The sequence below is a fragment of the Dioscorea cayenensis genome, chromosome 7, assembly GCF_009730915.1.
Source record: "Dioscorea cayenensis subsp. rotundata cultivar TDr96_F1 chromosome 7, TDr96_F1_v2_PseudoChromosome.rev07_lg8_w22 25.fasta, whole genome shotgun sequence".
In the NCBI taxonomy this organism is placed as follows: Eukaryota; Viridiplantae; Streptophyta; class Magnoliopsida; order Dioscoreales; family Dioscoreaceae; genus Dioscorea; species Dioscorea cayenensis.
This window is the reverse complement of record NC_052477.1, coordinates 30,987,214-31,059,302: the sequence shown is the minus strand read 5'-3', so window position 1 is coordinate 31,059,302 and position 72,089 is coordinate 30,987,214. Positions and strand designations below refer to the sequence as shown.

Genomic DNA, 72,089 nt, shown 5'->3' with positions numbered 1-72,089 from the left:
GAGATGATGAAATTGACATAGATAGGAATATACGCACAATTATCAACACTTGACCAAGTCTTGTTTCGGTAAGGAAAATTATATATATATATATATATATACTTGATTAGATTAACATAAAACAATAAGCAACATTAGATCAACAGTGAATTTAATTTTTTTTAAAATATATATATATATCACAAATTTATTAAAGCAAAATTAAGAACAGGCACAAACTATGTGTTATATATATACATATATATATTTTGAGGTAGGGCGACAGGCGCCAACCCTCAAGGGCGTATACGGGCGGGAGAATTGCCACAATGTCCACACCATCTTGAAACTGGGGAGCGCAGTCTTTCATACAATGTTATGCTTTAATTCAGGTACAAATATGAATGGTTTATTTTATAAAAAAAAAAAAATCAAAGTATGAAAAACCGGTCACTTTTTATTGCGATAACAACATAATGATTCCTGCATCATTATTTTAAAATAAAAAAATTGCAAGAGATGATGAAGTTCACATAAATCAAGAATATATATACCGCACAATTATTAACATTATTTGACTATTTTGGGGATATATATATATTTGATTAGATTAACATAAGACAATAAACATTAATAAATCAACTATGAAATTATCAACATTATTTGACTATTTTGGGGATATATATATATTTGATTAGATTAACATAAGACAATAAACATTAATAAATCAACTATGAATTCAAACTTTTTTTTTTTTTAAATAAACTATTAATTTGTTAAAGTAAAATTAAAAATAAGTACAAACTGAATAAGCAAGTATAGACAATGAAAAACTAAAAACAAATCTGGAAATGAAAATAACTAACACAGATAAACAAAAAATCATGGGTGTAAAAAGGATCTCCTATTAATTAGAGGAAATTAAGGAAGCTCTAAAGGGAACTAACTTGCGAGTGGTATAGGGACCTAAACATATGGGTCGCACTTCATCCTATTAGACTATTGTGGAATTGAATGCTTCTTCTCACCATCACGGAAGAGACCTCCAACTTTTGTCTTTTCTGACTTTAACCTATAGGAGTGTTGTCACGCCCCGAACCTAGCCCGGTTGGATCTGAGGAGCGGATCGACAAATAGTTGCAGACCCACAGGGCGTGAATCCCATAAGTTTGTAAGGCCTCAGAACTTAATTCAGAGAAAATAAAAACAAACCAATAAAGTTACAAAAGTATTTTACAACTTATATTATACAATAATATAAAGAATGAGTAGTTTTCAGAAAAATTTCAAGAAAACGACAACTCTAGTGGATCCATCTTAGCATTGGTTGAACATCTTTAGACTTATGCACAATAACCTTAGAGTCCAGTATCTGAAAAGATAGAAGAAGAGAGGCTGAATAACTCGGTTACTCAGTGAGGGGTGAAAATAGGTGGAAAACTTTCAAACACTTTCAAATACAGAAGAAGCTTATTCAAACATTTCCAAAACATCAATAAAAACCACAAGTAAAGTTAGGCAAGAAACCACGCACAAGTACGAATATATAAACATAAATTTCCAATGCACAACTTTGCAAACACTTCTCAATATCACCATTAACCAAATACGAAATCCATAAATACAAATCTTGGAAACAAAAAAACTTCTAGACATGATTTCAAACAAAATGTCTCCAAATTTACTATAGATAACAGATGACCAGTTATTATTACCGAACGAACACAGTACAAAACTAGTCTCAATTTTTTAGAAATTCTTGTTGATAAGGTTAGCATTTAACCCCTACTGATAGGGTTAAGTACAGTTTATTTGGAGACTAAAACATTCAAACAAACTTGTAGTCGAAATACTAAATGTTCACAAAATTTTCTCAGATATTCCAATAAACAGAAATTCAAAATTTCAGAATCCCACTTTAAGAAAAAGTAGATAAACAGAAATTAATTATAGAATTTAGTAAATAAATTACCAAATCATTAATACATACCGAATCACTCTCAAAAATCAAGAGTAAAACCATTAGATAACCAAATAAAGAAATAAGCGATATTAAATCTGAGCAAAAAAAGGAAAATAACAGAACAAGTAAATGCACCCTCCAACACATAATTACATGATTGGTAAAATCTGATAATAACAATAATTCCAAATACAAATAACCTCAAGATTCCCATTATCAAGCTGGATTACATGCAATCATGCTTGCCAACCTAAATGCACATAAAAGCCAAGGTGTAATGCAAGATAAACACTTAGCTTATTATATTATATCTCACACTTCTCAGTATGAAAACACCTCTAAACATGCCTCATTCCATAACACATAACTCCAAAAACATACTATCAAATGCAAAGATATTTTATAGAAACAAACTTAGGACAATCTTGAACATTTTACTTGTTTAATTCTTTCCCAAATTCAACTTACAAGAGTGAGAAAAATCCTTTTAAATCTGAAAATTCTGCATAGAAACATCATCCTGTACAAGCCCTTTTTAATAGATCATAACTCATAATATACAAATCTAATAAACTTGAAATTTTGCAGGTTAAAAGTTAAGGTGATAAGGAATATTTTCTATACTGAGAACTTTGTCTAATTGCACTTAGTGAGTATGGACTTTGCCTCTAAATTTTGCAGGTCTACACAGTAATACCTCCATGACATGTCAACTTGAATGGATCGAATCTCATAGAATATATACCCAATAAATATGAAATTTGGCAGGTAGATAGATTAAACAATTCACTGTAACTTTTCAATTTGAATATTCTACAAATTCTATCTCTATGACCTCCAAATTTTGGTCACAATTTCCAGCCAACTCAATGTCATTTCCAAATATCAACATACATGCATTCATCTAGTCTCAAACCAACTCTCTTGACTCAAGTCATGCAAGCATATGAGATATCATTTTCAAAGGTTTCGCAATCAATTGAAAAGTATGATTTTAAACATTCATCCAAAATTTATACAACCATAAAAATTTCTCTAACCACACACCTTCACTTCATTAATGACATCATTTTCACCACCCATCTCATAATCATAGGGTCATTGCTTATAATTAATTCTCAAAGCATTATGTCAAACACTTGGCATGCATTATTCAAATATTCATACATCAGTTCCAACATAACCAATAATGATCAATTACATACACAAATCCTCTTCAATATCAAAGATGCAATAACACCAAAGTAAACTCACCAACTTTTCAATTTCACAAACCTAGGACTATTTTCCATTCCAAATGTAGATATAGGGAAACTAAAGTCTTCTTTCACAAATCTACCTAATCTATATTAACAATTCAAACACACCTCATAAAAGCATATATACCCATGCCATTAACATTAATATAAAACTCTCACACATAGCATCATCTCCAACAATCCATAAACTCATATCATCATATTCTAACAATCAATTGGTCATTGCTCACATATTGCCCTTAAAAGCATTATATCATTCATCAAGCATTGTTCCTCAACCCAAATCAACCATTCACCATATCTAGTACATAAGGTTCATATACTTCTCATGAATAAATCATTATAAACCTCCCTCCCAAGTTGACTATGTAGAACAAAATTGAGTTTTGGCAAATAGGAAAATCATGAGTCAAAAATATATACAAAGCTTTGAACTTCAAATAAAAACATCAAATAATTCATGGAAATCTCTCATTTAAACATATTATGATACCCCATCCCAACACAACCAAAGTTTCAACATAATCATATCAAATCGACACCGAATCAAGCAAATACAATATACAAGAGTCAAAAATAAATCAATAAAATTCAGTTAGCCCACTCACCTGAAATCTCTTCCTTCTCCTTACTTCAAAAGATCTAGGAAGAAACCAAAAGAGGAAAAAGATGGAGACCAGATCTAGGGTTAAGATCAACAATTGCATTAAAAAAATAATAATAAGGAAAACCTAAGATTCACTTACCTATAACCATTAACAGCCAAGGGTGGAGAAAAATCATAGGCCAGGGTTTGAAACTCATGAATGTGAGATGGAGTTGGAGGACACAAAGGGTTGATGCTTTTAAAAAAAATTCTCAGACTGCTACAGTAGCCAATCACTACAGTAGCTGGTTGCTATATTAACGGGATGCTACAGTAATGGGCCAAAAACTAGGTTATAACAAGTGCATACAAACACAAGTATACTATTTTTATTTATTTATTTATTTATTTATTATTATTATTTGATAATTAAACCCTTGGTTGAGTAATATTTATTTTTGCCATTTTGATCATTGTAGGATAATGAAAATATTTAATATTCTATCATTTTAAAATCTATTTGGGGCCCTTTAGATGTAAAATCTAAAGTGAAAATATAATAAAAAATAAAGAATTTAATCATACAAATAAAAGTAGCTTGCTATTTTAAAGTAATAAATTAAATGCTCAAGTAAGAGTGTAATTGTCATATGTGTTGGTATATTCTCTGCCACCGTAATATCATGAACCAAACCAAATGAATTAAAAAAATAATAGGGAGCATATAATAATTTTTTATTTCTACATCTAATTCAGAACATAGCATTCAGCTCCCACGACGACTTCCAATCAAGAGACAAGCCTGACAAATTAATGAGCAACCACGAGCACACCCACAACAGCAATGTAGTGGGCCATACATAGTGGACAGTGTTAGAAATAATCAGAATATGATATACGACATCAAAACATATAAATATAATGTATTATAAAATTAGAGTAAGACATCTAATATGTCACATTAAATTAATAACTAATAAATTACCGAAACATGATCACTTACCTCAAAGCATAACAAATTAGACATAACAAACAAAAAGACTGAAATCTGCACTTGAAGAAACCAAAGTCTCTTCCAATCTATCTCGTTCTCTCCTATCGAAGAGGCTGAGTATTCTCGATAATGTTGGATCGGGAACTCTTTGTGCTAGTTTATATATAATTTTTCCATCAAAGTATTAACTCCACTATAAATTTTTAAAGTATGTATATTATCCAAAATACCTATTATTATTAATATAAAATTCAAATGTTAATGTTATGGACTTTACCGTTATTTAAATATACTTAATTTTACATTCTCACAAACATAATTTAAATTTGAATTAGATTTAAACTACCAATGAGTCTTTTTGGACGTGTGTGTTGGAAGGGAGATGGTGCTACTTTGAGAGGGTATTGTTGATAGTTCATGAGGAGGCATGCTAATTGCTGATAGGTCGAGATTGGGCTGATTCGACAACATTAACTCAAAATTGGACACAACCATGCAGGCTGGAGGCATCTGCAGGTTGTGTTGCAACTGAAGCTGCGACTTAGTCAAGGTCAGCAGAAGTGTCACGTGGCAAGTTTAGTTACAATAGGAGTTGTAACATCTAAGTTTGTAAAGTGTCCAAATTTGAATTCACTGAGATTTTAAAAGGGGGAGATGCTATCTTTGGGACGTGGAGATGTCCATATAAGAGACTCTACTTTGAAGATTTAGGATGAGCCACCGAAGAAAGACCCAAGTGTGTGGGTGAGAGAGTGAGCATCAGAAAGAAGAAGACAATCTTGTACTTATGTTTTCAGGCAAGTCTCCGCAACCCCTAATGAACTCTCACACGAAAGAAGGAGACGGCTTCTCGATAGTTGCTCATTGATCCAATTGGTATGAGAAGTATGTCAAACTTATATGAGTCCACCTTCTTGTCAATAATAGAGTGAAGAAGATGAAGAAGAGGCATCAACTACTTCTTAACGGAAACCTTGCATGTGATTTTGCTAGGTTAGGGTGATTAAAAAGAATTGGAGATCATTCTATTCAAATAAATACTACGACTGATCATGATTTCATCATTAGGGATTTTTTTTGTAAAATAAATTTTAGGGTAAAATACTTAGTAAGTAACTCAATTATTCGGGTACTTTTATTTGGGTTACAGAATTATAAAAATTTTAATTAAGTTACCCCGTTAACAGCGTGCTAACCTGGTGCTACAAGTTACCCATTTTACGATGCATTGACATGGCATTGTTACGTGATGTGGCTTTCCACGTGGCATCATTAGCCACAAAGAAGTATTAGTGTGAAAAATGATTTTCTTTTTAATTAACCATATGGCAGTATTGACATGGTGAGAAATTGATGATATGCATCGCCACGCCAGCATGTCGTTAATGACATGAGCACTAGTAATCCAGTTAACAATAATACTAAAGTTTAGTAATCCAACTGGAATTCTTTATAATTTTATGATCTAAATAGAATTACCCAAATAATTTGATAACTATCTATATATTTTACTATAATTTTATAAACCAAACACTAAATTATTTGTTTTTTTATTTACTAATGCTATATCCATTGCAAACAATAATAAAATATACAGTATCAAAAAGCAACGATCACAATATTTTTAATACAAAGGAGCAATTCAGTGCTTTTGAAGTGGAGTTGATGTACGACCTTGGCAATTGTTGACTAGGCTTCCTGTTAGTTCTACCGGTGTGGTTTGTGGGTTTTAGGGAATACACAAGCACTCATAGATCTCACACAAACAATCAAAGAAAGTTCACACAAACAAAACAAGAAGGAGACACACAAGATTGGTAATTCAGTTCGACGTCCACTCGCCTACATCTGGGGGGCCAAGCCCGGAGATAAACAATCCACTAAAAGAGGTAAAAATACATGAGTACAAACACTCACACTCTCAAACAATGAAGATCACTATCCTCTCTAGATTGTTTAGTGCTCGCTCACTCTCCTACAAGAGTCACCCTTACAATCTACGAGCAAGGTAGCTTATATAGACGCCTCAAAGTCCCAAATATAGCATATACCTCTTTTGGAATCTCCGCGGCTACTAATTTAAAAACTTTCTGAAATTAGTTGTTGCAACATGGCCCTGACTGCTGACTTGACTGAGTTCTGGTTACGTTGTAGACAACCTCAAGACCCATCAACCTCCCGGTCAAGCTTAGTCCGAGTCGATGCAGCCAAATCTCCCGATCTCGACTGCCAGCAACTAGCCTACCTCCTCAGTTCCTCATCACGCAGTCCCCTCGCAAGGGGCTCACGTCCTTGTGCGTCTTCATGAAACTTGCCAAACTTGATCTTCAATTCACCCAAGTTTGGTCCTCAAATCTTGCCCTTAATAGACTTCAATCAATCTTCATCAAGGATTCTTCAAATCAAATCTTCAATTAGTCTTCATTCCATATTTAATCTTCAATCACATCTCCTAAATATGGTCTTGAATAACTCCACCAAGATCTTCAAGATGTCTTGCCTTGCAAGCCAAAACTCCTTGCCATGTCACCATACTCTCCATGTCATCAATTTTGCCATGTCGCATAGATTGCCATGTCATCTTGACCATGTTACAGACCAGCAGAGTCATATCATATTTTGTTACAGAAGTAAAGAAGTAGAATAAGAGGGAAATGAGTTTGATTCTGATGAAGCAAAGACGTTAAGGGCCGCTTCAAGTTATTCAATACTAAGGAGCTGGAGGGCGTTTGGGTAATTGCACAGAAGAAGCATATCGGAATGGATGGCAATTTACATTAGTTGGCCCTGGCTCATAGTGAGGAAGGAAGGGTAAAACAGCCATGTGACAGTGAGCAAATGACATAAGTTACCCTCTCAACTAGAGATTTGTTACATTGTGGCGGTGAGGGCAAGTGTGTCATTACAATGATCAGAAGAGAATACAATTACATATAACCTAGGGTTATCTCCAGATTGAAAGGAAGTATCAAGAAGTCACGCTCTTTCCTCTTTTTTCCTTTCCTTTTCAGCAGTGTCCTGGTTCCTATTGTAATTCAGATCATCGGGAGTTTTCCCCTAATCCGTAGGTTGAGATCTCCGGGAGTTTTCCCCTGATCTGTGGGTTGAGGTCATCGGAGTTTTCCCTTGATCTTACTTGTTAATTGTACTTGTTTTTTTCTCATCAATCAAGGTTACTTGCTGGTGTGGTGTCTGGATTATTATATCTTATAAAACTGCAGGATTTGGGCCTAGTTTTGCAGGGAGCTGCAACAGACTATGTGTCAAATCATGCCAATAATATTGCGGTTGCACTAACACTTCCCAATTAAAATTAAATTATCTATTTAATTTTTATAAATACAGAGAAGGGACGATGCTCAATTTTTTTTTTTAAAAATGTGTGAACAAAGCAACGCATGTGCACACATTTTTTATTACTTCTCCTTAACTACGTATTAAGCGAGAGAATTGAATTTTCCCCCTCTTGCCAAAGTCAAATGTTTTACTGCACTGTGTAATCCTCAATCATTATTGCGAGAAAAAAAAATTCAGTTTCTCACATGAGAAAAATGGGATAAATGAGAATTAAATTATTTATTATATTATTCTATACTTCATGCAAATATTTCACTAATTAAATATTTGATTGGAGTAAACTTTAGATGGGAAATCAATGCACAAGCTTAATCTAATTGAAAGACATTTTATAATTAACCAAAAAATCAAATTTTATTTTTGTTATTTTTTTAGGCTCTCATGGTAGCTAGGTTGTTTTATGTATTTCTAAAATTATTTTTTTTTCTAGTGGACATTGCTTATCTTTTTTTAAAAGCATTGCTTAAATTTTAAAAGTAAACAATTTGTTGAAAATTAAGCGAAACTACTTTTTTTTTAATTGTTGTGTACCTCAATTATATTTCTTTATAATGAAAATTGATTGTATAGTCTTGGATATCTACTATTCTGAAGATTAGAAAAAAAAAAAAATTTGAAAGACTTAATTACAATAATCAAATACAGTTTTAGTTTTCTTAATTCCCTCACCAACTTCAACAAACTAAGCCTTGACTAGCTATCAACCATTGGATAGCTCAATGGTATGACACCAAATTGTAAAAAGGGAGATCATCGGTTCAAATATCTCCTCCGGCAGTACTGTTCCCCGTACTGTTCATACACTGTTCACCCAGGATTCTTATATTATTCTTGTACTGTATATACACTGTACATTCGGGGTTCAGTATGGTTCGGTATTATTTATATTCATAAAAAAGAGCACTTGTCGTTTATTATTTAAAAAAAAATGCTGGCTAGCTTTATGCGCTAAGAAATTATGGATTATCTATTTTTATATATATATAAAGTTGATAAGGTTTAGTTTTTTTTTTTTCTTCATGGCATTTTAATTATTTTTTAAAAATTTCTATATGAACTCATCATTTATCTCTCAGTATACGGTAATTGATTAACATTTACTTTGAACAAAAATGTATATTATGGACTTTATTTGTTTGTTTGCTCAAACAGTGTTTGTACCCCGTTGTGTTTCCTTCTTGTACTTGCTGTATATTCTCTATTTATTTATTTATTTATTAATATATGTGGTTTATCTAGTTTGGCAAATATATATATATATATATATATATATATATATATATATATATATATATATATATATATATATATGATTTATCTACTTTGGCATAATATATATATATATATATATAAACTCCCATATTTTGATAATATTTGTTAATCTTTGAACTATTATGTTTGTAAATTGTTTTAAATATAACTGGATTATTTTTACTGTAAAGAAATGGGATTTATATGTTTGCTTGACAAATTATTCTACAAATCTGTTCTGCACTGATATTTTATTTGATTTTCAGATAAGAATTTATTTTGACATAAATTCGTTTTGTCTCTAATTAACTAGACATTAACCCTGTCACTAGGGGTTAAACATTGACCATGTCGACATGAACCTTTGACTCTGATAAGAAATTATAGTTTCACACCGTTCCGTCGGTGCAGAATAACGGCCTCTATTAATCTGGCTTGGTTCACCGAGGGTAAATAAATGAGCTCTGAAAATCTGACTCGGTTCACTGAGTTTAAATAAATGATCTCTAATATTTTGTTTTGGCTATAGTTATTTGGAGACATATATCTTTGTTTGCTATTGAATTGTATTTTTGTTGAACTATTTTGGTTTTATAAACTATATTTTGGATAAATATTTGTAATATCTTATATGATTTTTTTTATTCTGAATTTTTGAAATTTCATACTATCCTAGTTATTTTAGTGGGTTACTTACTAGGATGTCAAGCTTATAATCTGTTGTTAAATTTCTTTCATATCACGAGTAAATATTTCGATGGGCAACTTACTTGATTAGTGAGAGCTTGTGTTCCCTATTAAATGAGTTGTCGTTATGTTTGTATTAGTATGTGAATTTTGTTTCAAAAAATCTCTTTGTATTTGAACCTCTTATATTCAGTTGGTATTTGTAGTTGTAATTTTGAAGTTATATGTCTGTTGTGAGAATAGTTCTAAGTCCTGGCATGCTTATTGGGTTTCGTCCCATGGGTATGCCTCCATTTGTTAGCACACTGGGTCCGGAGAACCGGGTTAAGGGCGTGACAGTTTCCCTGATTGAATGTTGCATTGAAGGAGTCACTGCCTCAAGCCTTATTCTTATTAACATTAGGCTATATAACTCCGTAACAATGATATTAAGGTTATTAAAAAAATTATATGAATAAATTGTTTATTAGTGACTATAATATCTTGATTAACAATCAGACTATTTGAAGTTTGTTTGCTAAATTGGACGCACGCCACTAACATCTTACAAAGTGGATAAGTCACTTGTTAGAAGGGTATGAATCACCAGGAATTGATCATTTGATTAGTACTCACTTACCCGGTAGACATGGAGATTGTGCTACAAGCCCATTCCCATATATTCCTTTTAACACTACTATATCTGATGTATTTCAAACTTAAACAATAAAAATTTTTATAAAACATCTTTTGTAGCGTAGCCACGTGCATTTAGGGATTGTTTGGTTGATAGTAACTAGGTGTAAGTAGCAGTGAAGTAACTAGTTTTACATGTAAAAATTACCTTTTGGTGTTTGGTTTGGGGTAAAAGTACATTTCACATGTGATTCAAGTTACTTCTCATCCCCATTTTCTAGTAATTCAACTCACAACAAAAATGGTTGTGAGTTGAAATAGTGTAAAACAATTCTCAATGGAGCTTACAATCACCCTATTTTTCACAGACAGCTTCTATCACCCAACAAAATCTCAGCCAATCCTCACAGACTTCTTCACATTCACTGAAGAAGGCACCGCAGAATGCCGCCGCCACAAGCGCCGTCTCCCCATGGAACCCTTCTCTCCTCCTTCTACCCCTCCTCTCCCAAACACTCTCAACAACGAACGCATCCTTTCCAAGACAACCCCAAATCCCAACTTTCCCAAGCTTCTTGAGATCCTATCGGTTCTTTCCGCCAAGCGTCTGGCCCTCCACAATCACATCCTCATCCTTATCCACGAGAACGATCTCGACAAGGCCTCCTCGTTCGCCACTCCATCTACTTCAACTATTGGCCCATTGTCTTCACCTGCAACGCTGTCCTCCATCCCTTCTCCGCCATAATCGCCACAATGATCTCCTCTCCCTCCACCAATTCATCACCCAGGTCAGCATCACCCCCACCATCATTACTCACAACCTTGTTCTCCAGGACTACTATGATGCTCAGAAGACAGACACCGTGCTAGAGCACTACTGCCTCATCCTAAAGGGCTCACTTTTGAACCCAATTCTCAGCCATGCTTCATTTCTGTTTATGTGGATGTGAATTAGGTTAAAAATGCTTGCATTGATGATGTAATTTTGTATGATTTCGTAGAATGAAGTTTTCATTACCATGGATAAACTTGTTTACTTTCTATGTATATCAATCTTCCTTAGCTGTGATTTTTTTTTAAAATGTTCTTTTTTTAAACATGTTCATTGTTCTATTCTCAGTAGTGTAAAAGAATTGGTTGCTTTAATTGTTTTTGCTTTTAGAGTTATGTGTTTCTATTGCTTTTATTTGTTTGGATGAATCTCATTTTGTATTTTATTCTGTTTTGTGGTTGAGACAAATATTGTGTTGTATTTTATTTTATTTTTTGGTATATTGTATTTTTTTTAACTTTGATGGATTTTAGATGTTGTAATTTCAAACAATGATTTTTTATGGATTTTTTTAATGTTTTTATGTTTTGGATGAATACGTATTAGGTGTTGCTATATACAAAAATAATATGGTTAATATTAAATATTGAAGGCTATAATCGGATGAATTATAATGATCTTATATTTGGATTTAAATATTTTGTAATGTAATTTTATGTTAAAAAAATATTATTTGTTAATTAAATTTAATAATAATTTTTAAAAAAATATTAAATATTTTTACATTAAATAAATATCGTATTAAGTTAACTAATTATTTTGGATTAAATTAATTTTGATGACAAATATTAAATAATTAGTAATAAAACTAATGGAGGTCATCTCACTATATCACTTACATGGTGACTATATCTCTCACACTTACATCAAACTAAATACATAAAAAGTAAATACAATATTTTCACTTACATCAAACCAAACAACAATAATGTAAGTTGAAATACAACATTTTTACTTAAATTGTAAACCTACTTATATGTAATTTGATTTACTACCAACCAAACAACCCCTTAGTTTCAATTATCTTTTTCCATATGAGTTCCAAATTCCAAGCATACACCTCGACAAAGTGTTTTGAGTGGCCAGGAATTCTCCACCATTTTTCAAGATGTTAGAGCGTGCAAATCACCGAAAATTGATCATTCGATTCATGCTTACTTGGCCGACATAAAAATTGTGCTACCAAGACCATTCCCACATATTTCTTTTTTGGGAAAGAGGAGCGGTGAACCCACTAAAGATCCAGGGGACGTCGCAGCGCCGGTGGAATAAATGGGGATGTGGTTGACTCACGTGGTACTGGAACCACCCATACATAGCCACTATTCATGACTACTAAAAAATGTCGCTCAGTGAGAATCGAGCTCTCACGCACTCAGATGGAGGCTCATCGATCGACCCTATCTACCAATAGACCCAAAGGTCATTGGCCACATATTTCTTTTGACACCACCGTGTCTAACATCAACTTCAAACATTAAAAATTTTTATAAAACATCTTTTTTTATCAAAGCCAATACCACCAAACCAAACTCGGTTTGGTTTCAATCGTCTCTTTCCATGTGAATTCCAAATTCCAAACATGCTCTTTGACGAGGTGTTTTGAGTGGCCAGAAATTCTCCACCATTTCTTAAGATGTAAATGAATGAGAACATGGCTTTTGTCCTCTGTGTCTTTTTTTTCCACAAAATAATTGGCCCAACTTACGTCAGAGGTCAAGAAATAAATGCAGGGAAATCTATCACTAAGCGCATCACATACCGACATACGTCAACGATTCAATTCATCATTCATCACTCTTATCATTGACTTCTAGCTTAAAAGAAATGTACAATAGGATTACTTATTTTAAAATGGACAATTTATTGTAACCTCACTAGATATATATATAGTTAACAGCTTTTCATTCATGTACTTTTGTAATTTGGTGCAATATATATATAGCTTCTAACCGAATTGGAAAAAAAAAATTATTAAAAAAACACATAGATCTATCCACTTTATTTAAAAAAATAAAATTAAATAACACTTGGATCAATTTTAATGTTCAAGCATTTTGAAGATGGACAAAGAGCTTGAAAGGAAAAGAAAAATTAACAAATTTATGTGAATAAAGGGTAAGATATCTAATGGTTTTATTTCTTATTATTTTTATAATTTTTAACGATTACTTATGAAGAATGAAAATACAATTACGTAACAATGGAGATAAAAAAAAAATTGAAAATACAACAACGTGAATGAGATTCAACTATTTTTTTTTTTTAAATTATATTCTCAAATGTAAATTTTCGTTGAAAGACAAATATTGCACAAACTTAATTTAAACATCAAGTGAACTCTTAATTTTTTTTCATATTCTTTTTTAGGCAAATGTGAGAACATCAATACAATCATTGACTCAGTCACGATAAATAGCGCTGCCATGAAAGAAAAATTCTCTCATAGAACTGTCTTTTGGAGTCATGTTTATCGAATCTTCTCTCACATGTTCTCTCATTGTTTGCTTATTTGATCAATTTTGATGGTTTTGAGTAGGCCTTTCACTTTTGTCTTTGTTTATCAATATACTACCACACTAGTTTCTAGTTTAGTCATGTATAACTATTATTTTTAATACATTCTGTAGTTTATCTAATTTTTGTTTTGACAAATGTAATAAGCACAATACTATTAAGGGCTTATGCAAAAGTTGAAAATTGATTTTTCAACTAGTGCTTTCTCACCTGGTAACATAAGATATGGACTGCAAGTCCGCACCCACAAATAGAGTACTTAGAGGCCGTTTGGTTTCCGGATTGGGAATGGAAAGGAGTGGAAGAGTAATGGAAATGAGGAGGAGTGAAGGAGGATTGGGAATGAAGAGTGTGTTTGGTTGGTAAGGTATAAGGGAGTAGTTCATTGGGAATGGGAAAAGTTAAAAAAGATAAATATGGTAAAATGACTATTATACCCTTTATAGGATTAAATAGAATTATATATAAATAACATATTTAAGTAAAATAATACTTATTTTTAAATAATAAAATATTTCAAACATTGTTTTACTTTCATTATCATAATTAAATATTTGAATTAAATATTTTATTTTATCAATTATTTATTATTAAAATTAAGATTAAAACGTAGAAAATAGTAAATAGAATGTCAATATTTTTTAACTATATTTTGTAAGCATTGTTATTTCTTTTATCATAATTAAAAATTTAAATTAAATTTTTAAGTTTAACAATTATTTATTATTAATTTTAATAACAATATATAGGTGGTTGTGATATATTTAAGTTTAATTGTTATTTATAACTAAATTTACTTATTTATCTCTTTATTATTTGAATCAGTTATTATTTTCAACATTACACATTCAACATATTAACACATTCATCATGATTGTACGTTTCTTTGTCAAAATAGAAGAAACATATATATATATATACATATCTTTTTTTACTTGATGAATATATACATATATATAAAGTAATAGAATTAAAAATAAAACTTACTTGCTTATTTGAGCATTAAAAAGCCATTTAATTAGATGCAGTGAAACCAGAAGATGGAGATAAAAACCAGGAGAAGAAGACTTCACGTGGGCAAAATTACTTTTTGGGGGCAAATTTGACATTTCACCATCAAGTCTTCAACAAGGAATGAGACTCCTCTCAAATTCAGGGGCATTGTCATTACTTGTGTACTGGTTATTCTCTCCTCCCTCACACCCCTCTCACTCTCATACCTGCACACACAAACAAGGGATTAAAGCTCATCAAGGCTTCATTCCCACTCCAAGCCTGCACACCAAACGGCCCTTTAGTACCACTACTAATTTCTCACACCGTTTGTCACATAATTCTATGCCACTATACTGAACTTTTTAGTGGTTTATGCAATTTTTATATTTTATTTTCTGAATAAATTTGGTGAATCACACAAAACATATTAAACTAAGACTACAAGATGGGAAGGTGGACAAAAAAATTGGATAGGAGAACGGTACCGAACCACTGTATTTAGTACACTCGGAGGAAAAACTTAATTTAGAACAAAGGGATGTTATAGGAAAATACAAAACATCAAACATATGAGAGACTCACAATGCTAATGTGGGCCCCACACGTTTTAAATTTAATTCATTTAATTTTTTTGCATGCATGGCTGTTACAGAAGAGGAATAGAAACCTTCCTTTTTATTAAATTTTATTTTTCTTAATCTTTATATTTTATTAGGTTTTAAACCCTAGCCATGCCTCTTTTGTTTCTCCCGATATAGATTTTTCGTTTGAAAGAAAGAGAGAGATCTTGTCTCTTTCTTCTTCTCTTCTCTTTTTGGGGTGTGTGGTGCTTGGGTGGCGAGGGACGGAGATAAGCCTCTTTGTCGAGGGTTGTGTTGTTATCGTTGAGAGGTAAACGTTCTCTTCCTAGATCTAGGGATTAAGTGGTGGATTGATTTTCCTCATAATAAAACTAGCTATTTAGCAATAAATTTTCTATGTTGATTTGCATGCCTTTGTTCATGATCAAGTTCTCTATGAGTTAAAAACATTGTTTTTTTGTTTTACTTGCATGTCAATATTTTTCGTCAGTTATAGATACTGTATTTGATGGCCGAGGTTGACAGTTTGTCTCGTATGCAAGCTTCCTGGTTTTAGAGCCTGTTGGTAGAATACTATTGATTGGGTAATTTTTGTTCTCATTTGATTGTAGTGAATGATAATATTGGTCCAAAATTGGTATCCAAACACATAATGCATTATTTAATTGTTGTTAAAAGCTGATAGTAGAGAGGGAATGGAGATTTTGTTTTAAAAGTGATATGAAAAGACAATGCCTTGCCTTTTATCTCATTTAATACATTATAGAAGCCATTACTGTGTCCCTTATGTTGTCAGCCTACTGTTTTTCTTTTTATGATTTTGTTATTGTTATTATTTTTCTAAATGTTTACTGATAAGCTTGCTCAAATTATTCTTGGATTTGTAATTTGTAATTTCGGTTGGAATTCAATGACAAGCACTTTTAAATAATTGGTTGTCTGTTGCCATTAGAACCCATAATTAGGGGAGTGCACTATTATTATTATTATTATTATTATTATTATTATTATTATTATTATTATTATTATTATTATTATTATTATTATTATTATGGATTTTTTTTTATAGGATAAAATATTCTAGAAATTGTGTTCAATGGCATCCCACTAAAACTTGTTATTTATGTGGTAGAAGTTCTGATTGCCTTGGAATTTTTAATCTTATTATAGGATATTCTGTGGAAGTCTAATTTTTGGGGTGCTTGTAGTTTTGGCATTAGACAGGTAAGTAAACCGCATATAAACCTATATATATGTATATATAAATTTCTAATTATCGAAATGATTCACATAATTATTTAATTACTTTGGGTTTTATTGTTAAAACCATTCATGGTGTTATGTTTAAATGTTTTGGGTTAAAATACTGTATCTACCATTATCTTCAGAATTTATAGATTTTTATTTATATATTTATTTGTTTATTTAATTGATTCTAAACTTGACTGCCATTGTTCTGTTAATATATTATATATTCTTATTTTATTTTACTTTGAACTTCTAGAGACAATGGCTATTTAAAGATTGAAATGGTTGCATAAATCTTGATTTATAATTTTAAATATCCATTCTGTTATGGATTACTTATATTTTAAATAATGTGGTTACCTGCTTTATTAAATTTTACTTATTCTTACCACATATTGGCATCTAACTCATTTTGAAATAATTAGAATTATTTTCATTAGAAAAACGGGATCACCAAATTTCATTGTTGTGTTGACGATAATTTTGGACATGATATATTTTTGTATAGAAATTCGTAGTCCCCAATTAACAATGCAATAACCCTGTCACTGGGGGTTAAACACTGACCGTGTCGACACGTACTTCTGACATAGAAACTATAGTTTCGCACCGTTCCGTCGGTGAAGAATAACGGCTTCTGATATTCTGGCTCGGGTCACCGAGGGTAAACCTATGAGTTCTAAAATCCGACTCGGGTCACCGAGTTTAAATAAATGAGTTATGATATTTTGTTTTGGCATTAGATGTTTGGGGGACATATATGCTTGTTATTTTGATAAACTAAATCTGTTATGATTTAATTCTGATTTCTGGATTTCATTTTGATATTTATTTCGCTTTGTTACATTTTGTACACTTTTAAAAACTAATGAACATTTTTGTGATCCCGATGTTTTTAGTGGTTGCTTACTGGGCTCCCAAGCTCATTAAGTTGTTCTCTCTATCTTTCAGATCAGGAGTAGGGTTGGGTGGTGGAGCGGTTTAGCGGGGGTCGTTGAGCAAGTCGCCGCCTAGTCATTTTTCAAGTTAATAAACTTTCTTGTTGTGAACCTAGAACTTATGTCTTATGTTTAATGTCTTGTGAGACACTTGTTTCTTGCTTCTATTATATATCGGGTATTGTGCCTCTATGTTGTTTTTGAAAGTTAATGTATTTGTTAAAGGTTGTTTTTATCTAGTGTGAGAGCGGGTTTTTGAGGGCCTTGCGTGCCTACTTGGTCGCGACCTTGTAGGGTATCGCGGCCGTTTGTCAATGCTCTAGGTTCGGGCGTGACAAATCTAGTGGTATCGAGAGTTGTTGATTTCAATTAACTATGATCTTAGTTTCCTAGCAAAAAAATCTTCCCGATTTAGTTTGTTAGGGGTGATCTGACGGATGTTTAGATTGGTATCCTTAGGTGTTATTGATCCGATAGGGATCTTTTGTTTGAGTTTGCCTGATTGTATTTGGGTTTTACCTTGCGAATGCCTCCTCGTAGGGGATACTAGTAGAAGTGTTGTCGATTTGATGGGGACAGGGTCCTCTCACTGTCGGTGGGATCCCCTGCCGAGGGAGGGGACCCGAGTGATAGGATTGATAACCACGAAATTCTACTGAGGAAGGGACTAATAGGGTTGATAACCGAGGAAACTTTGATGGATCCGGGTTCGAGAAGTGGTAGGGTTGGTGCACGATCGAGAGGCAGCAGGGCGTCGGCAGCAGCACTCCCACCACTCACGGTCTCCTCCTTCGCCCTTTCCTTGGGAGCCTAAGGAGAAAAACCATCATGGAATTCAAAAGATCCGGTCCACCACCATTCGAGGGGAACTACTAATCCGGATGAAGTGGAAGTTTGGGTAGAAGAAATGGAGAAGGCTTTTCTTGTGATGAAGTGTATCTTGAAGAGAAAGCCGAGGTTTGGTGTGTACATGCTCAAGGGTCCACGCAAATCATTGGTATCAAGGGAGCTTCGCCTCGTCGGAAAGCAGTTTGGTTCTTGGTTGCGATTGAGAGAAGCTCTTTTCTCGCAAATATTTCACAAGGGACAAGATGGTCCGGGTTTGAGAAGAAGTTCATCAATCTCACTCGAGGCGTATGTGAGTGGATGAATATGAGATGGAATTTGAGCAGACTTTTCGAGATATGCTCGAGTCGGTAGATGATGATCGAGGCGAGGGCGGAGCGTTTTTGAGGGAGGATGCGAGGCACACATTCGTGAGGGGGTTGGCGCCTTGCACTTGACTAGCTATCGCGAGAGGTTGTGAGTCGTGCCAAGTCTTTTGGACACCGTCTGGAGTGATACTAAAGATCAAAAATAGAAGGTTTCGAGAAAAAGAGGGATAGAAGCTTTGTCGATCGGAGGAACCATCGATCGGGAAGTGGAGGAAAGCCTAGGGTTGGAGGCGAGACAAGGTGAATCCCAAAGCGTGAATGGGCCGCGGACACGAGGTCTCGTGGGTTTGCACTGCTTCGCCTCGTTACGGGACGAGATGTGCTACTGCGGAGGTTCACATGCTACTGCAGATTGCGGACGCATATCCGGGGCTTGTTTCAAGTGTGGCAGTATGGAGCATCGTATTCTCGGGGTGTCCAGCGTGTTTTCAGCGATGTGAGGACATCTAGTACGCAGGGATTCGAGCAGTGTCAGCGCCCAAGTCTCAAGCGTCTTCAGGTCAGCGTGCAGGGAAAGAGGTAGCTAGTGAGCAGCCGACTTCCTCAACTCAGCAGAAAGCAGGAAGGCCAAAGACCCAGGGGCGTGTTTATGCAATGACTCACGAGGATGCACACGCCTCTAATGCAGTGGTGTCAGGTACATTAGCGGTTTACTCTGCATATGCTTGCGCATTATTTGATTCTGGAGCTACGCATTCGTTCATCTCGTCTGCATTTATTCGTAAGCATGCCCTGCCTGTTATGGCTGTGGATTATGATTTGTGTGTTGCAACCCCTTTAGGAGTTGATGTTGTGCTTAATAGAGCATGTGAAAATTGCCCCATTATGGTTGCTGGTCATGAGTTGCTAGCTCGTTTGCATGTTATGACCATGACTGACTATGATGTTATCTTAGGAATGGACTTTTTGTCTAAATTCCATGCAATAGTCGATTGTTATGCAAAAAGTGTAGTTTTTAAAATCCCTGGAGAAGCAGAGTTCACCTTTCTAGGGAATGATTCTGCATCACCGCCTCGTGTAATTTCTGCCTTACAGGCTCGGAAATTACTTTTGGGTGGGTGCTCGGGATTTCTTGCAACAGTGTTAGAAGATAAAACAGAAGGGCCAGTGTTAGAGGATATTCCAGTGGTGAGGGAGTTTTCTGATGTTTTCCCCGAAGATCTTCCTGGCTTGCCTCCTGACAGAGAAGTTGAATTTGCTATTGATTTGGTTCCGGGAACGAAGCACATATCAAAGGCTCCTTATAGGATGGCACCTGCAGAACTGAAGGAGTTAAAGAAGCAACTTGAGGAATTACTGGAGAAGGGATTCATACGTCCTAGTGTTTCTCCGTGGGGTGCTCCGGTGTTGTTTGTTAAGAAGAAGGATGGTAGTTTGCGGTTGTGCATAGATTATCGGGAGCTGAACAAGGTGACAGTGAAGAACCGGTATCCACTACCACGGATAGATGATCTTTTTGATCAGTTACAAGGTTCACAGATATTTTCGAAGATTGATCTTCGATCTGGATACCACCAGTTGAAGATTAAGCCGGAAGATGTGTCCAAATCCGCATTTCGCACTCGTTATGGGCATTATGAATTCCTTGTGATGCCTTTCGGGTTGACGAATGCTCCTGCGGCTTTTATGGATTTGATGAATCGGACCTTCCAGCCTTTCTTGGATAGGTTTGTCGTGGTGTTTATTGATGATATCTCACGTGATTCGAAGTCGGGAAGAACATGAAGAACACTTGAGGATTGTACTGGGCATCTTGAGAGAGAGGAAATTGTTTGCAAAATTCTCTAAGTGTGAGTTCTGGCTGGACAGGGGTAGCTTTCCTTGGTCATGTGATAACCAAAGATGGGATTTCTGTTGATCCTAAGAAGGTTGAGTCAATTGTTGAATGGAAGAGGCCAACTAGTGTGACAGAGGTTCGTAGCTTTTTGGGGTTAGCTGGTTACTATAGGCGGTTTGTGGAAGGGTTCTCAGTCTTAGCAGCACCATTAACAAAGCTTACCAGGAAAGAAACAAAATTTCAGTGGTCCGATCGGTCGAGCGAGTTTCCAAGAGTTGAAGCATCGGGTTGGTGTCTGCACCTATTCTCACACTTCCGTCTCCTGGTGAAGGGTTTACTATTTACAGCGATGCTTGTAAAACCGGACTTGGGTGTGTATTGATGCAGAATGGTCATGTGGTGGCTTATGCATCCGGCGAGTTGAAGCCGTTTGAGGTGAACTATCCCACTCATGACACGGAGTTAGCAGCAGTGATCTTCGCTCGAAGATTTGGCGGCATTATTTGTATGGAGAGACTTGTGAGGGTGTTTACGGATCACAAGAGCCTCAAATACATTTTCACCCGAAAGAAAGTGAACATGAGACAAAGGAGATGGGTTTCGGAGTTGCTAAAGGATTATGATCGACTATCGGGTTATCATCACGGGAGGGCAAATGTAGTGGGTCGATGCACTAAGCGGGAAGTCTTCTAGCGATGTAGCTGCATTGATTACATCCCAAAGACCACTCCTGGAGGATATGAGAAGAATGGAGCTACATGTGATTTTACAAGGTGCAAGTGGTTATTTGGCGAGTTTAGTGGTGCGGCCTATGCTCTTGGAAAGAATTAAAGAAGCACAAGCGGAAGACAGCTATTTCGGAAGATTCGTCGAGAGATAGAAGTCGCACTCAAGTTCGATTTCGGATCCACCAGGGATGGTTCGAGTGAGATTTGGAGATCGGATCATGTTCCAAATGACTCGAGAGTTAAAGAAAGAAATCATGGAAGAAGCTCATTACACCGCTTATTCGATTCATCCCGGCAAGCACTAAAATGTACAAGGATCCGAAGAGTACTTTTACGGTGGAATAACATGAAGCGAGAGATGCCCGGTTTGTAGGCATGCTGTTTAACCTCGTCAGCGAGTTAAGGTGGAGCATCGAGAGACCAGTGGACTTTCTTCGACCACTTCCGATCCCGAGTGGAAGTGGGAGAATATTGCGATGGATTTTTGTGTCCGGTTTTCCTAGAACCCACAAGGGATGCTCGGCGATTAGTGTGGGTAGTGGTTGATGATTAACCAAGTCCGCACATTTCTTGGTCGTGAAGACTGGCATGTCTTTGGAGAAGCTAGCGAGATGTACATTGACCAAATTGTGAGGTCGCATGGTGTTCCGAGTGTCGATTGTGTCGGATCGGGACACTGAGGTTCGTGGCACACTTCTGGAAAAGTTTGCATAAGGCTTTGGGAACTAAGTTGACTTTCAGACAGACTTTTCACCGCAAAAGCAGATGGGCGATCCGAGAGGACGAATCGGATCTTGGAGGATATGCTTCGGGCTTGTATGCTAGATTTTGGGGTTCAGTGGGATCGACACTTGCCTTTAATTGAGTTTGCTTATAACAATAGCTATCAGGCAAGCATCCAGATGGCTCCCTATGAGGCACTATATGGCAGGAGATGCAGATCCCCTATTTGCTGGGATGACGTGGGAGAGAGAAGATTGTTAGGGCCAGAGATTGTACAAATGACAGTGGAGAAAGTTCGATTGATCAGAGATCGTTTGCAGCGGCTCAGAGTAGACAGAGAAGAGTTATCGCGATAGCGAGGAGAAGGAGTTTAGAATTTGAAGTGGGGGATCATGTGTTCTTGAGGGTCGCTCCAACCAAGGGAGTCATTCGTTTTGGCGTTAGAGGAAAGCTCAGTCCTCGATTTATTGGCCCATTTGAGATTTTAGAGCGCATTGGTGAAGTGGCATACCGGCTTGCACTACCGCCAGCTCTTTCCCGTGTGCATAATGTGTTCCACGTTTCTATGTTGAAGAAGTTCATCGCAAATCCTGATCATGTAATACAGTTCTCAGACTTTGAACTCAACAATGATATGACATATAAGGAGCGTCCTATGAAGATCGTGGACTTCAAAGAGCAAGCTTTAAAAGACGGACCATTCCTTATGTAAAGGTTCAATGGAGCAATCATTCAGAGCGTGAAGCGACATGGGAGTTAGAGTCAGAGATGAGAGAAAGATATCCGTATCTTTTCATCTGATCAGGTAAGAGTTTAGAGGACTAAACTTTTTTTTAGGAGGGAGGAGTTGTGGGCCCCACACGTTTTAAATTTAATTCATTTAATTTTTTTGCATGCATGGCTGTTACAGAAGAGGAATAGAAACCTTCCTTTTTATTAAATTTTATTTTTTCTTAATCTTTATATTTTATTAGGTTTTCAAACCCTAGCCGCCACCTCTTTGTTTCTCCCGATATAGATTTTCGTTTGGACCAAGAAAGAGAGAGATCTTGTCTCTTTCTTCTTCTCTTCTCTTTTTGGGTGTGTGGTGCCGGTGGCGAGGACGGAGATAGGCCTCTTTGTCAAGGGTTGTGTTGTTATCGTTGAGAGGTAAACGTTCTCTTCCTAGATCTAGGGATTAAGTGGTGGATTGATTTTCCTCATAATAAAACTAGCTATTTAGCAATAAATTTCTATGTTGATTTGCATGCCTTTGTTCATGATCAAGTTCTCTATGAGTTAAAACATTGTTTTTGTTTTACTTGCATGTCAATATTTTTCGTCAGTTATAGATACTGTATTTGATGGCCGAGGTTGACAGTTTGTCCTAGTATGCAAGCTTCCGGTTTTTAGAGCTCGTTGGTAGAATACTATTGATTGGGTAATTTTTGTTCTCATTTGATTGTAGTGAATGATAATATTGGTCCAAAATTGGTATCCAAACACATAATGCATTATTTAATTGTTGTTAAAAGCTGATAGTAGAGAGGGAATGGAGATTTTTGTTTTAAAGTGATATGAAAAAGACAATGCCTTGCCTTTTATCTCATTTTAATACATTATAGAAGCCATTCACTGTGTCCCTTATGTTGTCAGCCTACTGTTTTTCTTTTTATGATTTTGTTATTGTTATTATTTTTCTAAATGTTTACTGATAAGCTTGCTCAAATTATTCTTGGATTTGTAATTTGTAATTTCGGTTGGAATTCAATGACAAGCACTTTTAAATAATTGGTTGTCTGTTGCCATTAGAACCCATAATTAGGGGAGTGCACTATTATTATTATTATTATTATTATTATTATTATTATTATTATTATTATTATTATTATGGATTTTTTTTTATAGGATAAAATATTCTAGAAATTGTGTTCAATGGCATCCCACTAAAACTTGTTATTTATGTGGTAGAAGTTCTGATTGCCTTGGAATTTTTAATCTTATTATAGGATATTCTGTGGAAGTCTAATTTTTGGGGTGCTTGTAGTTTTGGCATTAGACAGGTAAGTAAACCGCATATAAACCTATATATATGTATATATAAATTTCTAATTATCGAAATGATTCACATAATTATTTAATTACTTTGGGTTTTATTGTTAAAACCATTCATGGTGTTATGTTTAAATGTTTTGGGTTAAAATACTGTATCTACCATTATCTTCAGAATTTATAGATTTTTATTTATATATTTATTTGTTTATTTAATTGATTCTAAACTTGACTGCCATTGTTCTGTTAATATATTATATATTCTTATTTTATTTTACTTTTGAACTTCTAGAGACAATGGCTATTTAAAAGATTGAAATGGTTGCATAAATCTTGATTTATAATTTTTAAATATCCATTCCGTTATGGATTACTTATATTTTAAATAATGTGGTTACCGCTTTATTAAATTTTTACTTATTCTTACCACATATTGGCATCTAACTCATTTTGAAATAATTAGAATTATTTTCATTAGAAAAACGGGATCACCAAATTTCATTGTTGTGTTGACGATAATTTTGGACATGATATATTTTTTGTATAGAAATTCGTGAGTCCCCAATTAACAATGCAATAACCCCCGTCACTGGGGGTTAAACACCCGACCGTGTCGACATCGTCTCGACATAGAAACTATAGTTTCGCACCGTTCCGTCGGTGAAGAATAACGAGCTCGATATTCGGCTGGGTCACCGAGGGTAAACCTATGAGTTCTAAAAATCCGACTTTCGGGTCACCGAGTTTAAATAAATGAGTTATGATATTTTGTTTTTGGCATTAGATGTTTGGGGGACATATATGCTTGTTATTTTTGATAAACTAAATCAGTTATGATTTAATTCGATTTCGGATTTCATTTTTGATATTTATTTCGCTTTGTTACATTTTGTACACTTTTAAAAACTAATGAACATTTTTGTGATCCCGATGTTTTTAGTGGTTGCTTACTGGGCTCCCAAGCTCATTAAGTTGTTCTCTCTATCTTTCGGATCGGGGAGTAGGGTTGGGTGGTGGGCAGTTTAGCGGGGTCGTTGAGCAAGTCGCCGCCTAGTCATTTTTCAAGTTAATAAACTTTCTTGTTGTGAACCTAGAACTTATGTCTTATGTTTAATGTCTTGTGAGACAACTTGTTTTCGCTTCTATTATATATCGAGTATTGTGCCTCTATGTTGTTTTTGAAAGTTAATGTATTTGTTAAAGGTTGTTTTATCTAGTGTGAGACGGGTTTTGGGCGCTTGCGTCTACTTGGTCACGACATCAGAGTATGCGTGCCGTTTGTCAACTGCCTAGGGTTCGGGGGCGTGACAAATCTAACCAGCTATTATCTAAAAATAATCACTTCATCTTTGGTCCCAGTGAAGTCAGCATGATTTCAGTCTTCGTAGTGCTGCTAGATAAGGGCATGGTTGAACTTGAACCTACCAGCTGATCACTTGAATTCCCTGTCTCAAGATCTGAAGTATTATAAGACCAAATTGATCCACGGAGCAAGCTTTCATCCTCAAACCTATTCCAATTGTAAAACCTTTTTGTTTTGACAACCAAGCTCTCATCCACTCCACCCTCATTCAATGGCCATTCATGCAGGCTATCCTCATCTTGGCTTTTCAAACGCTCAAGCTCCAAGGTCACAGCTTTCATTGTTGGCCTCTCATCCCCTTTGATCTTAAGGCATCTCTTTATCAACTCAGCCACTCCCTGCAATTGCTCTTGTTTGGCCTCAGTCTTTACTCTTGGTTCTAGTATATCAAACAGTGTGTCTGCTTTCATCTTCATAAGAAAATACATGCCTAAGTTCATCTCCTCCTCTTTTCTTTTAAATGAAATTGACTGCTCCCCTGTTAGGAGCTCAGCAAGGAGTACTCCGAAGCTATAAACATCGCTCTTCTCTGTCAGCACTCCAGTGTGGAGATACTCTGGATCCAAGTACCCAAGTGTTCCCTGAACCATTGTTGTCATGTTGTCTGTATCTTGTGGTATCAGTCTGGAAGCTCCAAAGTCTGATACTTTGGCCATGCAGTTGTCATCAAGAAGAATGTTTGCAGACTTGACATCTCTGTGCAAGATTGGTATTTCAGTGGCAGAGTGAAGGTAGGACAATGCATCAGCGGTTTCTGTGGCGATTTTCAAGCGAGTACTCCATGAAAGTGAGCCCCTTTGTTTGTGGATATGATGGTAAAGAGTTCCCCCGGGGACATACTCGTACACGAGTAGTGGTACTGGTGTCTCAAAGCAACAACCCAAGATCTTCACCACATTCTTGTGGATCACTTGTGAGAGGATGAACACCTCATTGATAAACTGGTCCTTCTGATTGATTTCGTTGTTGTTGTTGTTGTCCATGAATTTAGACTTTTTAATGGCCACAATTTGGCTGTCTGCCAGGATTCCTTTGTAGACAATGCCGTGGGCTCCTTGGCCCAGGATTCGGCTTTCATTGTAGTTGTCTGTGGCAAGATCAAGTTCGTTTTCGGTGAAGATGCGTGCGGATTTGGATCCTCTGTTGTGTGAAGAGAGCAGTTGTTGCATGAGCAATCCACCGTTTTGTTCGAAGAATTTCTCTCTTAGCTTGTTCATCCTTCTATTCCTTGTTGCCCAGTATGATAACCAAATACCAACCATAAGAAAAAGCAAGGAACCCAAAGCACAACCTAATTTTTATGTTCAGATCAGTGATGAGTAAAATCATCGTATCAGTTATTTCTATATATATATATATAGATAGATAGATATATTTGCGTGTGCATAAAAGGAGGATAAAGTATTAGCTCACCGAGAACAATTTGTAGTAGTTTGGATTTTTTGGTGCATCCTGTACCATTGATTTTACCATCTCCATCGTAGCCATGTGGACATGAACAGTAGTAGCTTCCGGGAGTGTTTACACAGAGCATAGAGCAGTTGTGGGTCTTTTGATCACTATCACACTCGTTTATATCTGAACGAGAATCCCATATATATTTAAATTAAGAAGGAATGATAATGCTAGTCAGTTGTGTTTTTCTAAATGATTACTACTGATATCAATACTACACACACATATGTATACATATATATATTAGTATGCCTAGCTAGGTAGTTATCAAAGATTCGGAATGGAAGAGTATGTAGTCATACCTTGGCAACCACCACGATAAGCAGGAAGGTAAGGGTTCCCTTGGTATCCAGGGAGGCAGCTACAGCGGTAACCAAGGCCGTTGGCAGAGTCCACACACTGAGTGTTGCCCATGCATGCATAATCAGTGTACTTTTTTTTGGCCACGTCGCATTTCTGTTTTCCAATGGCCCAGTCTAACACAACCGGAACTTTCCTTCGATTGAAGGACTTGAGGAATGAGGTTTGAAACAGAAACCATTCCTTATCCACCAGGAAAGCTTTGCTACAATCGGTGATAGTTTGAGTGAAATTATAGCCATTTAAGGTACCAATTTTGTCACTTATAGTGTCTAGCTTAACATAAAGGCGTTTGAGACCCGTGGGGATGGAGGTTTGACAGCAGCCATTGCCGGAGCATGTCCCGTTGTCGATGCTGGACATGTTACTGCACATAGAGACACAGCCACTGATGGAGGACGTCGTATTCCAGGCATCGTAGAAGACGGCGAGCGTGTCACAGCCGATGGCGGTGAACATGTTTCTGGTTTGAGAGAAGGTGAAGGGATATTGATCACCACCAAGCCGCATCCAAGTAGAGAAAGTGCCGCCACTACAGTAGTCACCACCAGCGATTGTGAAGTTGACGTTGACCACATCATCTGTGATATCAAATATCCCGAGGCTGCCAGTGAATGGCTTTGGTGGATTGTAGGTGTCGTTGCATGTGATGTCGAAGCCGGTGGAGAGGCTACAGCCAGAGATGCCGAAGGGGTAGGGGATGGTGACGTTGCCACACTTGTCAGGGCAGCCAGGCAAGCTGCCATTCAAGGCTAGTATTGAAGGTGTACTACTACTACAGAACAAGAACACTAATAACACATGTACAAGCAAACAGAAAGACATATCTCAAACTTCTGCTTCCTTTATCTTCCCCTGTTGCTGGAAAATATTTAATTTGTATATAAAAGATTGAATTGGCTTGAGCTTTGAGGCCTGCAAAAGGTTGAAGACTAGTCCATATAGTGCCCATTAGCTTAGGTGTGTTGCCATGTCAAGAAATTTTGTCATGGACCACATCTTATTTGAGGGCCAGCTTGACTATATCAAACTTGTACTAGTCCACCTTCTCTGGCATATATGGAAAACGCGTGTAACAACAGGGGAGTCTCTTTCTCTATCTCCCTCTCTCTGTGAATTTCTGCCAAGGTAATTGATTGCTCAGTGATTGCTTTGTGATTGGTACCAGAACCTAACCTTGAGTATGTCAAATTTATACTATTCCACAAATAATCTCAAGTAGAAGAACAAGAAGAGGATGACCACTGATTGTATGATTTTATCTTGGTTCTCTGTAGCTCCTGAGGGCTTGAGAGCGAAGTTGGACGATTCTATTTTCTCGATCGGTAGCAACTTTTAAAGTTCTCCTGACCTGTCCGCTGGGGTAGGAGGAGTCCGCGATTGAGGTGGCTCAGGGTTTTAGTCGGGAGTAGTTGTTGTTGGGTCAGGTCAGGGAGGACTCTTTGTTTCTCTTTTAATAGATTTGTCTTCCACATCTAGTGAAAATGTTGACAGTATCTTTTAATTTTTTTAATCGACGCGATTTATTCACTTAAAATAAATAAATAAATAAATAAAAAAAAAAAAGAGGAACCTTCTCATTTATAACCTTCCTTGCAACTTGCAAGTGATTTTGACAGGTGGGGTCGGCGAAGGGATAAAAGATGGCATGAAGAATAATAAGCAGGAGGACCAGTGATAACCTTTTCACTATTTCTATTTTATATATTTTAATAAAATTATAATCTATGTTTTATATTTTTGAACAACAATATATTTTTTTAATAAGCAACCGTCCGCGGTAATTTTTTTAAATAAAATAAAAAAAATCATAATTTATTGGTATAATTTAATTGATTACTTTTGTATTTTATTGTATTAATTAAAAAGTTTGGGCACATAATATCTATTTATATTTTATTGTATTAATTAAAAAGTTTGGACGTACATAATATGTTTAAATAATTTATTATTTTTTTAATAAAATGAATAAATTATATGGTGACAACTGGAGCAAGTAACGTTGGCAAGGAGGTTTTTGCCAAGGACATATGCTAGTCCTTGCACGTAAGTTTTTCCACCCCTGCATTTGCCAGGTATTCTATACTGTTTCATATATTGATCAAGCTGTAAGGATCTGTCGTAAATGTTTTTTCTTTGTATGTTGGTGTTTTGTCTTTCTATATGTTTACTCACTGTACCATTTTATTTTGATGTAAGTAGTTTATCTATCTTTTTAAAATAAACAAATAAATAAATAAATTTGCTTGCTAAAAGAAAACCAAAAGTATCATCACAACTTGTCATTTGGTGTTTTCCTGGCCATCTCCAATCGATCAATAACTCCAAATTAATACCCAAATCCCAAATTTGGTTCTGCTACAGTAAATTATACTTTAACCACAAACCCCAAATTTTACCTCAAAAAAATATATTTGCAAAATATTTTTTCCACATCCTTTATTATTATTATTATTATTATTATTATTATTATTATTATTATTATTCAATAAAAAAAATACTTGAAATTAATCATTTTTAACCACCACTTCCTTTAAATGTCAACAATCTAGGCGGCAGTGCTGCTGATTTACCATAATATTAGTTTTAATATAATTAGTTTTTGTATTGTATTAGCTTTTATTAAGGTTATTTTCAATAAAATTTTAACTGTTCATGTTTCATAAATTTAATTAATAATTTTATTATTAAATAGGTGATTACTTGCACATAAATTAATATTGTATATATATAATGAGTACTTTTAATTATATTAATGAATTATTAATTTTATAATTTTAATTACAATAATAATAAAAATTAAAATTAAAATAATTATTTAAAAATTAATAATTATGTGGGACCTCAAATTTGGGGTCATCCTATGCCAAACCCCAAATTTGGGATCAAATTTGGGTGTGTGTTAGAGCAAACCACACACCCAAATTTAACACCAAATTTGAGATTTGGGTCCTCCATTGAGGTCACCCTTATATCAAAGGAGTCCGTATTGAAAGCTTTATTCTGATTAACATTTGGATAAACCTCCTTAATGATAATAAGGTTTTTTTTTTATAAAAAGAATTAGAATAAATTATTTTTATTTATTTATTTATTTGATGAAAGCGATAAGCTCTGCCCCACAAAGGGTGTCAAATAGACAGGTTGATACGGTGGCACACTAATTACGGTTGCTAAATGATCCCTTATAAATTTACCATGTGGTGCAGACTAACACAAGGGATAATTAGGGCCTGTCACATGCACCCAATATGATATTTTAATGATCACAACCCCACAATAGTAAATCCCCTTGACTTGCAACCCTAGAGGGATGAAGAATATGACTTCTCCCACATAGAATCCTATGAATAGTGAATAAACTATATTAATATAGTATTTTTATAGTACTTATACAATATTTCTATAGTAGTATAGCAAGAAGGAATTTGACCTTATACCACTCACCCACTACTCAGGGTGATTTCCACTTGGCTATTTAGTGGTTGTTATTTGAATAAATTATTTATTAGTGACTATAATTTCTTAATTAACAATTAATCAGCCATGCCATAAAATCATCTAAACATAACTAAAAAAATTATCATAAATCAACTAAATTTTTTAAAATATTGTATTCTTAAATATATTTTTAATTACAAATATTATAGAAGCCTTTTTAATAAAATTGTGATTTATTCATTTTTATAAAAACAAATGTTACACAAGCTTAATTAGAATATCAACGCACTCTAGATTTTTTCTAATCCCTTCCAGTGTGAGAATATCAATACACTTGTAGACTAAATTAAAGAGAATTGATACTCATTCACGATAATGCTACCACCCATTAATGATTTCCTTATATTATTGTTTTAAGGGAGTTTGTTTCTCAATCTTTTCTCACTTTTTTTATCTCATTATTTGCTCACTAGACTGGTTCTGGTGATTTAGAGTAGTTCTCCCACACTGCTTTCTTTGTTTATAGATATATTTCGCCCATCTGCGGTAATGCATAACAATTTTTCTAATATAATTTACGATTTATGCACTTTTTATATTTTATTTTCTGAATGATTTAGATGAATCACACAAAATATATTAGGAATAATATTATTACTCAAAAAAATTTGCCGAAAATGAAAACAAAATGATAATTTTTTTTTGAATAAAATAGATAAATCACTAATTTATTAGAAACACAAAACAGCAAACAACTAACAAACAACACAAAGAAACAGTCAAAAACAACAAAACGAAAACAGAGACATAAAGGACGCTAATAAGTACCGACTAAAACCCCCAATCTAAAACTGAGAAGACGAAGTACACCAAGAGACAACAAAGATCAACTCAATCAAACCAAGAAGATTCACTCCTGAAAATATGACTGAATCGAGTTGCTGACGAGTTCCACTGATCTGACCCTCAGAAAATTGAGAGAGCACTTGACAAACTATATGGAATCACTGGATAAATGATCAATAGTTGGATAACATTGTTACACGAACAGAGGTCAAATGGGAGAAGGGTACTGAACCGCCACAGGTGATAGGTGGTTAGTACGCTTTTCATTTTAGAAGTAAAACCTTAATTAATTTAGAACATGGGGCATGTGGTCCTAAATCCAAAACATCAAACATAGGAGAGACTCCAAAATTGCTAACTAGCTATATGTAATATAAAAAAAAAATCACTTCTTCCGTGGTCCCAGTGCAGCCAGCATGATTTCAGTATCCATGGTGCTGCTAGATAAGAACATGGTTGAACTACAACCCATCAGCAAATCACTTGTATTCCCTGTCTCATGACTTGAAGCACAAGAAGAAATTGATCTTCCGAGCAAGCTTTCATCCTCTAAACTTTTCCATTTAACAAACCTTTTTGTTTTAACGACCACACTCTCATCCACTCCACACTCATTCAGTACTGGCCATTCATGCAGGCTATCCACATCTTGGCTCTTCAAACGTTCAAGCTCCAAGGCCACAGCCTTCATTGTTGGCCTTTCATCCCCTTTCATCTTAAGGCATCCCTGTATCAACTCAGTCATTCCCTGCAATTGCTCTTGTTTTGCCTCAGTCTTCACTCTAGGCTCTAAGATATCGAACATTGAGTTTCTCTTCACGCTTAGAACGAAGTAAATGGCCAGGCTCTTCTCCTCCTGTTTTCTTCCATGTGAAATGGGCTTTTCTCCTGTAAGAAGCTCAGCAAGGACAACTCCAAAGCTATAGACATCACTCTTCTCTGTTAAAATTCCAGAGGAGTAACATTCTGGATCCAAGTACCCGGGAGTTCCCTGAACCATCGTTGTTTTGTTGTCTGCATCTTGTGGTATCAGTCTTGAAGCTCCAAAATCTGATACTTTGGCCATGTAGTTGTCATCAAGAAGAATGTTTGCAGACTTGACATCTCTGTGCAAGATTTGTGTTTCAGTGGCAGAGTGAAGATAGGACAATGCATCAGCAGTTTCTGTGGCAATTTTCAAACGAATACTCCATGAAAGTGAACCCTTTCTTTCGTGGATATGATGGTAAAGCGTTCCACCGGGGACATACTCATAGACAAGTAATGGCACTGGTGTCTCAAGGCAACAACCCAAGATCTTCACCACATTCTTGTGGATCACTTGTGATAGAATGACCACCTCATTGATGAACTGGTCCATCTGATTGATTTGGTTGTTGTTATCCATGAATTTAGACTTTTTGATGGCCACAATTTGGTTGCTTGTGAGGATTCCTTTGTAAACAATACCGTAGCCTCCTTGGCCAAGGACTCGGCTTTCATTGTAGTTGTCTGTGGCAAGCTCTAGTTCTTTTTCGGTGAAGATGCGTGCGGATTTGGTTCCCATGCTGTGCGAAGAGAGCAGTTGTTGCATGAGCAATCCACCATTTTGTTCGAAGAACATCTCTCTTAGCTTGTTCATCCTTCTATTCCTTATTGCCCAGTATGATAACCAAATACCAACCATAAGCAAGACCAAGGAGCCGAACACACAACCTATAATGTTTATGCTCAGATCAGTGATCATGTGTAGAATCATCCTTATTTCTCTCTCTCACTCTGTGTGTGTGTGTATATATCTGCATGTGCAAAAGATCGTAGGGTAAAGAATTAGCTCACCGAGAACAATTTGTAGTTGTTTGGATTTTTTGGTGCATCCTGTACCATTGATTTTACCGTCTCCCTGGTAACCATGTGGGCATGAACAGTAGTAGCTGCCGGGAGTGTTTACACAGATCATAGAGCAGTTGTTGGTCGTTTGATCACCAGCACACTCGTTTATATCTGAATGAGAGTCCCACATATATATAAAGAAAAAATAATAATGTTGATTAGTGTTGTTTTTATATTCATACCGTATCCTACATGATATACGCTTTTAATTTGTTGTTGTTTGAATGAGTCGTAGGTCTCGAATTTAAGGAGACATTTGCAAAATGAAGAAGAAGAAGAAGAAGAAGAAGAAGAAGAAGAAGAAGAAGAGTATCTGATCAAACCTTGGCAACCATTAGGAACAGCAAGAAGGTAAGGGTTCCCTTGGTATCCTGGGAGGCAGCTGCAGCGGTAGCCAGGGCCGTTGGTGGAGTTAACACACAAGGTGTTTTCCCTACACGCATAATCAGTGGACATTCTGGCCACATCGCATGTCTGATTTCTAATGGCCCAGTCTAGCACAACCTTAAGTCCAGTTCCATTGAAGGAATCGATGAATGAAGCATTAAACACAAACGTGTCCTTTTCCACCAAGAAAGCTTTGCTACAATTGGTGATATAACTTTCGCCATTTAAGAATATGCTGACTAACTTAATATCAAAGCCTTTGAGACCCATGGGAATGGAGCTTTGACAACATCCACTTCCAAAGCATTGCCCGTCAGTGATGCTGGACTTGTCACGGCACACAGAGATACAGCCACCGATGGAGGAATTAGGAATCAGGCCATCGTAGAAGGTGGCCAGCATGCTGCAGCCGATGGCAGTGAACATGTTTCTGTCTTGAGAGAATGTGTAGGGATATCGATCATCACCAAGGTGGCTCCAAGCATAACTAAGAGCGAACCCCGTGGTAGTGCGATAATCACATCCATAAGGACCATAACTAGCTGCACCAACAAAATCGATGACAATAACCTCATCTGTGATATTAAAAATCTCGATGTTGCCGTTATCAACGAAGAGCTTTGGTGGAATATTATTGTTGGTGTCGTTGCATGTGATATTGAAGCCGGGGAGGTGGCAGCCGTCAGAGAGGCCGAATGGGTAGGGGATAGTGAGGTTGCCGCACTTGTCCTTGCAGCCAGGCAAGGTGCCATTCAAGGCCATTGAAGATGTACCACTACTAGAGGAGAAGAACAGCAACACATGTACAAGCAAACAGAGAAACATACCTCAAACTTCTCCTTCCTTTATCTCCTCTTGTTGCTTGAAAGTACTTATTTGTATATATATATATAGTGGAATGAATATATAATTAAATGGGAGAAGGGTGAGGGTGATGGGGAGTTTGAACCGGCAAGAGCTATGATGCTACACGGTTGACGAGTACTAGTCCATTGCCATTTGGTTTATTGTCCATGTCAAGCATGTCCATCATGGGCCACATCTGATTCAAGCACAACCTTGACTACATCAAAATTGTATTAGTCTACCATCTCTGGTATATTATAATATATGGATCAATTCATTATCACCTTCGACATTTAAAACCAGACATGGAAGACATATCAACAAGGGATTCGGAATATGCTTTTAAAGTTGACCTTTAGTCTCTAAAAGGGAAAACTCTCATATCTCAAAATATATTTTAAAGTTGACTTTACAAAAAATTTTGATTCTTTGGATAGGGGCTTTTTACTAGCCGTCTTAGCGGCTAAGGGATTCAAACCCCGATGAATATCTTGGGTCTATAGCATTCTTAGCTTTGCCGAAGCATGTATACTTATTAACAAGACTTTACATTAGTATGAAATGAACATACTAAGGGTGAAAGAGAGTCTACGGATACCTTAGCGCAATGTTCACTCACACGTTACACTCTAAGTTTCTTATAGGTGTCCCACTTGGTAATGATAGTATATGTCATATCTAATATACCAAATATTAATTGGATTGTTTTCTCAGTCTAGGGCTAGGAAGATTTGCAATTCATCAAATTGATCCTTTATCTATTTGAGGGTTCCTTGGGGCTCACTATCAATTTCCAGAAGAGCTATCTATATTCCATGAATTATGGATTCCAACCAAGCTTAGTTGCACTAGCCACCCTCAACTATGCCAGAGAGTGTCTCCCCCCTTACCTACATCGGGGTTCCACTCTACAGGTGGTGGCCAAGGTGCCAAGATTGGCTAAACCTAATTATGATGGTCTGCAACAAACTCACATCTTGGAAAGCCAATCACTTTTCTCTTAAGGGTACGTTGTCTCACTCTCCTTAATGTTGTATTGTCCTCAATCATCATCTATTGGATGTTGATGTTCAAATTACCCTCCTGGGTGATTAAGGGGATAGGCCAAACTCGAATGGACTTCCTTTGGAAAATGATGCTAGAGTAGAGCAAGAAAGACCAAGTGTTAATTAGCACTTGGACATTGAAGAATTTTCTAAGGAACACCATATATTTGGTGAACTTCCTTGTGAAATCTGTAACAACTGTGGTGTACAAAAGATGCATATAACCCATAGCTCGAAAGCCAAGGAAGCCTAGTTTTCAACCCAACAAATATTATATTAATTGGAGGCTCCTACAAAAAGTTATGGCTACTAGACTGAAGACCTGTCAAAATGACTTGTTCATGGAAACCCATCTCCCTCCTATTTCCATAGCACTCTCTTTATTTTAATTATCTCCTAACTGTGTATTAGCTTAAAACTTTTGTTTATTTTTTAGTTTCCTTATGCTTGGAGGGGTTTTCCAAGGTTTTAATACTTGGTTTGGATGCCAAAAAGTGAATAGTATTGTTTGGCTGGAGAGCAGAAGGCTGGTGCCCCTTTTCTTTGTTCTTTTCTCTCAGGTTTTGCAGGCTAGTGAGGAGAGAACCCTCTCAACTCTGTATCCCTTTGGTAGACCTGAAGGGTGGTGAGTTGCTAGCATTTTGTAGCATTTTCCCTTTTGTAACATTTCGATCAGTGGTGGATCTTTCCCTTTTGTAACATTTTCCCCGCATCTGAAAATGCCTAAACTAGGACCTAAAGGCATTCTCCTAGTAGCTTATAACAGGATTTGTAGATCTTGTTATATGCGTGGGTGGAGAATTCTTAACCTTTATGAATATAATAAGGCTGTACTAGGTAAATGGTGGTGGAATATTAGCTCAAGATAAATTACTGTTGAGCTAAAATCTTTCATTTCAACTCCGTAGCCTATGTTCCATTAACCACATAGGAGAAAATTCTTCTTTTGGGCAGGTATCACTCCACTTGTTCCATCTTTTAGAGCTTACTCCTCACATATTATATGGGACGGTGCTGCTATTTGACCCAAAGATATTTGACCCAACCTTTGTTTAGACAATTTTGATTAGACAATTTTCACAAGATTACCCTAATCCGAAAGTCTTATTTCGATCAGTCTTCCTTTCGGAGGACATTCCTTTCTTGTCTTCCATTCCAGACTACTTAAGAAACGAGGGTGACGTGAAAACCTGGTCTCTCGAGAGCAATAAGTCTTTCACTGTGAGGTCCTTCTATTAGGTTCATATCGATGGTGGACTCAGCAGGCCCTTGTACTCTCACTTTTGGAAAACTAGTTATCCACCTGAGATAACCTTATTCTGCTCATTAGCCTGGGAGGATAAAATTCTCACTCTTAACAATCTAACTAAAAAAAGTTGCAACATCCATTGTACCACAAATACTTGTGTCCTTTTCCATTACACTACTGAAACTACAAAACATCTTCTTATTACATGTAGTTTCACTGAGCATATTTTGTCTTTTTTAGACAAATTCTAGCCATTCATTCCCATCCTCATTGACTATATGAGATCTGGTCTTCTTGGATTCCCTCTTTGGAAGTCTGAGTATGGACCTTAATTATGGGACATGCTTTTGAGATCTATTTTCTGGAATTCATGGCTGGCAAGAAATAACATAATTTTTAAGTCTCATGTGCTCTAACATTCTTCAATTATTTCCAAAATCATTTATATGCTTCTCGCTTGGATATCCGCAGCTCAAGATCCACATCGGTGTCTTCCAAGCGACTCACTTCAAAATCTTAGATGCTCTCTCAACTTCCTGAGCACCAGTACGACAAACCATCCCGGCATATCGTCTTTACAACCGCTGATGGAGTAATCCTCCATAATGAAGCTGCTAGAATAAGGGCCTTGTTTCCACACAGAGGACTTCACATACTCAGTTGTTCCTTTATTTTGGTTTTGTTTTCCTTGTGTTTGTTCGGTTTAGGAGTGCATCACCTCTAGTGATTGACTCCAGCTCTTTGCTTGTTTGGTGGTTTTTCATTTTCTTATTGGTCGTTGTTTACATTTTTGGTTCTATTGTTGTCATTTTATATTTTGTTTCAAGTTCTTCTGCTTTTGTTGTAAGATTCTTGGTTGTTTGTTCCTGTTTCAATAAATTTGTAATTCATCCACTTTATTCACAAAAAACACACACACACAGGGGACTCTCTCTCTCTCTCTCTCTCTCTCTCTCTCTCTCTCTCTCAAGGTAATTGCTCAGTGAATGCATGCTCGGTATTTTGACCTTGAGCATGTCAAATTTATACTAGTCTACGATTGATTTGAAGTAGAAGAAAAAGATGAATAGGCCCTTGTTGTTGTTGTTGTTGTTTTATTTTGATGAAAGTGACTCTTAGCAAAGGGATAGGCAATTAGAAAAGTGCATTACAGTGGGTTGCAAACCTCCTAAGTATAAAGTCCCTTATCATGCAATCCTAGAGAGGAGGAAAAGTGCTCCTCACATAGACCTCCCTGTACATTGCAAGTCGATGAGTGCTGCTAAGCTAGCTAGTTCTCACCTCACTTTTTTTTGCCAGAGTTTTCTTGCAATTTATGTTTTATTGTTTAATAAAATTATAATTCATATATTTTATTTTTAAACAATAATAAATAAATTTATTTTATCCCAAATGGACATGTTATGTGTGTGAGTTATTTTCCTCTGTATTTTATCCTCATTTGTATGTTTTTTTTCTCTTTTACAAATGGGAGAACTACAGTATAGTCAAGGACTTGTGCGTAAACCGATAATTGATCATGCAACCCATAGACCCTCACCCAACAACACAGGGTTTGAGCGATAAACCATCACTCACAACCGATAGCCCATTACCACATTGTATTTAATGGGACTTGAACTCGAAAATTTTAAATTCTCACACCCACAATCGGTAATCTGGTTCTATTGGCTTTTATATTTTTTTTTAATAAAATTGTGGCTTTCTACATTATTAAAAATAATAATAACAATAAATTTATTTCAACATATTATATGCATGCCTATTTACAAAGCTTCGAATAAGATATAATCATTTCGTATAAGTATATATATATGGGAGCTAGTCATCTACAATTGTCTCTAGTTCAATCATTGGATTCAAATCCAACAGTTACAAAATCATTCATTTCTCATGAACAATAACCATAAACAGTGCTATGAGTTGTACAGTGTAAAGTGGGATATATAGTACTCTCACCAGAACCATATGATTATCATTACAATAAAGGTGTGTTTAAAAGTTATTTAGCAAGGGAATGCAGAATTTGAGGCAATCGATGTAGTCTTACAGGTGACTTTGCAGGAAATTCATTTAATGCATTTTGATTATTTTTCTGGGTTATAATTTTAACTTGATATTTTAGGGCAATCATGTACTTGAAGTGCCAAATGGCCACCGGATGCATGTCAGTTCTGGTGATTCAGGTCAGCAAAACTTTTCTGTAATTTTTGATTGAAATTGATATGCATTTTTTATATTCAACATATCCTATGGCACTTTGAACATGCAAAACTAGTCCCTGCCTATTGCAGACTAATGAACTCTCTTGCAGACTATAATAGTTCTATATTTGCAGGCTTTGTTGTCAAGCTAGAACCAATTAAAGAGGAAATGATGGATAGTGGAAGCTGGTTCTGGAAATACAAACTAAATGGAACACACATTCAGTTAGAATTGATGGAGTTGTAGACAGGCAATTAAGAATAATGATCAGTTTCTTTAACTGAGGATAGCAGTTAATAAGAATATCACCTTCACTTGCTTGAACAGAAGTTCAACCATCTTAGAGGTGTGTTTTACAAAAGTGTCTCCTTAGCTCAGTTTTGTAGCATAACAAGTACTTCTAACTCATTCTAAACCCCATATTTGAGTTGGAAGTCCAGCATTCATATTAAAGAACCATGTATGTAGTGCACTCTCCATGTTTGTGAATTATTCTCAACAGCTTCGAACTTCTTCTTTTTCCGGCATAGCTAATAATCCAGATAGCTGTTTGCTTTCTTTCACGCTAAAAATACTAGCCTTTTATGATGCCTATTTACTTAACCATGGTTTCTTTAATGTTCTACCACCAGGTTTTGTTGGTGATGCTGCTTATGGAGGATGCAATGCTGTTATTCTTCATTTATAGTACTAGTCCTTCTAGTTTGCACTTTAGAAATACCTTTCTCATGATGGTTTGCTATGTTTCTTTATCTGTCAATTGCAAAGAAGCTTGCTAACTATAAGCATTTCCTTTTGCTTGCATGATTATTCGTGCTTTGTTTTCAGGTATTTGGCTCTGCTGGTGTTATTGGAAATCCAATGGGTTTTGTAAGAAATGTTGGAGTTGGTATCAAGGATTTTCTCTCAGTTTCTAGCAAAGGAATTGTGCAGGTATGTGATATTAATCTCATATTCTCATAAGTGCTGTATTTTAACTTATAACTGATTTTTTCAGAGGCCTAGTGGTCTCTTTACTGGCATAGCTCAAGGATCAAAAAGCCTCCTTAGTAATACAATTCACGCTATTAGTAGTGCTACTACTCAGTTCAGTAAAGCTGCTCACAAGGTATAACTGCCATTCTTTTAATGAGTGATTTCCGCAGAGTTCAGGAGCTATTTACTTTTTTAAATTATACTTTATGCAGGGTATTGTTGCCTTCACATTTGATGAACATACAACCAACATGGATGGGCAGCGGAGGGGTTTAGATTCTGACAACAAAGGTCTAGTAAATGAATTCTTGGAGGTAAACGTTTATATTTGCTGTAGAAAATCCTAGAATAGTTTAGAAATCCTCATCATTTTTGTTATTATTGATTTTTGTTTTTTATGCTTTCATTCTTTTACCACATTGTACAAGATATGGCAGCTGACCATGCCATGAGTCCCAGGTAGGCACCATTGTAGTGAAATGATGTCAACTGAATTGCCCAATTAGGGAACCCTTACAATTTACAGTGTCCTGTTATTCTACAATCAATAAACTACTCATCATCTTTGCAGTAATCAAATAAGGCCTATTAGTATTTAGCACAACTGCTTCTTCACGTACTAGTGCTTCAAAAAAATTAGAAAATGAGTACCTAGCATAACTGCTTCTACTCTTGACTGCTGCACACTTTTTAAAACCTCCCATGACTTGCTGGGATGCTTGAAATATTTTCTTCTGATCAAACCCTTAGGAGGTGTTTGGTTGGCCTTTTATTTATAGCCTACTTTTGTTTTGTCTTATTATCAATTTCTTGATTATTACGTCTATTTTTCATCTATTATGCTAGTCCTATTTCCCATTTTAACTAAATTTTTTGAGTTTCGGAAGTAGATTGTTTTCAATGGATAATACGTTATCTAGAAAACAAAAGGAGAAACTGAATTGAAACTAATAACTTTTTTCCAAAGCTATTTTACAGTATGCTATACTTCCATTTCAATACAATACTCGTAAGCGATTGAGCAGTGTATGATTTACTTGTGGAGAAAATAATCTTGTGGAACTCATTATTTTCACAACATTAAGAAATATTTCTCTTTGTTCACCCATCGGTTTTCATTCACTCTCAAAATGACACATACTAATTAGCTTTACTGAAAACATAATGGATGGGCTATTTTTTCCGTCTAGACTTCAATCTTAAAGTTTGAAACTTGGCTCCATTTTTCTCGTTTGAAAGTAAGAATCTTGTCAATAAGTATATCTGCTGTATTTCAAATTTTTATGCCAGATATAGACATGTTTGCACACTTCCACTGCATATTATCTCTATGTACTCCTAAACTTCAAATCTCTTATCTTGAATTCCAGTTGTTCATTAAGCTCTAATTACTCCCACTGTCTCTGTTCATTTTTAGTTTAATTGGCGGAAAAAAGTCATTAAAAGATATATCTTGGGATGGTGATTTATGGATTTGAATGTATTTTCATTATGTTTTATCATTTGTTTATTTCTTTGTAGAGGAATTAACTATAAACCCGAGGCTCAGCAGTTTGATGTCCTTTTTGCGGGATGAATAGTTCACTGCCGGTATGAATTATCCTCATCGATCAATGAGAAAAACACATAATTGAATGAATTTGGAGCATGTGGTCAATCTTATTCATTTGTTGACTCAAGTCAAGTAACCGATAATTCTTTTCGAGCGGAGTAGATATCAATCGCATTATTGTCATTGAAAAACTGTAGATCTTATCATGATTTATATACATTTGATTAGCTATACTACATGAGGTATATCTGCAAATCCTTATATACCTGATTGAGACAATCATCTTCCACTGAAGTTCGAAGAAACCGGAACCAAAAATTTACTAAAAGGCGGTATTGAAAGCGAGATTTATAGATTTAAATATGTTTTGATTCTCAAATTTCATCTCTTGTTTGTTTCCGACTGAGGAAGTACAATCTAGGTTTGGAGAGTTACACATCATGCTTTTTCAGGTACTTTCATGGAAAAACATTTATTGTAATAATAAAAAAACATTACGGTTAATTAGTCCGGAAGAGGATGGTAGGTGGGTAGGTAACTCATGTGTCTTGTTTCCACCTTCCCCAACGCCACAAAAATACCTTGAGTTGTTTTGAGAGCCTCGAGAAGCCTAATACTTCCTGTTCCTTTTTTTTATTTAATTTAATTTTTGTTCTTTTTATATTAATCCTATCTGGACCTTTGTGTGTTTTTTTTTCTATCCTCAGATAAGATCAAGAAAAGGATATACAACTAATGTTATCAGGATCTTGTTTGTTCCCCAGCAACAAAGCTGCAATACTGAATTTTAATGTTGCATGTGGAATGGAGTTTTAATGTTGTTTTGATACAAGTGTTTGTATAGTTATACTACATGATTTCCAATGTATATATAGGGCATCTATATGTATTGTTAATTCAATAGGATGATTTTTGTTTGGTAATGCAATTAAAAAAAATTAAATTAAATTAATTTCATATAAATTATTTTTTTTCACAGACTAAACAAAAGCGTGCCGAAAACTATAACAAAAAAGTTTTATTAAAAACTGTGCCAAATACCGTGAAAAAAGTATAGTATATAAAATCATGTTAAAAATTGTGCCAAATACTGAACAATAAAACAGTGCCAAAATAGTGTCAAATGTAGAATCAAAGTCCGTGCCAAACATTGATGGCAATGGTTGGCACAATAGTAAAAACCGTGCCGAAAACAGTGACAAAGTTCGGCACGATATTAAAAAAACGGTGCCAAAATATATTTGTGACTAGTGCTATAGGCATAGTTAATTTTTGGTGCCAAATACAGTACCAAAATCAGTTTGGCACGGTTTTTAATCCCATTTCCGTGCCAATTTTACCGTGCCGATTTATGATTTTTCTTGTAGTGTTTGGATGACGGAATAGAAATGGGGGTAGGAATGGGGGTAATGAAGAGGGTAATGGGAATGGGGTAATGGAGAAAGAATGAGAATGAAAACTATGTTTGGTTAGAAGGAGTTATGTATTGAGAATGTAAAAAATAAATGGGGGATATGTGAGTCAATTACCTTTATAACCTTCCTTCAATAAGAATATATGTATATATGTTTAATGACACATAAATTTTTTTAATCATTAATGACTTCATAAAAAATTAATTAATAAGTTTATTAATTATTTTTAATTGTCAATGTATGCTTATTTTTGTAAGTAATTATTTAAATTATTTAAATATTATTTTAATTATATGTTGATTGCTACAATTATTGTTTTAAACATTTAATAAAATAATTTTTTTATAATTACTCTAGTTTTATTTAAGTAATTAATTATTTTATTAATATAATTAATAATTAAATTATATAAATTTCTCTATTTTTAAGCCAGTGGAGGTTTCATTCTTGTAATTATTTATTTAAAATAATTAAATATCGTTGCAATTATATGGTTAATTGTTATAATTATTTCTTTTAAACATTTTAACTAATAAATTTGTAAGTAATGCCAAAGAAGAACTTGAACACACCTTTGGAGGTCATGCAAGAACACAAGGAATTTTCATGGGCAAGAATGTAATTTTACATTTTATTACTGGGTATTCCCCCAATATGGGGGGAATGAGTTATGCCTTGAGGAGAGGTAATGATTTCTTTTGGCCCTCAATCATTACATGCATATCCAAACAAGAAGAAGGAAATGTGTAATCAATGATTCCCTTACCCAGGGTAATGATTGAGAGCATCCAAACGCCCCATAATACCCAAAGATATCACAACCATCCAAGCTATTTGCACACTCCCACCCCCTATTGAGAAAAAAATATAAACCAATAAACACATAGTACAATGTTTCAGTCACTGTTTATGCACTTATTTCATTATCTCATGCTCCTTCTGTGTCTATCTTTCTTCTCTATTTTCTCTCTTATTTTTTTTTATCTGCGGACATTTGTATTGACAAAGACAATAAACACCTACTAGTATATTTATCACATATGAATTATTGTCTTAAACATGCTTGTCAAGAGGTGTGCGAACATGAATTATTGCCTTGAACTCACCCTCACCTTATGGGCGCACATGTGTTAGTGTCATTAACCAGAATTAAGTGACTTTAATGTAATAACTATATTATAATTGCATTCTCTAATAGTTATTATAAAAAATAATAAGAATTTTTTTTTATTTTTTTCAAAAAAAGTAATTTTTTTATTTAAAAAATGTAATTATTTTTGAATGAATAGATATGTAAAAACTTTGTCTCATAATTTTTGATGAGCTTATAATGTTCTGCTTTTTAATTCAGGGTAAAAAGAATGAATAGTTTACTTTTAGCCAAATAAAAAAAACCGAAATATGAAAGAACTATCACTTTTTATTGTGACAACAGCATGATGATTTATACATCATTATTTTAAAATAAAAAATTGCGAGAGGATGAAATGGACATAGATCATGAATATACGGCACAATTATCAATATTGGACTAAGTCTTGTTTTGGTTAGGAAAATTGCATATACCCACACTTGAAGAGATTAACATAAAATTTGTTTATTAATAGATCAATAGTGAATTTAAACGTTAAATAAAAATTGATAACCCACTAATTTATTAAAAAAATTAAGAATAAATATAAACCATGTGCTATAAATTTTTTATTTGTTTGTTGAGCTTATATGTTGATCTTATATATGTTGTGCTTTAATTTGAGGTACAAATATGAATAGTTTATTTTAACCAGATAAAAATAACCGAAGTATAACATATTTATCACTTATTGTGATAACATCATGATGATTCATGCATCATTATTTTAAAATAAAAAAAAAATTACAAGAGATGATGAAATTGACATAGATAGGAGTTTACCACATAATTATCAATACTGGACTAAGTTTGTTTTGGTAGGAAGAATTATATGGATATAAATACACACTTGATTAGATTTACATAAAATGTTAAGCATTAATAGATCAATAGTGAATTCAATATAAGTTAAGAATAGGTACAAACGAAATGATGTGTTATACAATAGTTTTTTTTTTGGTTTGTTGAGTTTATAATAATATATGTTGTGCTTTAATTAGGAGTACAAATATGAATAGTTTACTTTTACCTAAATAAAAATAACCGTACTACGAAACACCTGTCACTTTCTATTGTGATAACAACATGATGATTTATGTATCATTATTTTAAAATAAGAAATTTGCAAGAGATGATGAAATTGACATAGATAGGAATTTACGCACAATTATCAACACTTGACCAAGTCTTGTTTCTTTAAGGAGAGTTATATATATATATATATATATACTTGATTAGATTAACATAAAACAATAAGCAACATTAGATCAACAGTGAATTTAAATTTTTTTTTTTAAATATATATATAAATCACAAATTTATTAAAGCAAAATTAATAACAGGCACAAACCAATGTGCTATATATATTTTTTTTCCTTAAGCTTACAATGTTATGCTTTAATTCAGGTACAAATATGAATGGTTTACTTTATAAACAAAAATCAAAGTATGAAAGACTGGTCACTTTTATTGCAATAACAACATAATGATTCCTGCATCATTATTTCAAAATAAAAAAATTGCAAGAGATGATGAAGTTCACATAAATCAAGAATATATACACCGCACAATTATCAACATTATTTGACTATTTTGGGGATAGAGAGTTATATATATATATATATATATGATTAGATTAACATAAGACAATAAACATTAATAAATCAACTATGAATTCAAACCTTTTTTTTTCAAATAAACTATTAATTTGTTAAAGTAAAATTAAAAATAAGTACAAACTGAATAAGCAAGTATAGACAATGAAAAACTAAAAACAAATCTAGAAATGGAAATAATTAACACAGATAAACAAAAAACATGGGTGTAAAAAGGATCTCCTATTAGAGGAAACTAAGGAAGCTCTAAAGGGAACTAACTTGCGAGTGGTATAGGGACCTAAACATATGGGTCGCACTTAATCCTATTAGAATATTGTGGAATTGAATGCTTATTCTCACCATCACGGAAGAGACCTCCAACTTTTGTCTTTTCTGACTTTAACCTATAGGAGTGTTGTCATGCCCCGAACCTAGCCCGGTTGGATCTGAAGAGCGGATCGACAAACAGTTGTAGACCCACAAGGCGTGAATCCCATAAATTTGTAAGGCCTCAGAACTTAATTCAGAGAAAATAAGAACAAACCAATGAAGTTACAAAAGTATTTTACAACTTAATATTATACAATAATATAAAAAATGAGTATTTTTCAGAAAAATTTCAAGAAAACGATAACTCTAGTGGATCCATCTTAGCACTGGTTGAACATCACTAGACTTATGCACAATAACCTTAGAGTCCAGTATCTGAAAAGATAGAAGAAGAGAGGCTGAGTAACTCGGTTACTCAGTGAGGGGTGAAAATAGGTGGAAAACTTTCAAACACTTTCAAATACAGAAGAAGCTTATTCAACCTTTCCAAAAATCAATAAAAACCACAAGTAAAGTTAGGCAAGAAACCACGCACAAGTATGAATATATAAACATAAGTTTCTAATGCATAACTTTGCAAACACTTCTCAATATTGCCATTAACCAAATACGAAATCCATAAATACAAATCTTGGAAACAAAAAAAAATTCTAGACATGATTTCAAACAAAATGTCTCAAAATTTAGTATAGATAACAGATGACCAATTATTATTACCGAATGAACACTGTACGAAACTACAGTCTCAATTTTTTAGAAATTCTTGTCGATAAGGTTAGCATTTAACCCCTACTGATAGGGTTAAGTACAGTTTATTTGGAGACTAAAACATTCAAACAAACTTGTAGTCGAAATACTAAATGTTCACAAATTTTTCTCAAATATTCCAATAAACAGAAATTCAAAATTTCAGAATCCTACTTTAAAGGAAAGTAGATAAACATCAATTAATTATAGAATTTAGTAAATAAATTACCAAATCATTAATACATACCGAATCACTCTAAAAAATCAAGAGTAAAACCATTGGATAACCAAATAAAGAAATAAGCCAGATTAAATCTGAGCAAAAAAAGGAAAATAACAGAACAAGTAAATGCACCCTCCAACACATAATTACATGATTGGTAAAATCTAATAATAACAATAATTCCAAATACAAATAACCTCAAGATTCCCATTATCAAGTTGGATGACATGCAATCATGCTTGCCAACCTAAATGCACATAAAAGCCAAGGTGCAATGCAAGATAAACACTTAGCTTATTATATTATATCTCACACTTCTCAGTATGAAAACACCTCTAAACATGCCTCATTCCATAACACATAACTCCAAAAACATACTATCAAATGCAAAGATATTTTACAGAAACAAACTTAGGACAATCTTGAATATTTTCCTTGTTTAATTCTTTCCCAAATTCAACTTACAAGAGTGAGAAAAATCCTTTTAAATCTGAAAATTCTGCATAGAAACATCATCCTGTACAAGCCCTTTTTAATAGATCATAACTCATAATATACAAATCTAATAAACTTGAAATTTTGCAGGTTGAAAGTTAAGGTGATAAGGAATATTTTTTATACTGGGAACTTTGTCTAATTACACTTAGTGAGTCTGGAATTTGCCTCTAAATTTTGCAGGTCTACACAGTAATACCTCCATGACATGTCAACTTGAATGGATCATATCTCATAGAATATATACCCAATAAATATGAAATTTGGCAGTTAGATAGATTAAACAATTCACTGCAATTTTTCAATTTTAATATTCTACAAATTCTGTCTCTATGACCTCCAAATTTTGGTCACAATTTTCAGCCAACTCAATGTCATTTCCAGATATCAAGATACATGCATTTATCTAGTCTCAAACCAACTCTCTTGACTCAAGTCATGCAAGCATATGAGATATCATTTTCAAAGGTTTCTCAATCAATTGAAAAGTATGATTTTAAACATTCATTCAAAATTTATACAACCATAAAAATTTCTCTAACCACACACCTTCACTTCATTAATGACATCATTTTCACCACCCATCTCATAATCATAGTGTCACACCCACCCCTTCCACCGAGGTAAATATGCCACCCATCAGTTAAAAATTACTTTTTAACTAGAAACTGACGCCTCTCAAAAACCAAATCAAACTTACAAATCACATTTTACAACTTTACACCAACTACAGGTTCAAATACATAAATACAACAAATATAATTACTCAAATTTGCGGGTACAACCGCTACAAGATCACAACATCAATAACAAGAAAGAAAGAAATGGGGGACCCACTACAGTCCTGGACTCAACCCCAACTAGCTCTATACTCAATTAGGCAATCTAGGGTCCTGCTCCTGCAGCTACAGCACATTCAGTTGGTCGGTAGTGGCTTAATAATTTCAAATACTTAAATACAATGTATATAAAGTACATAAATACAAACTGCTCAAATAATTTTCCAACTTTTCCAAATACCAGAATTCTAGCAAAATACAATCTTTAAAGAACTCTTGAAACATAAATTCAACATAAATCAACATCAATTTGATTTTCTCAGAAAACACAAACTTTGTGAGAGACTGCCCTCATCACAATTCAAAAAAATAACATAAATCTCAAATTCAAAATAAAGCAATACCCAACACTCACCCAAAAGATAACATGGTCTAGAAAACTCTCTAAACCCTCGCCGTGGCAGCGGCTAGGTTCGAGTCAGTCAAGGAACTCATGTCCCTAACGCCGACCCATCGAGCTCACCGGTCGGTGACCCCCGGCCACTCGATGAATATCGAGCCGTGGGCTCTACGCCTCCCACCGAATCGCCCCTCATAGAAATCAACACTTAGGTCCACCACGCCACCTCTAAAGGATGGCCCGTGGGGACCCACTACTGCAGTAGTCGGGTCTTAGCCCGTCACCATCAAAACCATCAAGTAAATACAGTAATAATACAATCGATATAAATCATATCACAGGATCCTTATCCAGGACAAGCATTCACATCACGGAAATAACCATTATTTTCCACAAAGCCAATGCCAAAAGTATAACAATGCATAACACCAGTAAAGCTCAGATCCACGATACCATTCCTATACCAGGAATGAAAACCAATTCCACAAATAATGCCGATAAAACATTTTTAAGATGCTCACATGGTTTCGCAAATCACTCCAAATCAAAGCATATATACCCATCAAAAATAAATACAAGAATTGAATAATTAAATCACATATACATGTATTTTCACTATTCACAAATGTGTATAATTATACAAAACGGATGTATCAATACGGTTATCCTGAACATCATTGGCAAACAAATATACGTATATTTCAACTATATATGAAATCAAACATGATAAAATGAAATACTTAAACATTTATTTCCAAAATACTAGCCATTAAACAATTACTTCAAAATAATAATAATTAAATCAATTATTTAAAATAATAGCCACTACCAACTCACCTGGTGTCCTTGGGTTCCTTCCTAGGCCCGGAACTCTCTCATAAGCCTGAACAACACTTAACCGAATAATATAATAAAAAAAATAAATAACACATTTAAACCCAAAATAAAATACTATAAACAATAATAGACTCTCTATTGGGCCACTCACTCCAATCGGTTCAAACCTGACCTTGCATAATCCAACTGGCTTTCAATTGCACTTAAACCAACTCAGTTTAGGCTAAACACAGCTAAACCAATCTGAACCAATCTTAATTCCCCTGAACCAAGCTTAATTGCACTGAACCAAACTCAATTTCACTGAACCAGATTTAATTAAACCAACCAGCCTTGAACCAACTTAATTCTTATACAAAATCCATTGAACCAACTTGGTTCAGTCCAAAATCCTTAACCCAAATCAATTGAACCAAACCCAAACCATCTCAACTTGATTTGATCAAACCCAACTCAACCAAACCAATTCAACTCAACCAATTTCAATTTGGTTAAACCCAACCAATTCAATCTAACCATCATCATTAACACCTTAATCATCATCATCATCAACTTAATTAATTAAACCAAACCCTAATCTCGGTGCTACAGTAATTACTACAGTAATTCCGGCAAACTCATCTCCATTTTCAAGCAATTTCATCACCAAATACAAGGTTTTCTCAAAACAATTTCATACACTCATCATCTACAACAACATACAAAGTTTTTCTACTCAAATTCATCATTTTTCTTCATTAAATCCACCAAATACACACACACATACATTCAAGTATATAAATAAATAAATCATCAAAAATACTTTACCAAATAATACTTCATCCATTCTCCCCTCCAAATACCAAACTTTATCTCTTCTAATTTCTCTCCAAATCTCTCACTCTTTTCTCTTTTTAACTCTCGGGTTCATCAGAGAAAATGGTGGAGAAGAAGATCAACAACACTCAAGCTCTAGATTTTTCTCTCAATTAACTCTTCAGCTGAAATTCACTTTTAGTCCCTGAAAACATAATTTCTTACAAAACAGTCCCTGAAAAACTCCCCAATGGTCCTTGAATTAGGAAATAGTATTCTCAAAAAGTCCTTTTAAATTATCCAATGGTCCCTGGATTATAACACAATATTTCAAAACAATCCCTACCGCCTTACCTTCCAGTCCTTGGTTTCCAGAAACATTTCACATCAATCCTTTTTCTATTATTTTTTAACCCAAAATCTTTTAAAAACTTTTACATTTCGGTCCTTGTTCTTTCCACTTGGGTTTTGTCAACAAGATTACTCCGTAGAAAAATCTAACTGCAACTGTAGTAATACCCTGAATATATTTTCCAACAGTTATCCACAGGTTCAGGGTATTACACATAGGATCATTGCTTATAATTAATTCTCAAAGCATTATGTCAAACACTTGGCATGCATTATTCAAATATTCATACATCAGTTCCAACATAACCAATAATGATCAATTACATACACAAATCCTCTTCAATATCAAAGATGCAATAACACCAAAGTAAACTCACCAACTTTTCAATTTCACAAACCTAGGACTATTTTCCATTCTAAATGCAGATATAGGGAAACTAAAGTATTCTTTCACCAATCTACCTAATCTATATTAACAATTCAAACACACCTCATAAAAGCATATATACCGATGCCATTAACATTAATATAAAACTCTCACACATAGCATCATCTCCAACAATCCATAAACTCATATCATCATATTCTAACAATCAATTGGTCATTGCTCACATATTTCCCTTAAAAGCATTATATCATTCATCAAGCATTGTTCCTCAACCTAAATCAACCATTCACCATATCTAGTACATAAGGTTCATATACTTCTCATGAATAAATCATTGTAAACCTCCCTCCCAAGTTGACCATGTAGAACAAAATTGAGTTTTGGCAAATAGGAAAATCATGAGTCAAAAATATATACAAAGCTTTGAACTTCAAATAAAAACATCAAATAATTCATGGAAATTTAAACATATTATGATACCCCATCCAAACACAACCAAAGTTTCAACATAATCATATCAAATTGACACCGAATCAAGCAAATACAATATACAAGAGTCAAAAATAAATCAATAAAATTCAGTTAGCCCACTCACCTGAAATCTCTTCCTTCTCCTTACTTCAAAAGATCTAGGAAGAAACCAAAAGAGGAAAAAGATGGAGACCAGATCTAGGGTTAAGATCAACAATTGCATTAAAAAAATAATAATAAGGAAAACCTAAGATTCACTTACCTATAACCATTAACAGACAAGGGTGGAGAAAAATCTTAGGGCTAGGGTTTGAAACTCATGGATGTGAGATGGAGTTGGAGAACACAAAGGGTTGATGCTTTTAAAAAAATTTCTCGGACTGCTACAGTAGGGGATCGCTACAGTAGCTGGTTGCTATAGTAACGGGATACTACAGTCATGGGCCAAAAATTGGGTTATAACAAGTGCATTCAAACACAAGTATAATTTATTTATTTATTTATTTATTTATTTATTTATTATTATTATTTGATAATTAAACCCTTGGTTGAGTAATATTTATTTTTGGCATTTTGATCATTGTAGGATGATGAAAATATTTAATATTCTATCATTTTATAATCTGTTTGGGACCCTTTAGATGTAAAATCTAAAGTGAAAATATAATAAAAAAAATAAAGAATTTAATCATACAAATAAAAGTATCTTGCTATTTTAAAGTAATAAATTAAATGCTCAAGTAAGAGTGTAATTGTCATATGTGTTGGTATATTCTCTGCCACCGTAATATCATGAACCAAACCAAATGAATTAAAAAAAATAATAGGGAGCATATAATATTTTTTATTTCTATGTCTAATTCAGAACATTGCATTCAGCTCCCACGACGACTTCCAATCAAGGGCCAAGCCTGACAAATTAATGAGCAACCACGAGCACACCCACAACAGCAATGTAGTGGCCCATACATAGTGGACAGTGTTAGAAATAATCAGAATATGATATACGACATCAAAACATATAAATATAATATATTATAAAATTAGAGTAAGACATATAATATGTCACATTAAATTAATAACTAATAAATTGCTGAAACAGGATCACTTACCTCAAAGCATAACAAATTAGACATAACAAACGAAAAAACTGAAAGCTGTACTTGAAGAAACCAAAGTCTCTTCCAATCTATCCCGTTCTCTCCTATCGAAGAGGCTGAGTATTCTCGATAATGTTGGATCGGGAACTCTTTATGCTAGTTTATATATAATTTTTCCATCAAAGTATTAACTCCACTATAAATTTTTAAAGTATATATATTATCCAAAATACCTATTATGATTAATATAAAATTCAAATGTTAATGTTATGGACTCTACCGTTATTTAAATATACTTAATTTTACATTCTCACAAAGATAATTTAAATTTGAATTAGATTTAAACTACCAATGAGTCTTTTTGGACGTGTGTGTTGGAAGGGAGATGGTGCTACTTTGAGAGGGTATTGTTGATAGTTCATGAGGAGGCATGCTAATTGCTGATAGGTCGAGATTGGGCTGATTCGACAACATTAACTCAAAATTGGACACAACCATGCAGGCTGGAGGCATCTAGAGGTTGTGTTGCAATTGAAGCTGCGACTTAGTCAAGGTCAGCAAGAGTGTCACATGGCAAAGTTTAGTTACAATAGGAGTTGTAACATCTAAGTTTGTAAAGTATCCAAATTTGAATTCACGGAGATTTTAAAAGGGGGAGATGCTATCTTTGGGACGTGGAGATGTCTATATAAGAGACTCTACTTTGAAGATTTAGGATGAGCCATCGAAGAAAGACCCAAGTGTGTGGGTGAGAGAGTAAGCATCATAAAGAAAAAGACAATCTTGTACTCATGTTTTCAGGCAAGTCTCCGCAACCCCTAATGAACTCTCACACGAAAGAAGGAGACGGCTTCTCGATAGTTGCTCATTGATCCAATTGGTACGAGAAGTATGTCAAACTTATATGAGTCCACCTTCTTGTCAATAATAGAGTGAAGAAGATGAAGAAGAGGCATCAACTACTTCTTAACGGAAACCTTTAGGTTAGGGTGATTAAAAAGAATTGGAGATCATTCTATTCAAATAAATACTATGAATGATCATGATTTCATCATTAGGGAATTTTTTTTGTAAAATAAATTTTAGGGTAAAATACTTAGTAAGTAACTCAATTATTCGGGTACTTTTATTTGGGTTACCGAATTATAAAAATTTTAATTAAGTTACCCCGTTAACAGCGTGCTAACCTGGTGCTACAAGTTACCCATTTTACGATGCATTGACATGGCATTGTTATGTGATGTGGCTTTCCACGTGGCATCATTAGCCACAAAGAAGTATTAGTGTGAAAAATGATTTTCTTTTTAATTAACCATATGGCGGTATTGACATGGTGAGAAATTGATGATATGCATCACCACGCCAGCATGTCGTTAATGACGTGAGCACTAGTAATCCAGTTAACAATAAAACTAAAGTTTAGTATGCCAACTAGAATTCTTTATAATTTTATGATCTAAGGGGCTGTTTGGTTACCAGTATTTCAAATTACAGTGTAAGTCAAATTACATGTAATTGAAATTACTGTATTTTCACCTTACATCACTGGTTGTTTGTTGCCTCTAGAAACGAAAAATGCTGCATTTTCTTTTCAAGTGTTTGGTTTTGATGTAAGTTGTGGGTTAGAATCACTCCCTATAAAGTAAGTGGTGAGATTACCCCTATTTTCAAAAATTTTTTTATAATTTATAATTTTCTTTTAATATTTCATTTAAAAATCTGTTTTATTTATTTAAGTTAATGTATTTTTATTTATTTAAAATGGATTTAAGTTAATGAATTTTTATTTATTTAAATTTTTATTTAATTTTTAGATTAGTTATTCAATATACTTGAATTGAACTTACTAATACAACCATCAATTGGTGCTTACCACTTGAGCATACTCACTTGAAATTGAATCTAAAAATTTCTCAAGTCATCTAAATTCAACAAACTCAAATTCAATGAAGTCAACAAATCATATTCAATAATTCAACATGTTCATAAAACAAGATATAAAAGTCAACAAATCATATTCAATAATTCGACATGTTCATCAAACAAGTTTGAAAACTCACCAACCTAAATTTAACAACCAACACCATTAAATTGTCAACATGTTCATAAAACATAACATAGTTCAATAACTCCAAACAAAAAACAACATGCAAAATAATAAATGTCCATAAACTTAAAAAACACAAAATAAGTAAATCATAAGAGTAGACGATTTCGGACACCACCATCACGCCCTCAATCGCCTAAGGAAACCATCCATCCAAAAAGCATCAAGGTCATGATCTTTTGTTTATAAAAGCAGTTGCTAGATTATTTTGGGCATTCAAATGGTCATATGCTAAACCAAGATCAGACTTATTGTAGTAGCCAATCAAAGTCATTACCTCATCGTACAATCTCTACTCAACTCGTACACCTTTGTCCGCCTCTCACTGCACTTGCAAGCCTATCCAATCCAATGGAGATTTTTTGCATGACTTCCAATTCTTCCCGCCTAATACGCTTTGATCCCTTGTTTACTTCAATCACCCTATGGCATATAATACATGTTTAAAGTATCGGCTAATAGTTTCACCGGAACGCAAAAAACTTACTCCAATCACCCTATTCCTCACATTATGACCAAGAATGTGAAGAAACATTGCTACTTGCTCTTCCACACTTATATGTAGGGTGTTGCACAACAATCCTCTTGACTTCAATAAATCACATAACCCAAAAAATACAACCCTTTTCATCCTTAGCATTGCTATACTAGCCTCCTCGGATCCATGTATTATTCTTGAAATATAATTTGTACGTTGTAGGTCCCTATTGTAATATGGCTCTCGTGGCAAATTCAATCCTCTTCTCCTATTGTACCACCTTAACGCTACAATTGCAACAATGGTAGCGGTGGTAAGTACAACGCTTTCATCACCAAATTGATTGTCCATTTATAATCTGAGCTTTAGATATAATCAAAAATAATAATAGGTCAAGAAATAGGCAAAGAGGTACATCTCTAAAAACTTGTCTCTAATCATATAATAATCAACAAGTAAAATAGAAGCATATAATTCTTACCCGACAAAAACCTTGAAGATCATAAAAATAAGAAATTTTCAATAATAAATAATGAGGCACCTAAAATATAAATAATAAATAATAGAAAGATAATAAATAATGAAATAAATGGACCAAACAACATAACTTAATAAAATGTTCAACAACTCAAGATAATGAGCCAATTTATATATATATATATATATATATATATATATATATATATATATACACGTTCCACAACAACTCAATATATATGAAGATTAATGTGATATGAAGTTCCATAACAACTCAATATATATAGATATATAGATAAGTTCCATAACAACTCAAGTATTAATAAAAGAACATAAAAATAAAATATAGGAATATATATATATATTATTATTAAAATAACAATTCGTGAGAGTAAGGTCATCAAAATCTATAATGATTTTAATCAAATAATCTAACATGTACAAACACCGCCTCGATCTGGTAAAATGGCATCTCTTGTGTGTACAAGAGCTTTTTATACGCCATATAATACATGTTTTATATAATACAAGGTGGTTTGTGTGGATTTAATTTGTTCTGAAACCATTAATTAGATACATCTTCAGAACAAATTAAATCCACACAAAATGAGCATAAAGATGTATCTAATTAGTCAGATACATGGAGATTAACAACAACCACAAATAGAGATTTGAGTTGTTATGGAACTTATCTCGAGATTAGAGTTCAAATTATTAAGATAATGAGCCAAATTATATATAACTCAAAAATATAAAAACTTGGTAATCAAGGATGAAAAGCTATACTACCACATTAGCGTAAGCATTTCATACAGGTAAGCATGAAAGCAGATGTCACAATTGTTATATACATAACTTACAAGCACAAGCAAAGATCTATGCAATCGGATAGAGCAAAAGACGCTTAAAACATAACCGAACTCTATTCAATAAAGCAAATTACATGACTAGAGTTCTCAATGAAACGAAAAGCCGTAAACACAAACTATTATACAAAGAACACTCAACATATATATGTTCCATGGTCAAGAAATTAGTTGCTTACTTATAATAAATTAAATAAATTCACCCACAAGAAAAAAACATTATTAGACGACTTTGTAATATTGGAACTAATCTGCACTGCAGTTTATCATCAATCAACCAAAATATAGTTTGGACAAAAGATAAAACAACAATGACGACCAACCATTTCTCAGAATATCAAGCACAAAATGCATAGGTACATGCTTAAAGAGCAAAACCACGCTTTTACATCTAGATAATCGGGATATCAACCCCATTGGTCTAAGCATCTAAATTCCCAAGTCTGTATGTTAGTTCAATTCTACATAATAATGCCTAAGAACGTTGTGGCTTGCTATATTATGATAATCCCTTAGTAAATCAAGTAATTTCTTGAACAACAATGAAGAATTTTTCATCCAAGAAGCTGAAACACATGAAATTGGCGAGAGCTCACCTCCGCTTCGAATCCCTAGGAGGCGGCGACGAAGCCTGGGAATCGGTGACGAAGCTGAAGCTCTGAGAAGTGGTGACGAAGCCCTGGGAGTTGGTGACGAAGTTGAAAATCTGGGAGACGGTGACGAAGTCCTGGGAGTCGGTGACGAAGCTGAAGCTCTGGGAGGCGGTGAGGAAGCCCTAGGAGTCGGTGATGAAGCTTAGGAGGTGATGACGAAGCCCTGGGAGTCGGTGAGGAAGCCTTCGGACTCGGTGACGAAGCCCTTGGAGGCTGAGCAGGCGAGGGAGAGGAGGAGAGGGTATCCTGTGAGCACAGTCGTGAGGATGAAGAAGATTGAAACCTCGCTGAATGAAGGGGTGACTTTTATAAAAGAATGAAAGCATTTGGACTTACGCCAATTTGGCCGTAAGTCCAAATGCAAAGAAAACACCAAAAAGTAACTTAGTTCACAGAGAAAAATGCTTTCACCGTAAAACCAAACAACCAATGTTGGGATTTTACCTGTAAATCAAAATACATCACACCTACTTACAGGTAACCAAACAGCCCCTAAATAGAATTACCCAAAAAATTTGATAACTATCTATATATTTTACTATAATTTTATAAACCAAACACTAAATTATTTGTTTTTTTATTTACTAATGCTATATCCATTGCAAACAGTAATAAAATATACAGTATCGAAAAGCAACGATCACAATATTTTTAATACGAAGGAGCAATTCAGTGCTTTGCAGTAGAGTTGATGTACGACCTTGGCAATTGTTGACTAGGCTTCCCAATTAAATTAAATTATCTATTTAATTTTTATAAATACAGAGAAAGGACGATTAGAGATGGCAATAATACCCATACCCGACCCAACCCGACGTGACTCGACCCGAGTTTGACGGGTAAAACCCGATTTGATCGGGTTTCGGGTCGGGTTCGGGTAAAACCCGACTTGTATGAAACGGGTGCGGGTGCGGGTATGGGAATTCTAATACCCGACCCGTACCCGAACCCGTACACCATCCGAAATTAAAATTACTAAAATATTTATATAATATATATATACATATATATATATACTAATATGTTCTACAACATAACAATTTAGGGTTTTTTATTTTTTCTCTTTGTTTGGTCTTGTAATATTATAATAATTTTATTTTATTTTATTTTATAAAAAATTATAATTACTTTTAAGTTATTTTTTTTATAAAAATAATATATTTTTTATTAATTTTTTTAATATTGGGGCGGGGCGGGTATACCCGCGGGCACCCGATTACCCGTCGGGTGCGGGTGTGGGTTTGGGTTTTTAAAACCCGTCGGGTTCGGGTATATTAGTGGGGTATCAGGTACAGGTACAGGTATGGTAATATCCGCATCCGACCCGATCCGTTGCCATCCCTAGGGACGATGCTCAATTTTTTTTTTTTTAATAATGTGTGAACAAAGCAACGCATGTGCACACATTTTTTATTACTTCTCCTTAACTACGTATTAAGCGAGAGAATTGAACTTTCCCCCTCTTGCATAGGCCAAAGTCAAATGTTTTACTGCACTGTGTAATCCTCAATCATTATTGCGAGAAAAAAAAAAAATTCAGTTTCTCACATGAAAAAATTTGAGATAAATGAGAATTAAATTATTTATTATATTATTCTATACTTCATGCAAATATTTCACTAATTAAATATTTGATTGGAGTAATTAAACTTTAGATGGGAAATCAATGCACAAGCTTAATCTAATTGAAAGACATTTTATAATTAACCAAAAAATCAAATTTTATTTTTGTTATTTTTTTAGGCTCTCATGGTAGCTAGGTTGTTTTATGTATTTCTAACATTATTTTTTTTTTTTCTAGTGGACATTGCTTATCTTTTTTTAAAAGCATTGCTTAAATTTTAAAACTAAACAATTTGTTGAAAATTAAGCAAAACTACTTTTTAATTGTTGTGTACCTCAATCATATTTCATTATAATTAAAATTGATTGTATAGTCTTGGATATCTACTATTCTGAAGATTAGGAAAAAAATTAAATTGAAAGACTTAATTACAATAACCAAATACAGTTTTAATTTTCTTAATTCCCTTACCAACTTCAACAAACTAAGCCCTGACTAGCTATCAACTATTGGATAGCCCAATGGTATGACACCAAATTGTAAAAAGAGAGATCATTGGTTCAAATCTCTCTTCCGACAGTACTGTTCATACACTGTTCACCTGGGATTCTTATATTATTTTTGTACTGTACATACACTGTACATTCGGGGTTCAGTACGATTCGGTATTATTTATATTCATAAAAAAGAGCATTTGTCGTTTATTATTAAAAAAAAATGCTGGCTAGCTTTATGCGCTAAGAAATTGTGGATTATCTATTTTTATATATATAAAAAGTTGATATGGTTTAGTCTTTTTTTTTTCATGGCATTTTAATTATTTTTTAAAAATTTCTATATGAACTCATCATTTATCTCTCAGTATATGGTAATTGATTAACATTTACTTTGAACAAAAATGTATATTATAGACTTTATTTGTTTGTTTGCTCAAACAGTGTTTGTACCCCGTTGTGCTTCCTTCTTGTACTTGCTGTACATTCTCTATTTATTTATTAATATATGCTAGTTTGGCAATATATATATATATATATATATATATATATATATATATAAATTCCCATATTTTGATCATATTTGTTAATCTTTGAACTATTATGTTTGTAAATTGTTTTAAATATAACTGGATTATTTTTACTGTAAAGAAATGGGATCGTGCGTGTATTTATATGTTTGCTTGACAAATTATTCTACAAATTCTGTTCTGCACTGATATTTTGTTTGATTTTCAGATAAGAATTTATTTTGACATAAATTTGTTTTGTCTCTAATTAACTAGACATTAATCCTGTCACTAGAGGTTAAATATTGACCATGTCGACATGAACCTTTGACTCTGATAAGAAATTATAGTTTCAGACCGTTCCGTCAGTGCAGAATAACGGTCTCTATTAATCTGGCTTGTTTCACCGAGAGTAAATAAATGAGTTCTGAAAATCTGACTCGGGTCATTGAGTTTAAATAAATGATCTCTAATATTTTGTTTTTGCTATAGTAATTTGGAGACATATATCTTTGTTTGCTATTGAATTGTATTTTTCTTGAACTATTTTGGTTTTATAAACTATATTTTGGATAAATATTTGTAATATCTTATATGATTTGTTTTTTTATTCTGAATTTTTGAAATTTCATACTATCCTAGTTATTTTAGTGGGTTACTTACTAGGTTGTCAAGCTTATAATCTGTTGTTAAATTTCTTTCATATCACGAGTAAATAATTCGATGAGTAACTTACTTGATTAGTGAGAGCTTGTGTTCACTGTTAAATGAGTTGTCGTTATGTTTGTATTAGTATGTGAATTCTGTTTAAAAAAAGTCTCTTTGCATTTGAACCTCTTATATTCAGTTGGTATTTGTAGTTGTAATTTTGAAGTTATATGTGTAATACCATGAACCTTTAGATACCTGTTGGAAAATATATTCAGGGTATTACTACAGTTGCAGTAAGAATTTTCTACAGAGTAATCTTGTTGAGAAACCCCAAGTGGAAAGAACAAGAACTTAAATGTAAAAGTTTTTAAAAGATTTTGGGTTAAAGAGTAATAGAAAAAGGATTGATATGAGATGTTTCTGGAAACCATGGACTGAAAGGTAAGATGAAGGGATCTTTTTGAAATATTGTGTTATAATCCAGGGACCATTGGATAGTTTGAAAGGACCTTTTGAGAATACCATTTCATAATTTAAGGACCATTGGGGAGTTTTTCAGGGACTGTTTTTGTAATAAATTATGTTTTGAGGGACTAAAAGTAAATTTCGGCTGAAGAGTTAATTGAGAGAAAAATCTAGAGCTTGAGTGTTGTTCATCTTCTTCTCCTTCTTTTTGCTACAGTACCGTGAGAAAAAAAAAATTTAAACAAATGGGAAGAAATTTGAGGTTTTAAGGAGAGGGACTTGGAGATCGTCGGAGGGAACTCGCCGGAGGGATGACTTGGCTTGGTAAGAAGCTTTCTTTGTATTTTTTTTTTTTGTATGTGTATGTATGCATGTATATATATATATGTATATTTGGTTGGATTTGATGAAAATGATAATGGATTTGAATATATATTGATGAGGATGAAAAAGTAATTGTTGTGAAATTATTTTTTGTGTTGAAAAAAAACCTTGTATTGGTGATGAAATTGCTTGGATTGGTGGAGGTGTTTGACGGATTTACTGTAGTATTACTGTAGCACCGAGATTAGGGTTTGGTTTGGTTAATCAAGTTGATGATGATGGTGATTATAATGATGATTAAGGTGTTAATGATGATGGTTGAATTGATTTGTTAGGTTTAACCAAATTGATTTGGTTGGATCAAACCAAGTTGAAATTGATTTGGTTGAATTGAATTGATTTGGTTGAGTTAGGCTTGATCAAATCAAGTTGAGATGGTTTGGGTTTGGTTCAGTTGATTTGGGTTAAGGGTTTTGGGCTGAACCAAGTTGGTTCAATGGATTTTATATAAGAATTGAGTTGGTTCAAAGCTGGTTCAGTGAAATTGAGTTTGGCTCAGTGCAATTAAGCTTGGTTCAGTGGAATTTAGGTCGGTTCAGATTGATTCAGCAGTGTTTACCCTAAATTGAGTTGGTTTAAGTGTAATTGAAAAGCCAGTTGGATAATGCAAGGTCGGGTTTTAACCGATTGGAGTGAGTGGACCCAATAGAGAGTCTATTATTGTTTATTGTATTTTATTTTGGGTTTAAATGTGTTATTTATTTTTTATTATATTATTCTATTAGGTGTTGTTCAGTCTTGGAAGGGAGTTCCAGGTCTAGCAAGGAACCCAAGGACACCAGGTGAGTTAGTAGTGGCTATTATTTTAAATAATTAATTAATTATTATTATTTTGAAATAACTGTTTAATGGCTAGTATTTTGGAAATAAATGTTTAAGTATTTCATTTTATCATGTTTAATTTCGTATAAGTTTGAAATATACTTATATTTATTTTCCTACGATGTGCCATGAAAACCGTATTGATACATCAATTTTGTATAATTATACGTATTTGTGAATAGTGGAAATACATGTATATGCGATTTAATTATTCAATTCATGTATTTATTTTTGGATGGTTACATATGCTTTGATTTGGAATGATTTGTGAAATCGTGTGCGCGTATTAAAATGTTTTACCGACAATATTTGTGGTACTGGTTTTCATTCTTAGTATAGGAATGGTGTCCTGGATTTGGACTTTTCTAGTATTATGCATGTATTGTACTGTGAATGCTTGTCCTGAATAAGGACGCTGTGATATGATTTATACAGTTTGTATTATTGCTGCATTTACATGGTAGTTTGGACGGTGACGGCGGGCTAAGGCCCGACTACTACAGTAGTGGGCACCCACGGGCCAGCCTTTAGAGGTGGCGTGGTGGACCTGAGTATTGATTTCTACGAGAGTCAGTTCATGTGGGAGCGGAGAGCCCTGATTGGATATTCATCGGGTAGCCGGGGGTCACCGACAGGTGAACTGTTGTACCCTGTCCTGATTTAGACCTCGGGGTAAAATTTTTATGCTTGCATTAGGGGTAAAATGGTCATTTAGTAGTAGTGGAATTTTTGCATGTTTGCATAGTAGCTTTTATGTGAAAAATCAAGGGCAATTCTGTCATTTGGATCCATTTTATATGATTTTTCTATTAAGGGGGCAATTAGGTCATTTCCTATTAAAAAAAAAAAAAAAATTGTTGAATGAATGAGAAAAGCCTGGAACTTTCTTTTCCTTCTTGCTTCCTTGCTTCTTGTTCTTCTTGTTCGGCCAAGCATAAACCTAGAATCTTTCCGCGAGAATTTCCGTGAACTTCAATACCAAACTTATTCCTCTCTCACTCCCGAATCCGGTAGCCTAAGATTCAATGTTTTTTTGTTTTGTATTTCTTCCGTATTTCCTTGTTTTTTTAGAATTGTATAAAAAAACTTTGATTTCTTCATGGATATGATGATTCATAGGCTTAAATTGAAGCCAATGATTTATAATGCATGTATGAGAATGTTGTAGAAGAAAATTTTTGATTTAGAGTTGGGTTTATTGTAGTAATTTCGAAGTTACTGTAGCACCGAAAATTTTGAGTCTTTTCTGGTATTTCTTTGGTTCACATTGAAGCTCTTCTTACCCCGAACTCATTGGAACTAGTTTTTACTCCATTCGAGATCGTTTGGATCCAAAAATGAGCGATGTTTTTGCCCTAAAAACCCTAATGTTTTTGTATTAGACATGTATAATTGTATTTTTTTATACATTTTCTTGTGATTATCATTATTATGTTCATTAGAATTTGAATTCCCTGCTTGTATCTAGGTGGCGAAGCGTCCTCTAAGGGGAAGGAGCTCGCCCGATCGAAAAGTGCGTCTCGGGGACTGAGACGATCGGGTTCGCTGAGTGGGTTATGTTGAGTGCACAATTCTAATTGAGTATCGAAAAATATTTTATTTATTTTTTTCTGAAATGATTTCCATGGCTTTTATCATGTTTTTTTAAATCACTAGCTATAGGAGAAAAAGAAAGTGTAGATGACAACTAGAGACTATGGTTTATTTGGAATGACTTATGGTTTATGAAAAATCATGAGAAAAGCATACTCGATGATGTACTTGTGTTAGTTGAGATTGAACTTGAGGACATACATGCTTGGTGGATGAATGAAAAATTGTTGATTATTACAATGAGTTCATTGAGTCTATGTGTTATAAGTGAAATTGATTATGTATGTTCAATGGATGATTTAATCTCCCTAGTGATACATAATTTCTAAAGTTTCAGACATGATATGATACATATGGTACATGGAACCTGATGAAGCCTTAAATGCTAAGACATATAATTACACTAGTACGTTGGAAATTGAATGACTTGTGGAACCTTATACATGATTTTGGGTAGTTAGTGAGATTTATACTAATATCTTCTTTGCAATATTTGAGAACCATGGATGACATTATTATACTTATGTTATCGAATTATCAAAGTTGATGAGGTTTGTTCTTGTGAGCATAGTGTAGGGTGCTTAGTTGTAGTACGATCATAGTGTGGTATCTACAGGGTGGATGTCAGTGATTATGATTATTATTTTAAATGGAATTTCTTTAGAAGGTTGATGATGAGTAGCTTGAGTTATATGTGACAAGTGTTAGATTACAAGACTGAATATTCTTGTGAATTTCTAATAATAGTTTGATTTAATGCTACTAAGAGGAGATAGTTAACTTTTGAGTATTTTGACAATGAGATTATTAATCGATGAAGTAAATATTGATGTTGAGGTAACGACACCATGATAAGGATCTAAGATATAATTGAGGATAAGAAAGGGGTTGAATAGTAAAGACTTGTGAAAGTAAATACCTGATGATGTGTAAAGTAGGATTGGATCAATATGTATATATTGACATGTGTAAATATATGCGATGAGATGAACATATTTTCATGACTTGTAAAGTATTTAGAGGTTGTGATTGACTAGACTTTGGGGATAAATCTTGTATTTGGAGGAAAACTTAGTGAGCTAAAGAAAGAGAAAGCTAGAATGATCCTAAGTAACTTGGGGTTTAACTAGAACAAAAGCTATGCTTGTTTTGATGACTTTTATTGTATTCCAAAACTTAATGTTTCCTTTCTAACTTATTGGTATTTATTTTTAGAAATGGTTGTAAAACCTTTCACTTGTATAAGTATGCTTTTGATATTGATAGTTATGAAAATTAAGGGTTTTTATTTTTGAATGGCATGTTCTTCTGGATTGTGAGTATTACAGTGTATTTGATATTAGCTGGTTTCTTGTCTAAGGCAATGTTTCAATCAACTTGAAGAGCTTCGTATGTTATTGTGTTATTCTTGGCATTTGGACAACAATGTTTTTGAATGTATTTGCACATCGGGATCAGAATATTATTTGAAAGTTTACATGCATTGCTATGCTTTGGCTTTGGATTTGTGGAAATAATGTTTATTCCCGATATGTGAATGCTTGTCCTGGATAAGGACCCTGTGACATGAGTGATTCAGATTGTATTATTGCTACAGCTATATGATGGTTTGGATGGTGACGGCGGGCTAAGGCCCGACTACTGCAGTAATGGGTCCCAACGGGCCAGCCTTTAGAGGTGGCGTTGTGGACCTGGGTGTTGATTTGTCCAGATCAAGTGGGAGCGTAGAGGCCTGATTGGATGATACATCGGGATCCCGGGGTCACCACACGGGACCGGTGGGCCAACGTCAAGGGTGCGAAGATCTTGACGGCTCTCAACTTAGTCGCGACGGCGGCTAAAGTTAGAGAGAGTGTTTTTAGGCCATTGTTTATTTGATCGAAACGAAATTTCAATATTTGAGGAAAATTCTATTTTCTTGCAATTGGTATATTCGAAGTGTGATCTTTCACATAGCATGTTTGATATCTTAATGCTTTTCGAACATATATCATGCAGAATTGAGGATTTGTGATTATCGAGGATTTTATTTATTTAAGTTGGTTTTTCTACTCATTTTGGGAAATTATATCCAAGCATTTGTTTTATACATGTTGATGTTTTGTCTATACTCGTGAGAATTTATGTTTTGGTTTCTAAATACCAAGGTTTCATATCCTGTATTTTCATTGTGTTGCAAATGTGAACGTTCCAGTTCATTTAAGTTATTGTAGAATGTGTTTATTGGAATTTCATCGATTTGTTTTGATATTCTGTTAGATTTGTGCTAACCCATTCACTGAGTGACTATGGTTACTCACCCCCTCCTCCCTTCCAGGTTTTAGTGGTTTTGGTCGTCATAGCGAGGCGAAGTGCTTGGCAATTTGTATCCCAAGTCAGGTTGTTTATTTATTGTTAATCAGGTTGCATTGTATGATTGCAGTGGATCCACTAGTGTTCTTAACTCTGTAACTGTGATTTGTATATTTTTCACTTTACGGTTGACTCTTCGAGTGAAAGTTTTGTTATTGGTACCTTTATTATTGTGGTGTTGTTTAGCAGGAGTTTGTGAGCCTTGCGATGACTCGAGGGTTGAGTGGTGTGTGTCCCTCCTCGGGATCGTCGCGGCGGTTGTCACGTGGCGGGCCCGCGGGTCGGGACGTGACATGAACCGATGGGTCAACGTTAAGGACATGAGTTCCTTGACGGCTCTGAACCTAGCCGCGGCCACGGCGAAGGTTTAGAGAGTTTTCTAGACCATGTTATGCTGGGTGAATGTTGGGTATTGCTTTATTTTGAATTTGAGAGTTATGTTATTTTTGAATTGTGATGAGGGCAGTCTCTCACAAAATTTCTGTTTTCTGAGAAAATCAAATTGATGTTGATTTATGTTGAATTTATGTTTCAAGAGTTCTTTAAAGATTGTAATTTGCTAGAATTCTGGTATTTTGGAAAAGTTGGGAAATTATTTGAGCAGTTGGTATTTATATACTTTATATACACTGTATTTAAGTATTTGAAATTATTAAGCCACTACCGACCAACTGAATGTGCTGTAGCTGCAAGAGCAGGACCCTAGATTGCCTGATTGAGTATAAAGCTAGTCATGGTTGAGTCCAGGATTGCAGTGGGTCCCCCTTCCTTTCTTTCTATTTATTATTGTTGTGATCTTGTAGCGGTTGTACCCGTAAATTTGAGTAATTATATTTGTTGTATTTATGTATTTGAACCTATAGATGATGTAAAGTTGTAAAATGTGATTTGTAAGTTTGATTTGGTTTTTGAGAGGCGTCAGTTTCCAGTTAAAAAAAAAAATTTTAACTGATGGGTGCCACATTTACCTCGGTAGAAGGGGTGGGTGTAACAATATGTCTGTTGTGAGAATAGTTCTAAGGCATGGCATGCTTATTGGGTTTCACCCCATGGGTATGGCGCCATTTGTCAATACACTGGGTCCGGAGAGCAGGGTTAAGGGCGTGACAGTTTCCCTGATTAAATGTTGCATTGAAGGAGTCACTGCCTCAAGCCTTATTCTTATTAACATTAGGCTATATAACTCCGTAATAATGATATTAAGGTTATTAACAAAATTATATGAATAAATTGTTTATTAGTGACTATAATATCTTGATTAACAATCAGACTATTTGAAGTTTGTTTGCTCAATTGGACACACGTCACTAACATCTTACAAAGTGGATAAGTCACTTGTTAGAAGGGTATGAATCACCGGGAATTGATCATTTGATTAGTAGTCACTTACCCGGTAGACATGGAGATTGTGCTACAAGCCCATTCCCATATATTCCTTTTAACAATACTATATCTTATGTATTTCAAACTTAAACAATAAAACTTTTTATAAAACATCTTTTGTAGCGTAGCCACGTGCATTTAGGGGTTGTTTGGTTGATAAATAGGTGTAAGTAGCGGTGAGGTAACTAGTTTTACATGTAAAAGTTATCTTTTGGTGTTTGGTTTGGGGTAAAAGTACATTTCACATGTGATTCAAGTTACTTCTCATCCCCATTTTCTAGTAATTCAACTCACAGAGAAAAATGGGTCGTGAGTTGAAACATCTTAGAAAACAATTCTCAAATGGAGCTTACAATCACCCTATTTTTTTCGCATGACGCCTTCTATCACCCAACAAAAATCTCACCCCAATCCTCAGCGACTTCTCCTTCAGATTCATCGAAGAAGGCGCCCTGCAACGCCGCCACAAGCGCTGCCTCCCCATGGAACCGCTCTCTCCTCCCTCTACCCCTCCTCTCCCAAACCCCCTCAACAATGAACGCATCCTTTCCAAGACGACCCCAAATCCCAACTTTCCCAAGCTTCTTGAGACTAGGGATGGCAACGGGTAGGGTATGCCAAAACCCTTACCCGTACCCGTAACCCCTACCCCATACCCGTACTCTTTCACCCGCACTCTTCGTGGTAAAAAAATCATACCCTTACCCTTACCCTAGGGTACTGGGTATACCCGCAGGTACCCGCTACCCGTTGTTCAAATTATCGAATTAAATTTAAATAATAATAAAAAAATAAATTAATTATACATTATATTACAATCTTTAAACACATCCATAAATTCAAAAATTACAAGTTGATATATATTTGCTTATCTTAAATTATATAATCACATAAAAAATGACGCTCTATTTAGGACTCAATGGTAACTCTACCTTTTGTTTTGTTCATGTTTAACCATCTTGGTTTTTTTGTTTAAAAATTTTTTTCATATATCTACTATTTATATTTTTATATAGCTTCAAATTTTATAAATATCTAGTAATAATATCTAGTAATATTTTTGTTCTCATAAGTTATATCCAATTGATTTTTTTATTAGTATCTTATTTTTTTCATGATGTTCTTATAATTTTTTTATATTTGTTTATTTTTTTTAATTTAATTATGATTCTTAATATATATCTAAAAATTCAATTTTGATAATATTATCAAATATAAATATAGAAATTAAATAAAAATTTAAAAATAATATATTAAGAGAAAATTTGAAGTATTATTTTCAAATTAATCACTATGAAAAATAGATATTGAGTAAATTGTGAGTAAATGTTTAGTTTTTATAAAAAAATTATATATATATATATGAGAGGGTAAGGTGCACGGGTGACGGGGTTTTCACCCTGCACTCTTCAACGGGTAAGGGTAAGGGTAAGGGGTACGGGTGAGTAGGGGCATACCCTTACCCGACCATGCAGCTCAAAAAAACTAACTGGGTATACCAGATTGCAGTAGCATCCGGTCAAAGAGGGTAATACCCTCTTTCGACCGGGCACGTGCATCTGTATACTCGTCGGGTAGGGTACAAATTGCCATCTCTACTTGAGACCCTATCGGTTCTTTCCACCAAGCGTCTGGACCTCCACAATCACATCCTCATCCTCATCCACGAGAACGATCTCGACAAGGCCTCCTAGTTCGCCACTCCATCTACTCCAACTATTGGCCCACTGTCTTCGCCTGCAACGCTGTCCTCCATCCCTTCTCCGCCATAATCGCCACAATGATCTCCTCTCCCTCCACCAATTCATCACCCAGGTCGGCATCACCCCCACCATCATTACTCACAACCTTGTTCTCCAGGACTACTATGATGCTCAGAAGACAGACACCGTGCTAGAGCACTACTGCCTCATCCTAAAGGACTCACTTTTGAACCCAATTCTTAGCCATGCTTCATTTCTGTTTATGTGGATGTGAATTAGGTTAAAAATGCTTGCATTGATGATGTAATTTTGTATGATTTCGTAGAATAAAGTTTTCATTACCATGGATAAACTTGTTTACTTTCTATGTATATCAATCTTCCTTAGCTGTGATTTTTTTGAACATGTTCTGTTTTTTAAACATGTTCATTGTTCTATTCTCAGTGGTGTAAAAGAATTGGTTGCTTTAATTGTTTTTGCTTTTAGAGTTATGTGTTTCTATTGCTTTTATTTGTTTGGATGAATCTCATTTTGTATTTTATTCTGTTTTGTCATTGAGACAAATATTGTGTTGTATTTTATTTTATTTTTTGGTATATTGTATTTTTTTTTAACTTTGATGAATTTTAGATGTTGTAATTTTAAATAATGATTTTTTATGGATTTTTTTTTAATGTTTTTATGTTTTGGATGAATACGTATTAGGTGTTGCTATATACAAAAATAATATGGTTAATATTAAATATTGAAGGCTATAATCGGATGAATTATAATGATCTTATATTTAGATTTAAATATTTTGTAATGTAATTTTATGTTAAAAAAAATATTATTTGTTAATTAAATTTAATAATAATTTAAAAAAAATATTAAATATTTTTACATTAAATAAATATCGTATTAAGTTAACTAATTATTTTGGATTAAATTAATTTTGATGACAAGTATTAAATAATTAGTAATAAAACTAATGGAGGTCATCTCACTATATCACTTACATGGTGACTATATCTCTCACACTTACATCAAACTATACATATAAAAAGTAAATACAATAATTTCACTTACATCAAACCAAACAACAATAATGTAAGTTGAAATACAGCATTTTCACTTAAATTGTAAACCTATTTATATGTAATTTGATTTACTACCAACCAAACAACTCCTTAGTTTCAATTATCTTTTTCCATGTGAGTTCCAAATTCCAAGCATACACCTCGACAAAGTGTTTTGAGTGGCCAGGAATTCTCCACCATTTTTCAAGATGTTAGAGCGTACAAATCACCGAAAATTGATTATTCGATTCATGCTTACTTGGCCGACATAAAAATTGTGCTACCAAGACCATTCCCACATATTTCTTTGGGAAAGAGGAGCAGGCGAACCCACTCAAAGACCCAGGGGACGCTGACAAGTCTCGCTGGAATAAATGGGGATGCTGGCATGCCACGCGTACTGGAACCACCCATACATAACCACTATTCACAACTCTAAAAAAACGCGCCTCACTGGTAATCGAATTCTCACCACTCAAATGGTAGCTCTATCGATGACCCATGCACTCAATGAGTCCAAAGGTCATTGGCCACATATTTTTGACACCACCGTGTCTAACATCAACTTCAAACATTAAAAATTTTTATAAAACATCTTTTTTTATCAAAGCCAATACCACCAAACCAAACTCGGTTTGGTTTCAATCGTCTTTTTCCATGTGAATTCCAAATTCCAAACATGCTCTTTGACGAGGTGTTTTGAGTGGCCAGAAATTCTCCACCATTTCTTAAGATGTAAATGAATGAGAACATGGCTTTTGTCCTCTGTGTCTTTTTTTCCACAAAATAATTGGCCCAATTTACGTCAGAGGTCAAGAAATAAATGCAGGGAAATCTATCACTAAGCGCATCACATACCGACATACGTCAACGATTCAATTCATCATTCATCACTCTTATCATTGACTTCTAGCTTAAAAGAAATGTACAATAGGATTACTTATTTTAAAATGGACAATTTATTGTAACCTCACTAGAGATATATATATATAGTTAACAGCTTTTCATTCATGTACTTTTGTAATTTGGTGCAATATATATATATAGCTTCTAACCGAATTGGAAAAAAAAATTATTAAAAAAACACAGATCTATCCACTTTATTTAAAAAAATAAAATTAAATAACACTTGGATCAATTTTAATGTTCAAGCATTTTGAAGATGGACAAAGAGCTTGAAAGGAAAAGAAAAATTAACAAATTTATGTGAATAAAGGGTAAGATATCTAATGGTTTTATTTCTTATTATTTTTATAATTTTTAACGATTACTTATGAAGAATGAAAATACAATTACGTAACAATGGAGATAAAAAAAAAAATTGAAAATACAACAACGTGAATGAGAATTCAACTAATTTTTTTTAAAAAATTATATTCTCAAATGTAAATTTTCGTTGAAAGACAAATATTGCACAAACTTAATTTAAACATCAAATGAACTCTTAATTTTTTTCATATTCTTTTTTAGGCAAATGTGAGAACATCAATACAATCATTGACTCAGTCACGATAAATAGCGCTGCCATGAAAGAATAATTCTCTCATAGAACTGTCTTTTGGAGTCATGTTTATCGAATCTTCTCTCACATGT

At 34.3% G+C, this 72,089-nt stretch overlaps 3 protein-coding genes and 1 long non-coding RNA gene across 4 annotated transcripts; 1 reads left to right on the top strand and 3 right to left on the bottom strand.

Annotated features, from left to right (window-relative positions):
- Nucleotides 1-15,506: 15,506 nt before the first annotated feature.
- On the bottom strand, nucleotides 15,507-28,571 carry LOC120264267 (wall-associated receptor kinase 2-like). Its single transcript, XM_039272068.1, has 4 exons — nucleotides 27,400-28,571; nucleotides 27,056-27,220; nucleotides 25,593-26,933; nucleotides 15,507-15,625 (listed from the first exon to the last, which is right to left on the bottom strand). The coding sequence occupies exons 1-3, from the start codon at nucleotides 28,280-28,282 to the stop codon at nucleotides 25,618-25,620; spliced, it is 2,364 nt and encodes a 787-aa protein (XP_039128002.1). The 5' UTR covers nucleotides 28,283-28,571; the 3' UTR covers nucleotides 15,507-15,625; nucleotides 25,593-25,617.
- A 3,400-nt stretch (nucleotides 28,572-31,971) lies between these two features.
- Nucleotides 31,972-33,663, bottom strand: LOC120265647 (wall-associated receptor kinase 5-like). The gene is made up of 2 exons (XM_039273600.1): nucleotides 33,563-33,663; nucleotides 31,972-33,439 (listed from the first exon to the last, which is right to left on the bottom strand). The coding sequence occupies exon 2, from the start codon at nucleotides 33,408-33,410 to the stop codon at nucleotides 32,130-32,132; it is 1,281 nt and encodes a 426-aa protein (XP_039129534.1). The 5' UTR covers nucleotides 33,411-33,439; nucleotides 33,563-33,663; the 3' UTR covers nucleotides 31,972-32,129.
- LOC120265348 (wall-associated receptor kinase 2-like) lies at nucleotides 33,485-34,765 on the bottom strand. Its single transcript, XM_039273220.1, has 3 exons — nucleotides 33,940-34,765; nucleotides 33,620-33,727; nucleotides 33,485-33,522 (listed from the first exon to the last, which is right to left on the bottom strand). Exons 1-3 carry the CDS (start codon nucleotides 34,763-34,765, stop codon nucleotides 33,485-33,487), a joined length of 972 nt encoding a protein of 323 aa, XP_039129154.1.
- Nucleotides 34,766-39,145: 4,380 nt separating this feature from the next.
- Nucleotides 39,146-41,863, top strand: LOC120265696. Its single transcript, XR_005537723.1, has 4 exons — nucleotides 39,146-39,196; nucleotides 39,270-39,330; nucleotides 40,178-40,282; nucleotides 41,846-41,863. It is a non-coding gene; the product is annotated as an uncharacterized LOC120265696 (long non-coding RNA).
- Nucleotides 41,864-72,089: the final 30,226 nt, after the last annotated feature.

Coding starts and splice junctions, on each gene's coding strand:
- LOC120264267 (XM_039272068.1), bottom strand. CDS start 28,282: ATGTCTTTCTGTTTGCTTGTACATGTGTTATTAGTGTTCTTGTTCTGT. Junction 27,221..27,399: donor TTATCGTGGTGGTTGCCAAG/GTATGACTACAT, acceptor ATTCTCGTTCAG/ATATAAACGAGTGTGATAGT. Junction 26,934..27,055: donor ACTACTACAAATTGTTCTCG/GTGAGCTAATAC, acceptor CATAAAAATTAG/GTTGTGCTTTGGGTTCCTTG.
- LOC120265348 (XM_039273220.1), bottom strand. CDS start 34,765: ATGGCCTTGAATGGCACCTTGCCTGGCTGCAAGGACAAGTGCGGCAAC. Junction 33,728..33,939: donor TGTTCCTAATGGTTGCCAAG/GTTTGATCAGAT, acceptor ACTCTCATTCAG/ATATAAACGAGTGTGCTGGT. Junction 33,523..33,619: donor ACATGGTTACCAGGGAGACG/GTAAAATCAATG, acceptor TTGCACATGCAG/ATATATACACACACACACAG.
- LOC120265647 (XM_039273600.1), bottom strand. CDS start 33,410: ATGGTTGGTATTTGGTTATCATACTGGGCAATAAGGAATAGAAGGATG.